This window comes from Nicotiana tabacum, chromosome 1, assembly GCF_000715075.1.
Source record: "Nicotiana tabacum cultivar K326 chromosome 1, ASM71507v2, whole genome shotgun sequence".
Taxonomy (NCBI): domain Eukaryota; kingdom Viridiplantae; phylum Streptophyta; class Magnoliopsida; order Solanales; family Solanaceae; genus Nicotiana; species Nicotiana tabacum.
The window spans coordinates 50,056,732-50,128,820 of record NC_134080.1 but is presented as its reverse complement, the minus strand read 5'-3'; the positions used below and the strand labels follow the sequence as shown (position 1 = coordinate 50,128,820).

General features: G+C 37.8%; 1 protein-coding gene across 4 annotated transcripts; it reads right to left on the bottom strand.

Annotated features, from left to right (window-relative positions):
* Nucleotides 1–17,751: 17,751 nt before the first annotated feature.
* Nucleotides 17,752–37,520, bottom strand: LOC107815864 (peptidyl-prolyl cis-trans isomerase CYP57). 4 transcript variants are annotated; one of them, XM_016641511.2, is made up of 11 exons: nt 37,347–37,520; nt 35,558–35,838; nt 25,717–25,895; nt 25,528–25,629; nt 23,894–24,000; nt 23,648–23,789; nt 21,946–22,168; nt 20,830–20,869; nt 19,525–19,717; nt 18,484–18,615; nt 17,752–18,262 (listed from the first exon to the last, which is right to left on the bottom strand). In XM_016641511.2, the coding sequence occupies exons 2-11, from the start codon at nt 35,775–35,777 to the stop codon at nt 18,122–18,124; spliced, it is 1,479 nt and encodes a 492-aa protein (XP_016496997.1). In that variant the 5' UTR covers nt 35,778–35,838; nt 37,347–37,520; the 3' UTR covers nt 17,752–18,121. The 4 variants fall into 4 exon arrangements, with proteins under 4 accessions (XP_016496997.1, XP_016496994.1, XP_016496995.1 ...); XM_016641508.2 differs by having other exon boundaries at nt 19,525–19,720; nt 20,824–20,869; nt 37,347–37,496; XM_016641509.2 differs by having other exon boundaries at nt 20,824–20,869; nt 37,347–37,496.
* Nucleotides 37,521–72,089: the final 34,569 nt, after the last annotated feature.

Sequence of the window (72,089 nt, the reverse complement as noted above, 5' to 3'; positions counted from 1 at the left end):
CCTTGTTCTCCAGACGGGCTCCTGACTGCTGACTTGAAATGTATTCCCTACTCTCCAGGTGAGCTCCTGATTGCTGACTTAAAATGTATTCCCTGCTCTCCAGGCGGGCTCCTGACTGCTGACTTGAAATGTATTCCCTTGTTCTCTAGGCGGGCTCCTGACTGCTAACTTGAAATGTATTCCCTTGTTCTCCAGGCGGGCTTCTGACTTCAACAGAATAGACAAAAACAAAGAAAATTTTCTGCCCCAGTTTGGTATCTAGGCACATATGTAAGTGTTAAACTGAATCATGTTACCAAACATTATCAAGAATTTGAAAGCTAGATCCCGTTATCCAGGAGGATCCTGACAACTCCTATTTAAATGACAATTTTAAAGCTAAATTATGTCTTCTGAAGGTATGTCTTATGCTAAGTCTTGTTATCCAAGCAAATTTTAAAACTACATCCCATTATCCAGGAGGGTCCTGAAAACTCCTAATTGAATCATACCTTAAACATGCAAACTTTGAAGCCAACTTATATTCCTTTGGGGTACATTTATGCTAGATTATGCTACTCATGATTGTTTTGAATTTTAGACTAGGTCCCATTTTCGAGGAGGGTCCTGAAAACTCCTAATTGAATCCTATCTAAAACATGCAAACTTTGAAACCAACTTATATTCCTTTGGGGTACATTTATGCTAGATTATGCTACTCATGATTGTTTTGAATTTTAAACTAGGTCCCATTTTCCAGGTGGGTCCTGAAAACTCCTAATTGAATCCTGTCTAAAACATGCAAACTTTGAAACCAACTTACCTTACTCTATGCTATTCATGATTGTTTTGAATTTTAACTAAGCCACATTTTCCAGGAAGGTCCTGAGAGTTTACGGTCAAACCTGATTAGTGCTTGCTCTTCCCTTACGGAGAATTCCTCTGAAACAAATGAATTTTTCTGCCCCTGTTTCAATCAAAGGAAAATCTTGTCAGTTTAAAATGGTGGTTAGTTGATGGCATTCTTGCTGAAGGTCTCTCCGCTGCCATGTTTTGTTTTGACCTGTTTTCCCGAACTGGCCCTGAACCGCTTGACTTTCTGTCTGACTTTCAAACCCCATGACCTTTGACGACCCGAGTATTTTATACCCATACTGTTGTTTTACACCTCTGGTCCCTTTATCTGAACCTTTGAATCTCCCATGACATTACCAAATCATTCCACCGATGAAATTTCCGGTGATTCCTTGTATGCCACTTTACATCATGTTGTCTTTGGTATGTTCTGGCCAAACTGTGCTTCGCAATTTTGGAAGTTGGTAATGAGCTTTGAAATCCTTTCTCATTTTCTTTGAACAAGACTGAAATTGAAACATCTTAGAAAAAATAAACCCCAAAAGAAATGAAATGCAATGACTTTGAGAGTTAAGGATAAGAAGAATCCAAAACTGGGTGACTGCTAAAAAGAGAAAAAGAAAAGAGACTTATCTGAGCAGAATAGTTGGTACCAATGATAATGACATGCGTTTCGGATTAATCGGCCCAGTCTGTCTAACCGATCAACTTTCAGTTGCCATACTTTGTTGCCTCGGAACTCCACAACCTGATTTCTTCACCCAAACCTTGACCTTGTTCATCCTGCGGTGCCCTGAAAGGTTTTCACCAACAGACCTCTCTCATTTGTTCATCTCTCAACTCACTTTCGCCTCAAGTTGCCCGTGAAGGTTTTCACCAATAAGACTCTCTCATTTTTTATTTCTCTCAGCTCCCGTCGCCTTACGGTGCCCGTGAGGGTTTTCACCAATAAGACTCTCTCATTTTCATTATTTTTCTGCTTGGACCAGAGTGTTGCCCCTGATATGAATCACCCCTACCTGCTCGACTTGGCATTTCTCGAAGACTGATCAGAAGGTCTTTCTTTGGACCGTAATGTAGGCTTTTGGATAGGGTTAGAAAGAATGGGTATCAAAGGCTCGAAACAATTCAAATAGGTTAAAAATTACAACTTTAGGAATCAGATTTCTCACAACAACCATAACTTCTGCCCCAGTTTCTTACTCGAGGACTTTTGGATTTTGTTTTGATGAGACCGAACCGTGAGGCTGCCTATGTATCCTTAAAAGGAATCAGGTCAAACGTAGTTCATGTCATAGAAATTGCTTCGTTGTTGCGATTTTTCTTTTCTGTTCTTCCTCTTTCTCTTCTTTCCTTTCTTTCTTCTTTTTATCTTTTTGTTGCATTGCTGTTTTGTTATTTTTTTTTTCCTTTTCTTTTCTCTCTTTTTTTCTTTTTTTTCATTCCTTTCTCTTTTTTTCTTTTTTTTTCTTTTTTCATTCTTTTCTTTCTTTTCATTCTTTTCTTTTCTCTTTTCCTTTACTCATCTTTCGCGCTTGCGTTTCTGATCTTTGCTACTGATTCCAAAAGTGGGGTATGAAAGGAAATAAATAAGGCTCAAGGGGATAACAAAGGATAAAGTGTTTAGATAGTAGAACAAAACGCCTTCATCATTCCAATCTTCAAAACATGCCAAGTACAAACAAATACAATTTAAACAAATAAATCATACATAATATCTCTTGACCGCATCGGAATTGATGGCCATTTCTATACATTTGCCTTTTATATCTGTTAAGTACAAAGCACCGTTGGACAACACTCTTGTTATGACGAACGGCCCCTGCCAGTTCGGGGCAAACTTGCCTTTTGCTTCAGCCTGATGAGGAAGAATGTGTTTCAATGCTAACTGACCCACTTCGAACTTCCGTGGACGCACCTTCTTATTATATGCTCTTGCCATTCTCTGTTGATACAACTGGCCATGACACACTACTACTAATTTTTTCTCATAAATCAAACTCAATTGTTCCAGGTGGGTTTTAACCCACTCATCATCGTCAATTTTGGCTTCTGCAACGATCCAAAGGGATGGAAGTTCAACTTCCGCGGGTATCACTGCTTCCGTGCCATATACCAACAAATAAGGAGTTGCCACTACTGAAGTACGAATAGTAGTGCGATAACTCAACAATGCAAAAGGCAGATTCTCATGCCATTGCCTGGACCCTTCCACCATTTTCTGAAGTATTTTCTTTATGTTCTTGTTGGCTGCCTCGACTGCTCCATTTTCCTTGGGGCGGTATGGGGTGGAATTGCGATGTGTAATCTTAAACTGTTGACACACCTCTTTCATCAAATGACTGTTGAGATTAGCCCCGTTATCTATGATGATCACCCTTGGGATTCTAAACCGACAAATGATGTTTGAGTGCACAAAATCGGCCATTGCTTTCTTGGTCACATACTTGAAAGTTTTAGCTTCCACCCACTTGGTGAAATAATCAATGACCACTAGAATAAACCTGTACCCATTGGACGCTGCTGGCTTGATTGGACCAATGACATCCATGCCCCAAGCAACGAAGGGCCATGGTACGGACATTGTATGCAATTCAGATGGTGGGGAACAGATCAAATCTCCGTGCACTTGGCACTGATGACACTTGCGCACGAAACTGATACAATCTCGCTCCATAGTGAGCCAATAATAACCTTCTCAGAGAATCTTCTTAGCCAACACATACCCACTCATGTGCGGTCCACAAACTCCAGAATGCACTTCGGTCATGATAGTTGTGGCCTATCTAGCATCTATGTATCTCAATAGTCCAAGATCTGGAGTCCTTTTGTACAAACCCCTCCGCTGAAGAAAAATCCGCTTGCCAACCGCCGAATTGTTCTCGTTTTATCACCTATGGCTTGTACCGGATACACCCCCATCCTGATATATTCCTTGATATCGTGAAACCAAGTCTCATCATCAAGTTCTTCCTCTACCCCGTTATAGTGAGCATGATGATCGTGGACTTAAATCTACAAAGGGTCTACGTAAGCCTTATCTGGATGATGTAACATTGATGCTAGAGTAGCCAAAGCATCAGCACCCTCATTATGAATCCTTGGGATGTTGACAGAAATCATGCAAACATTGTCGGTACGGTATGAGCTTCAAATCCCGAGTTTCCCATTCTCCTTGAATCTGGTGCACCAGAAGGTTCGAGTCGCCCAAGACCAAGACTTCCTGGACACCCATATCTATAGCTAACCTCAAACCCAGAATCCATGCCTCATATTCAGCCATGTTGTTAGTACAGTAGAAACAAAGTTGAGCAGTAACAGGGTAGTGATGCCCCATTTCAGAAATAAGTACGGCTCCTATCCCAATGCCCTTCATGTTAGCAGCTCCATCAAAGAAAAGTTTCCACCCTAGCTCCCCAACTGGTCCCCACTCATTAATGTGCATGACTTCTTCATCAGGGAAGTAAGTCTTCAAAGGCTCATATTCCTCATCCACTGGGTTCTCAGCCAAATGATCGGCCAATGCCTGGGTTTTCATCGCAGTCCTAGTCACATAGACGATGTCAAATTATGTGAGCAAGATCTACCATTTTGCGAGCCTCCCTGTAGGCATAGGCTTCTGAAAGATATACTTTAACGGATCCAAACGAGAGATGAGGTAAGTAGTGTAAGAGGACAAATAGTGCTTCAACTTCTATGCTACCCAAGTTAGGGCGCAACATGTCCTCTCAGGGTGAGTGTACTTAACCTCGTAAGACGTGAACTTCTTGCTGAGATAATAGATGGCTTGCTCATTCCTAGCGGTGATGTCATGATGACCCAATACACAGCCAAAGGAATTGTCCAGGACCGTAAAATACAGAATCAAAGGTCTCTCATGTTCTGGTGGCACCAACACAGGCGGGTTTGATAAGTACCCTTTTATCTTATCAAATACTTCCTGACACTCATCTGTCCACTTGACCGCGGCATCTTTCTTCAGCAGCTTGAAGATAGGCTCACAAGTTGTCGTAAGCTGAGCAATAAACCTGCTGATGTAATTCAATCTCCCCAATAGACTCATCACCTCAGTCTTGTTCCTTGGGGGTGACAACTCTTGGATAGTTTTGATCTTTGACGGGTCCAATTCGATACCTCGACGGTTGACTATGAATCCCAACAGTTTTCTAGATGGCATACCAAATGCACATTTTGCAGGATTGAGCTTAAGATTGTACCTGCGAAGCCTTTGGAAGAATATTCTCAAATCTCTAACATGATCAGACTACTTTCTGGACTTTATGATTACATCATCCACATAGACCTCGATCTCTCTGTGTATCATGTCATGGAATATGGTTGTCATTGCCCTCATGTAAGTTGCCCCAGCATTTTTCAAACCAAAAGGCATGACCCTATAGCAGTATGTTGCCCACGGTGTGATGAATTCTGTCTTCTCTGCATCTTCCTCATCCATTAGGATTTAATGATAGCCGCATAGCAATGCACAAAAGACCCAATCTCGTGTTTGGCATAATTATCAATCAGAATGTGGATATTTGGCAGTGGAAAGTTGTCCTTGGGACTCGCCTTATTGAGATCACGATAATCAACACATACCCTGGTCTTGCCATCCTTCTTTGGCACAGGTACTACATTGGCTAACCAAGTGGGATATCGAGTGACCCGAATAACTTTTGCATCGAACTGCTTGGTAACCTCTTCTTTGATCTTCACACTCATATCAGTTTTAAATTTCCTCAGCTTCTGCTTGACAGGAGGGAATGTCGGGTCAGTGGGCAATTTGTGAACCACCAAATCAGTGCTTAAACTTGGCATGTCGTCATATGACCATGCAAAAATATCACAAATGCCCAGCAAGAAATGCCCAAATAAAATGCACATATATTTTGTATTTTTCATTAATTAAAATTCCCAGATAAAAATGCAAACAATTAACAGAAAATATCACAAAAATCCACAAAATTGCAAACACTGAAAGAAATTATTTTGTTTTGAATTTCTAGGAGTAATTCATATAGGGCAAAATTCACGTGCTCACACCAATAAGGTTTGTGGGAAGATTGTTGAGATTAAATGGGTAAAGATTGGATTGTGGAGTGAAAGAAGTCTTGTGGAAGAACTTTGTAATCAAATTTGTACACCTAGTATTTGATAAAATGCTCAAATGAGTTGAAACCATGAATATCTTCCTAATTTGTGTTCAATTTTGTTATGTCTCTAAATAGATCGGGATTGCTAGGATTTCCGAAACATTGTAGAATTTAAGGAAAGCTCAAAGCGAGGTATGTTGGCTAAACTACTCTCTTAGAATTGAATTCCATGATGTTCCCATAAGTTTCAAGTATGGTTGGCTCAAGTTCCTTATTCGCATGTTTCGAGTTGTTCCTAATAAATTCGATTACCTCGAGTAAACAAAGTGTTGAAAGTTATGTGTTCAAAACGAGTTTTGAATGCTCCTATCACATTATGTTATCCTTCGGGAATGTGTTCAAGAATGATATGTGTATTGAAATGTTATGGCTTTGAGTCGTGTTTCAAATAAAAGTTATGATGCCAAATTGTGTGAGAAAAACTCAATGTGCTTAAGACTCTTAATTGCTCATATGTGTACCTAAAGTCTTGATTAGAAATGCCTTGTTGTTGATAACCTATAAAGATGATGCAAAGTGAAAGAAGTGGGTTGGAGATGTAAAGTGTGGCCACCGTGCCAATAATGAAAGTTATACTTGTGGCCAATGGTGCCAATGAAATAAAATGATGTGAGAAACATTATGAAATGAGCCTTGATTCAACTGTTCCAAAATGACTTCGTAACTAGATTTTTCTAAAAGCTTATGTACTCAAGTCATGCCCAAATGTGGTTGTTTTAACTAATGCCATGCTTTATAAGTATTTCCAATATGTTTTGAGTACTTGCATATTCATAAGTTGAAATTGTGTATTGCCCTTTTCGGAAAAAGGTATTTCAAGAATAAATGGTGTGTTACTCGTTTATGTTTTTTAACTTGCGCTTCGATTACTAATCATTTTACTCCATTTCTTGGAATGAAATCCATTGTGTTTAAAGTCTTCATTTCTATTGAACTTAAAGTTGTGATTTTCAGAATTTTCTATATGTTGATTTTTATGCTGATGATCCTTGAAAGTAAAGAAATGAAAGTGTGGAATATGAAATACAACCATTGTGCCATGAAAGGAGAATTATATGTATGGCCAAGAGAGCCAATGAAATAATGATGTTGTAAGTGGTCAAAAGTATGAATAAAGTGATATATGGTGTGCAAGGTTATGGGATGAAACACATAGGTGCATTGTGTATGGAATCCTATGGATGGTCTATGAAATGCATAGGTGTATTGTATATGGGAATCCTATGGACGGTCTATGAAACATATAGGTGTATTGTATATGGAATCCTATGGACGGTCTATGAAACACATAGGTGTATTGTATATGTAATCCTATGGACGGTCTATGAAACATATAGGTGTATCGTATATGTGAATCCTATAGACAGGCTATGAAACGCATAGGTGTATAATAAAATATGTGATCCTATGGACGGTCTATGAAACGCATAGGTGTATGTGTATGGAATCCTATGGACGGTCTATGAAACGCATAAGTGTATTGTATACGTAATACTAGGGACGGTCTATGAAACACATAGGTGTATTGTATAGGTAATCCTATGGACGGTCTATGAACCGCATATGTGTATTATATAGGTAATCCTATGGACGGTCTATGACATGCATAGGTGTATTGTATATAGAATCCTATGGATGGTCTATGAAATGCATAAGTGTATTATATATGTGATCCTATGGACGGTCTATGAAACACATAGGTGTACAGTATGAATAAACGCTATAGACGGTCTATGAAATGCATAGGTGTATAATATGAATAAACACTATGGACGGTCTATGAAATGCATAGGTATATAATGTGCATAGTAAGGGAGGGCTATGGACAGTCTAGTAAGACGCATAGCAAACATGAAACATAGGGGCCACTTTCATTGCCCTTGTTTGCAGATGTTGATACATTTACATTATATTTTGTATCACATATATAATTCATATGGCTCAATTGATCCCAAAAGAAGTTCAGAATGATGTAAGTATAATAAGATTTGAAATGTGATTCTATGGGACGTTTCGTAGTTTATTGATGTACTTTATTTGCCTCTTATTTGAGTTACCGTATTTTCATATGTTGTTTTATCTGCCTTACATACGAGTACTATTCCACATATATTCACGTCCCTTTTGTCGGGGGCTACATCTTTTAATGGATGCAGGTATACTTCTACAGGATGATAGGGATCTTCTTCACTACTCAGCTTATGGTGAGGTCGCTACAGTTCTAATGGGTGTTTGGGTCTAGTTCGTTTTATGTATTTAGGTATCTATTGTCATAGACGCTCAATGTACAATGTGGGTCATGTAATTAAAGTTTTGAGTTTTGTCATGTATTGATGTTCACAATATTAACAGTTATTTATAAAGCTATGTATCCATCATGAGAAGAATTTTGGGCCATTGAGCCAAATGTATTCAAGATCTAATTATGTTGTGGTAAGTCATGCATGAGTAATAATGAGAGGTTGATGTAATGCAAGCTTGCTCGACCGGGTTTATAGGTTGATTGTCGGTCGCGCTCCCTGAGGTCGGGGCGTGACAGTTTGGTTGGAAATTGGGGTTTCAGTGTGTGAAGGTTGGGGCTCCGATCCTAATGGCATGCTTCATGAGACGAATACATAGAAAGGACTTCAGTAGTAGCTTTTGGAGACTTAGATTGTGGTGAAGACATGGTCGATCTTGAGAGAATGAAGACACACGAAGAGGGGTTTTATGAAAAGAATGGTGTTTGATGTAGACAGTTGAGAGAGAGACTGGATTTTAGGGGTATTTAGAGGGAAATGAGGGACCGGTTACAAGTAGACGTGATTTAATAAAATGGGTAGACGGGTCGGTTTGTAACGGGCGTGTTGTTTGGGTTTAATAGGTATGGGAAAAGGCGAAGATAATTAATAACATGACATGCTAGTATTTCAAAAATGTATATGAGTATAGGTGGAAATACTGAGTCATGGGAACCAGGTTCCCTGGCTGATTTTGAAAATATGAACAACATCCTTCTAAAAAATTGCAATGTCATTAGCTACTTGTTTGTCCTGTAGTTGCCATGTGTGTTTACCTGTAACAGTATGCGTGTTTGTCTTAGTTCAGCTTGATCAAACCCAACTCCATTCGATTTCTTTTGAAGTTCTCTCTGCTTAGTGCTTTGGTGAAGATATATGTCACTTGGTCCTCTGTCTTGCAGAACTTCATACAAATGAGTCATTTTTCAACATTGTCCCTTAGGAAATGATATCGCACACCAATGTTCTTTGTCCTCTTATGTTGAACTGGGTTCTTTGCCATATTAATGGCACTTGTGTTGTCACACATCAGTGGCACACAATTAGAGAATACACCAAAGTCTTCAAATTGTTGCTTGATCCACAACAGTTGGGCACAACAGTAGGCAACTACTATATATTCAGCTTTTGCAGTAAAGAGGGCCACAAAATTTTGTTTCTTCTTACCCCATGAGATCAAGCATGATCCCAGAAAATGTGCCATGCCAAATGTGCTCTTTCTATCGAACAGATATACAGCATAGTCAGCATCAACATACCTAATTAAATCAAAATTATCTCCTAAGGGATAATAGATGACCAAGTCCTGCGTTCTTTTGAGATGCCTTAGAATTTTTTTGGCAGCTTTCAAATGAGATTCTTTAGGACTTGATTGGAATCTAGCACACAACCCAACACTAAACATAATGTCAAGCCTACTGGCTGTTAGGTTTGAGAGATCCAATGATACTCTGATACATAGTTTCATTTATAGGGAAACCAAGTTCCTCCATGTCTAGACGAGTGGCAGTAGCAGTGGGAGTATCAATGGTCTTTGAGCTTTCCATCTTAAACCTTTTCAGAATAACCTTAATGTATTTCTGCTGAATTATCATCGTTCCTTTAGATGTTTACTTAACTTGTAGCCCTAGGAAGAAATTTAGTTCCCCCCATCATATTCATCTCAAACTCGAATCCCATAAGCTTTGCAAAATCCTCACACAAGAAATCATTTGTTGCACCAAAAATGATGTCATCAACATAGACTTGCCCAATCAGCACGTACCTCACTCTTTTCTTTAGAAAAAGAGTGTTGTCAATTTTCTCTCTAGTGAAGCCATTTTCCAGAAGGAACCTGGACACTCTTTCATACCATGCATGAGGGGCCTGCTTCAATCCATATAGAGCCTTGTCAAGTTTGAAGATATGTTCAGGATGTTCATGGCATTCAAAACCAGGTGGTTGTTTGACAAAAACTTCCTCCTTTAAATATCCATTCAGAAATGCATGCTTAATATCCATTTGGAACAGCTTGAATTCCATATGAGATGCAAAAACAATGAGAATTCTGATGGCTTCCATTCTTGAAACTGGAGCGAAAGTTTCATTATAATCAATTTCTTCTTCTTGGTTATAGCCTTGGACCACCAGCATGGCTTTATTTCTTGTTGTATTGCCAAACTCATCAAGCTTGTTTCTGAACACTCACCTATTTCCAATAGCTGGTCTATCTGACGGTCGAGGAACCAGGTGCCACACGTTATTCCTCTTAAATGGATGGAGTTGCTCTTGCATAGTAGCAATCTAGTTAGTATCGTTCAATGCTTCCTTGATATATTTTGGCTCAATTTGCAACAAGAACGCTAAAAAAGAAAACATGTTTCTTGCCTTAGATCTAGTCTGAATCCCAAGGAGTGATTCTGTTTTGGAGAGAGGATGTGAGCTTTTATGCTTCTAGTTATACACCTCGATTTCAGGATGTGAGGGACCAAGTCCCACCATATGAGAGACATCATAAGAATCGATGGAAAAGTGAATAACACTTCTTTGCTTTGCATCATGAGTGCCTGAACAACATCAACAACTCTATTGTCAGCTTCAGTTGCTCTGATGGAGGGACTAGGTTCCTCCAAATCAGCTGGAAGTTCTACTGCATCTTCTTCACTAAATTCCTTGATTTGACTCATTAGATCCGTCTTCCCATTTTCCATATCAATAAACTCTCCAGGGACCTTTGAATAATCTCCATCTTGATCATCCTTAGCATGTGAATCTTTCCCGCTTGAGTGATGTGATTCATCAAAGATTACATGTATGCTTTCCTTTACACATTGAGTCTATTTGTTGTAGACCTTAAATGATTTTCTTTGTGAAGAGTATCCAAGAAATATTCCTTCATCACTTTTAGCATCAAATTTTTCCAACGCTTCCTTACCTTTATTGAGAACAAAACATTTGCATCCAAATGCTCTCAAGTAAGTCAACTTTGGTTTTCTCACATTAAGTAACTCATACGGGGTCTTGTTTAGGAGGGACCTATTAATCACATAACAGGCATTGCTCACTACTTCAGCTCAAAAACTCTTTGGTACACCACTGTCAATCAACAGCGTCCTTGCCATATCTTCAAGAATATTATTTTCCCTCTCCACAATACCATTTTGTTGGGTGTTCTGGGAGTGGAAAAAATTATGACGTATGCCACTTTTAGCACAGAGTTCATCAAATTTTGCATTGTCAAATCGGTGTCGTGATCAGATCTAATGCTCACAACATTATGGCTCAAAGACTTGGGTTTCATTCTTGGTTCTGAGAAATAAAGTCCATGTAAATCTAGAATAGTCATGAACAATAACGGAGATGTACTTCTTTCCTCCTCTACTGGGCATCCTCATAGGTTCACACAGATCTAGTGGCCTTGAGGTGCTCACTTCCTTCTTTGGCTTGAATGAGGACCTGACTTCTTGGAATAAAGTCCATGTAAATCTTAAATAGTCATCAACAATAACAAAGATGTACTTCTTCCTCCTCTATTGGGCATCCTTATAGGTCCACACAGCTCCATATGAAGAAGATCCAGTGGCTTGAGGCGCTCACTACCTTCTTTGGCTTGAATGAGGACCTGACTTGCTTCCCTTTCACACATGTATCATACACCTTATGATCTTTGAACTTTGACTTCGGCAACCCACAAACCATGTCCTTTTTGATCAGCTTGTTCAACGAGGCAAAGCTTGCATATCTCAATCTTCTGTGTCATAGTTCATCATCATCAACAACAACACTTAGACATGTAAGATCACCACCATTAAGAGAATCAAAGTCTGCAACATAGATATTTTAAAATCTTTTTGCAATCAGAACCATTTTACTAGTTATAAGTTTGGTGACAGTGCAAGACTTTGACAAGAATCCACTTTGTTTCCTTTGTCGCAGATTTGAAAGACACTCAGCAAGCTATATTTCAAGCCATTCACATAATACATATTTTTAATTGAGTGAGTGAGTGTTTTTTCAATCTTTATAACTCTCAAAATGCATCCCTTTTTGCCATTTTCAAAGAACACACTCCCACTTTGTAGGGCCTTGAGAGAAATAAAATCATTCATTCTTCCAGTCATGTATTTAGAGCAGCCACTATCCATGTACCATTTTTGACTATTTCATTTCACTACTATCTGCACAAGAGAATCAGAGATTGGACTTTGGAACCCAAACATGTTTGGGTCCCTTATAATGAGGGAAGGGACGAATCAAACTTCTTTTTGTCCATGCAGGCATCACGCTAGCAGTAGATACTATCTCAACAAAAATTTTATTTTTCTGTTGGGACTGAAGCTTTGCTTTACATGAATCTTTATAATGACCAGTATTACCACAGTGAGTGAAAAGCTAGTTATCAAGCACAATAACATACTTGCTATGTGGGTTATAGGGAACCTTTTTATTTTGGAACCCGATTCGTTGCATGTTCCCCCCATTATTTTTATACGTGGAAGTAATTGTATCAGAGGACTAGGTCCACTTCACAGATTTATCTAGGTCATTTTTAACCCTGATTAAATCTTCCTAAAGTTATCTATTTCTTTCAAGTTCTCAATTTTACCTTTTTGATTTTAATTTCAAGCTTAAGGTGTGTCTCACTTGCTACTTCCTTTCCTTTTGAGGAGTTCATGTAATTTTCCATTGAATTTTTTAAGAGGACATTTTCTTTCTTTAATTCCTCTATTGTTACAACCAACGAATTATCTCTCTCATGTTCTATCTCTCCAATTTTCTCAATTAAAATATTTTTATCATTTATGAGATTATGGTAAGCATTAATTAAGATATTAGCTAAAGATACATGCTTCTTTTGGGAGTAAGACTTCAAATTTTCTTTGAATGTCTAGAAAGTTTACCTCATCGTCATCCTCATCAACTTTTGCCATCAAGGAAAAAATGGAATTATATTCTACAGCTTCGCTTTCAACGGCCATCATGGAGGTGTCTCCTTATTCATCATCACCCTCAGACTCACTAGAGGAATCTCCCCAGGCAGCAAGAGCTTGCTTCACAACATTATCAGCGGCATCTCTTCTCTTGAATTTCATGTCATGGACTGGGTTTCTCTTTGCCGTCTTGTACACATTGTGTTTGTAATGGTCCTGCTTGTGGATAGGGCAATCTTTGATGAAATATTCTGGCTTCCCGCATTTGTGACAACAATCATAGCCTTTTGTGTTTCTGCTAGAGCTGCCTTTCTTAGGTATTCCTCCATTTCTACGAACCATTTTCTGAAACCTTTGTGTAAGATATGCCATGACAGCATCATCACCACTTGAGTCACTCTATTTTCTGCCTTGAGAACTAGGTTCTTCTCTTTTTTGGGTTCTCTTCTTTCATGATCTTTCTTCTTTTTCATTTCATAGGTGTTCAGATTTCCAATGAGTTCCTCGATCGTCAGCTTCTGTAGATCTTTAGATTCTATGATAGCATTGACTTTGCTCTCCTCGGAATCAGGTAACACACTAAGTATTTTTCTGACCTGTTTGTTCCTTGGAATAATTTCTCCAAGGGAGTGAATCTCATTGATGAAGGAAGTAAACAAGTATGCATGTACTGAATGGACTACTTGGCCTGAGTATTAAGCATGTCAATTTTTGACTACTTGACCTGAGTAGTTCCCTCATGTATAGTTTAGAGAGACTCTCAGACATCCTTGCCAGATTGACAGGCTGAGATGCGGTTGTACTCGTTTGGTCCAATAGCACAGATGAGGATCTTCTTTACTCTGAAGTTTTTCTCGATGGCTTTATGATCCGCATCATTATATTCCTTCCTTATCTTTGGAACTGTGATTGTTGTCTCGCCAATGGTTTTCATAGGGACAAATGGTCCATCACAGACAACACCTCAAAGCTCTAAATCTTCTTCTATGATAAAATCATGCATTCATGTCTTCCACCAGCCATAGTATTGTCCATTAAATCTTAGTGGTCTTTAGGTTTATTGACCTTCTTCAAAATTTGGTGGAGCAGCCATGTAGATCATTTGTAGGTGTTATCTTTATAGAAAGAACCTACTCTGATACCAATTGATATAAACTAAGAGTCCACCAAACTGTATAAAGAACCTGGTTCTCTATCAGCTCCTACATAACACAACAGTAAGTAAATAACACAATGATATTTACGTAAAAACTCCCAACTCATGGGATTAAAAACCACGACCTACACTTGTAGGATTTAACCTTCACTAACTGAACAACCTTATATTACAACCTATTGTAACCTAGGAATTAAACTCTTAACCCTCACATACTTACAATAACTATATTGCAAGCCTCTTTGTAATAACTCTATTACAAAGTTAACCACTTGACTAACTCTAGTCAACACAACCACACAGTTTATGGTTTACAAAGTATCCTATGAGATGCTTCTAATTAAGCTGAGTAGGAGTTACAAATGAATAACATAAACAAAGACACAACAATACTAAGGACACATGATATAATCAATGCTGAGATCTGGTCCTTCGTTATGTTGTTGTTTTGTTCTTTAATACTTTTAGGAGAATGAAGGTGGTTGCACACGTGAGAGTAAATGATATTTAGGTTTTGCAAGTATATGTGTTCCCCTGCCTCATATTGGTAATATATAAGTGAGGTCATCTAGGATGATGCACGGGAGTGTTTGGTATACAACATGTTTCAACAGTGATGTTGTACTGTTGCATGTGCAGTGCAATAGCTTTAACGGCTGTTAGAGTTGACTTGTACTATGATCGGATGAACTAATCTCTATATGTTCCCTTATCTAATTTCATTGAGACTTGTGCCAAACCTTGACTTGTTGCTTTGAACATGAAGGAACCAAATGTATTAGGTTATCTATCTGGTTCTCATATGAAGTTTGTTAGATTATCAAAACAAAGAACACATTACTTATTATAGTTGGTTTTAGAGCTCTACAGGATGTGTGCAAGGCTTTCTCGACCAAACTATGGTGGAACTTTAGGACTCATAATACTCTTTTGAAGGAATTTTTTTAGTCTAATTATTGCAAAAGATCCCACCCCGTGGGGAAAAAAATAAAATTATGGCTACTCACATACATGGAGGAAGATGATGGACATCAAGAAGGATGTTGAACCTAATATCCTATGAAAGATTGGTATTGGGGATGTGGCATTCTGGTGGGATAATTGGATAGGTTTGGGTGCTCTAGCATCTTTTATCCATCTGGAGATGGCTTCTAAGCATATTCAAGTAAAAGAATTCATTCAGAATGGGATATGAAACTATGACAAACTTCATTTTACTCCCTATGAATGTGGTCAACACCATTGAAAAGCTTGAGAATAATGGAAGCAGTAAAGACTACTCTTACTGGCTCCCTGAACCAATTTAGAATTTTTTCCACCAAATCTGCTTGGCAAATACTTAAGGAAATAAAAAGGGGGCATTCTTTCTAGTAGGAAAATTTGGCATAAAGGTATCCATTTAAAATTTCTTTCTTTGTGAAAAAGGTTTTTACAAAAAAAAAATTGCTACTGATGATACCCTCAGAAAGTTTGGTGTGGTAATTCCATCCTGATGTTTTTGTTGTTTCATCTATAAGGAAGAAGATGTCGACCACCTTCTTAGTGGGAGCCAGATTGTTGAAATGGTTTGGTCCTACTTTTGCAATGCTAGCCATGTTCAATACAACAACTATTACATTAGACCAAGACTTATGATGTGGTGGCTGACCAAATCTAAGAATGATGTCCATGCTACTATAATTCAGTGTCTTCCTTTGGTAATTTGCTGGGAGATATTGAAAAATAGGTGTGCGGACAGATTTGATAACAAGAATATGTCTAGCTGGTATATTATCCATCAAGTTACCAACCTTATCAACCTCATTCTTAAATGTCACTTTCCTACCATACAGCTTCCTACTTCATTGCATGATAAATGTAAAGCTGTTGATAATTTGAAACCTGTAATCCAATCCCGGGTTATTATTTGGGAGAAGCCTTCACAAGGCTAGGTCAAGCTTATTGTGGATGGTTGTAGACTTGTAGCAAGGGTAATCCTGGATAGCATGTGGAGGAGGTATAATCAGAAATCACAATGGCAATTTGCTCAAGGCTTCTTTGGTTTTTATGGGGCAGTGTACCAATAATATTGCTGAAGCAAAGGCCATACTACAAGGTCTTCATATGTGAAGACTATGGGCCTCACAAATGTTGTGATTGAATCTGATTCCCTTATGATTGTTAACATGATTAATAAGAGGAGACAGACTCAGTGGCAAATCAAACCCATTGTGGATCAGATTTAGGAGATCATAACAACTAGCAACTTTTTGTTTGTACATATTTTTAGAGAAGGTAGCTCTATTGCAGATTTCTTGGTAAACTTGGGGGTAATTACAAGAACCCATGATGTCTTCAATGAAGATGTTTCTATGCCTAGTCAAGTTAGAGCTCTTTTGAAGTTTGATCAAGATGGGATGCCCAAGTTTAGGTTCAAAATAAGAAAGAAGTGTTATATGATTACTAATGGAGTCCAACAATAATATTTGGTCCGTTGTTACATATCTATATATAATTCCTACTTACAAACTCTTCAAGTTTCCTAGGCTTAGGGAAGAGGCCCTCAATCTTTTGTCTATTAAAGTCTCTCAGTTTCTACAAAGGTTGGTTTCAATCAACCTTCATCATGTAATAGAAGCCAAGGTGTATGTCCTTCTCCGTGTAATTATGATTTTTTGGAATGAATAAGTTGGAGTCTGGCCTAACTCCTCCGTCATAAGGATGGAATTTATTAAAAAAAATATTTGTCTTTTTGCAAGTTGTTGTGCTAGTTGAGTAGAAACTATAATCTAGATAAAATGTTACTCTCTCCGAAATTTTTTTTTTACACATTTGCTTGAGTTAATTTTAGGTATAGAGTAACTGGTCCAAGGAGGGAATGGCCAATTGGCCATAGGGAAAGAGAATATAATGGTTTGAGATGTAGTCCAAGAAGATGACAAAATTGATCCCGTATGTTTGAGGGTAGGGTCAAAGTAGCCCTTTAAGTATACATTAAGCAATTTTCGTCCTTCAAGTTTGCCAAAAGTTCACACTTTTGGTCTCCGTTAAATATTTCTCTATCAGTTCGATTTCATGGGAATTGTTAAAAAAATAGAGGAATTGACAACTAGAGGTACAATTTTTGTAATTTTTGCTACTTTTTTATCCATTTCTTGAATCTGGTTCTGCTTTTTGAGGTGTATTTTCTACTGTTTTTATCTTTTTAGTGTCTATTGCAATTTTTTGTGTTACATTTTTTACGATTTGATGAGACCGTCCTAGTGTTTAGGGTTAATTGTTTTTTTTCACAACTTTCGTCAAATCTAACAAAACATAATTTGTTAAATTTCGTACAAAGACCAAAAGTGTTAACTTTTGACAAACTTAAAGGACCAAAACTACTCAGTACATACTTAAGGGACTACTTTGAACAAAACCTCAAACATAAGAGACCATTGTTTAGTCCATTATGAGCAGATTTGGAGCCATATTAATGGGAATGTTAAATATTTAGATTCTTAAGATCATTTCCACATTCCTTTGAAATCAAAAGTATATTGGTACAACATTTCCTATCCATTTTGAATAAAAGGAAATGATCACAGGACAGGAAAAATACATATCACCAGATGTATTTTTGGTCCGGCACTTTATGTAACTTCTTTCCGGAAGAGGACATTGGGACTCAAAATGCCATAGTCCAACGAGCTATACAGCTCTTTCCTTCAAAAAAGAGAGGAACCAACATCATTGCCACTTCAATATGAATACTGAGTAACCTCACAAATAGCACTTCAATCTTCAACTTTCTTCAGCTGGAAGATCAGCTCAAGTAAGAGATTTGCCAGCCCATTCCCTTTCTCGTCGCTTTTGCTTGGCCATCATTTTATTGAACTTCTCTTTTCCTTTCTCCAGAAGAGGATCGTGTACCACATAATCGTTGGGGTCCTCAGTACGAGACATTTTATCCTGCCGATGAAACCAATAATTTAAAAAGTAGAAATGAACATAATAAACATGAAGGTCTTGGGGATTCACATTCAAATTCAGTGAAGTTTGATTCCTATTTAATCTTCACTGCCCCCAAAGCAAGAAACTCCAGAAAGCAAGCACGTATAGAGCCTAACAATGAAGAATTATGCTTTTCATAAGTTTCCAACCATCCCGAGAACAAGTTATTGAACAAGTACCTTTCCAGGTTCAGGAGCGAATTTTAGTGTAACTGCTGCCCAATCGGATAACTCTTCCTCCTTGCCAGCATTAGTAGATCCATTGGATTTAGCAAAAACTCCAGACTTAAACTTCTCCAGTTTTGCCAACACCTAACAGACATACAAAAATAATGAGCAAACTGCAGAAACGCATAGAATAGAGATGCCAGCAAGAACACATATCCATTCCATATAAGTCCAAACTTAAATCAGCCTGAATCCATAGTTAACGTCTTTTAACTATTACTGAGAAAACTCAACATGAAAATTTTCCTACATATTGGAATTAACATAGAGACAAGATTTCAGATATTTTTCATTTAAGATGTTTAAACAACATTCAGAAAATGGAAGAACTCCTGTAACAGAGACCATGGATGAACATCCATTAAAAAGGGATCCAACACAAACCCTGTAAACTATGCAAAAGCAAAAGATATAATGCATCAAACATAGAAAACGAAAATCAAAGAAAATTTAGTTCATTTTGTCTGTACTGCCACAGCAAAAAAAAAAAAAAAAAAAAAAGAACCCTAATTACCACGTGTCAAGAGGGACATAAAATGGAAGAAATCGCTCTTGGTTCAACGCAACAGCGAGTTTTCCAATAGTCACCAAAAAAAAATTCTTTTTCTTTTTTTGGTGGGGAAGGAGGATGGGCACTTATATATGCAAACGGATCCATAAAGACACATCTCGTTCAGTGAAGCTTTGTTTCATCCCCAAAATTCCTTCTTCTATTCAGAGGGAGAAAACTTTAAGTGTCCGTGTCTGTGTGCGCTCCTGGGCTGGATGGGGTATTTCCAATCCCTGGATATCATCTACCTTAACTAACATTAGCGTCTTAAGCTCAATAAAGGATGTGCATCTGTATGTGTCAGCCTGTATGTGCATTCCCGTAGTCTACGTCCTACAGATAAAGTCCCCTTTTTGTTTTCTTTTTTGTTTTTTGTTCCCCAGAAAAAATAATTACAAAACATAAACCAGAAAAGGAAAATCTAACAGTATTCAGAGGCATACGTCTTCCTCATGTCCTTTTCGTCCTCGTCTTTTTTGCTTTAGCAGCTGTCTTTCTCGTTCAGGGCCAGACAACAACTGTAGGTCTGTATCTGCATTGGCCATACGTTCAGCCCTCGCTTCCGATCCTATTCCTTTTCTCTTAAGAGCCAACTTATCCACTTTTGGCCGGTCATCGTCATGTTCAGCATCAGACCTACTAAAATCAAATTATGATCATTGAGCTGCAACCTGCAACTAATGAGCTTTCAAATGTGTTGAGGGAAAGAGAAGCACAAATTTTATGTTAGAAAAAAAATTATATAAAGGATTTTCTCAAGATAGTCATCTTTTGCACCAGAAGAGAATATAGTTCTGAATGTAATCTGTAAATCAAACAGTTCATTATGTGGCAGGAGAGTGCATACAACCTAAACCACTTGAAATCAAACTGCAGTTTAATGAGTGTAGCATTAATGGCTATCAGTATCCCAATCTCAACCATGCATCCTTGGACGCATGGCAAGCAACAAATTACTCGAGAAAAATAGTGTGTCAGCAAAAAGGAGATGAAAAAAATACTGAAGTCACCCAGATCAGATAACCTCATCTTTGACCACATCTTTAGTTCCTTGTTATTTCAACCTTTTCATCTAATTGTGCCCATACCAAGATGCCTGATGGTATCAATAGGAGTGAGCAGGCAGTGAATTACCATAAAGTAACAATTGTACAAATTTCGTGAGAACAACCCCAATATATAAGTGGTACACCAATCGAAATGAACCTATGCCAAAATATAGTTCTCCACAATCATCTCTACTAATTAGCACCTCATGGGTGCTTCAAGAATTTAACAGAAAACAAAAGGCATACCCTCATTTGTAGAAAAGCATTTTCCACCCTTTCAAAAGGAGATGCGCCAGCAAACAAGGCTTTCCTTAGCATACAACATGTAATATAGAAAAGAAGTAAATCCATCATCTCAATCAAAGTTTGAAGCCTTTTCTTAACCATGCTATCCAATTTACTAAATTTCTCATATTTAAGCTTCAATAACTTCCTATTTCACAACTTAATATTGTCAGTAACCTGCTATCCAACAAACAGTAATAAGTGTTAATTTACAGGTCGTCCACCCAACCATCTCATATAAAAAGCATATTCATGTAGTTCAACAAAAGTAGACCGTAATAAATGCTGGACACAAGCAGATGGTTAAAGAGCATATGCTCAAGAAACTAGATATTCAGCTACTGTTGTATTTTGAGATGGCAATGTGCTATAAGAACGAGAACAGCATGGAGGGAAATAAGATTAAACCTGCACCTTGGAGAAGATGGCGAACGATTTCTTGCATTACCATTCTCTGAAAAGATTAATGCAAAATGATTAAATTCCTCTTTGATGAACGCAAAATGATCAAAAAATTTAACAAAGCTTAACCAAAATGAAGCCACGTAAGAAAAAATTGTATACAAGTATACATGTAAAACTGGGGTGTGCTAGCACTAAACAGTTACAGGCCTATAAACACATAAATTTGTGCAATTTACATGGTAAAAACATTCTGATCTGTGGTAAGTTCAATGTGAAATCATCTCAGTGGGTGAAGTGGAGAACATTGAGAATCTAGTACAGGTGTTGAACTACAAGGTTAGAGCTCTTCCCACCACCTATCTCCGTTGCACCTAGGAGCATCTAACAAGGACCGAGCAAGATAGAACGCGGTAATAGAAATAGTAAGAAGAGACACACAAAATGGAAAAAAGGATATTTGTCGAGAGAAGGCAGTAGATTAAGAGCACTATCAAGCATTCTCACATATTTCATGTCCCTATTATAGACACCGGTCGGTGTAGCACGCAAATTGAAAAAAATGTTAGAGTAACTACTTCTGAGATTTGACAGACGGGACAGAGCTCGGGTGAAGACGTGGATAATCTCCTATTACATTGTCAGATAACTGCTCGATTGTGGTGTGATAATTTTGAGATGGTTCAAGTTAACATGTCCATGCCAGATATTGTGAAAGAGGTATTGTTCAGATAGGCTTTCAAAGGAATGTAAAGAAGACGCATACATGGAAAGTTGCTCCACTATAACTCATATATGTATATGGGTCATATAGAAAGAGAAACAAGAGAAGCTATGAAGGGATAGAGCAAGATTTAGTACATGTAAGAAAGAGTCTATAATTCCTAGTTTCAGTGTGCTGCACCCACAAATGAACTTTATAAAAGAAGTTCCAGGTAACTAAGCTTATTCAAACAAATGAACTAACAGCAATGAAAGCATATGTGGGAGCACCACAAAATGCCTTAGAATTTGCAAGATATTTAAAGAAGATACTTGGCGACGAGTTGTCATAAAACAAACATAACGAGACCACATTGTGTGCTGCAAAAGTGGTTTTAGTCTTCGTATTTGAATAGATGTTTTTACCTCTGAGCAATTTTTGTTTGGGTGGTGGATCGCCAAGCTCCTTCCTCCTTTTTAGTATCTGCTGACGCATACGTGCATCAAAGCCAGCCTCGTCTTCATCACTGTTATCAAGGGATTCATGAAAACCAGCTTCTGATTCTTTACGAGACGCTTCTTTCTTTGATCCCAAAGCTTCTCTGATTGTCAACTGAACATCCCTTGTCGATTTTCCTTCATTTGAGTCCTGCATGAGCAGTTTTCCACTGTGTTATTTGCCCTACAACATAATATGTACTGAAGAAACGGCAGCCAAGTGCAGCATGCTCCTACTATGCACAGGGTTCGGGGAAGGGCAGAACCACATTGAGTCGATTGCATGTAGTCTTACCTTGGCTTACCTTGCACATAATTACACATAATTACCTTGCACATACCTTGGCTTACCATGTACATAATTACACAACATAATTGCACGTAGTCTTACCTTGCATATTTGCAAGAGACTATTTCCAAGGCGTGAAACCAAAACCATATATAAATCCTATGAACACATCAATCTGGTGCTTATGACAGCTTACTTAACAAAAAATGCAAAAGTAACAATGATTGAGGAGACAACAGTGACAAGACTACAAAATCCAAAAGTTGACCATAATGCTGAGAGTGACACGCATGATCTTACAACTCCTGCAAGGTTTTGAGATGCTGAAGAGGAAGTCATTGGGAATAAAATAGGAGACGAAGCTGGAATTAGCGTAACAATAATGATAATTGTACCTCCATGCAAATGATTCAAATATGATATGACATAGTGGTTGAATGTGGAATGAAAGCCGCACTGATTACCAATATTTTTTGTGAACAAAGAGTATTGATAAAATATTACAAGGACAAGAAAGGAACCCAACAGTAGCTAGTTGTGGTAAATATGGAGGTAATGTTTAGCACATAATATTAGCAGTATGCATAGATTTGGGACTATAACAAGGAAGTTAGGCGATAATGTGAGAGCAACATTGTAGTAATTTTGGAGAGTTAGGTTGTAATGAGCCAAAGTCTAATACATAAGACACCAAACCTGACAACCATGACAGGTAGGCTAACACGCAACCATCCTTGTAACGCTAAGGCAAATACGCAACTATCCAATGAACGGTTACTCCTCTCCTATTGGGAAAAGAAAACTATAGGTTATTGAGTAGAACCTTACAATGGGGTGGATCAAATTGTGATTATGGGCTATATCATGCTTCCTGGATGGATTTATATCAGGTATCTTCTTTAGAGCAGAAATTTGAGCACTAGGATGCAATCTCAGTGCTTCTCAACACATTCTATTTAAGGAAAGCGCATTCTTTGAACTTAACAAAAAGAATACTTGTGATGAGCTAGTAAAGGGCTGTTTTACTTGGAGGGAAAGGGACACAGAAGCAAGGAAGCTAGTAATATATCAGAAGCCTCCTTAACCCCCATGCAGGAAAACTCAATTCTGCTTGGCTAATGCTTTGAAGAAACTAAAATTGAGCTTCCCTTGCTTACAATGTATAAGCGGAATGAGATACAAAGAAAGACTGCACTACTTTATGTACATATACTCCTTACCAGAGATTGTCATAATTTTACTAGTTTTTCTGACATTGCAACTATAAGGTAGAGGGCTTGATACTTTTCTAGATAGAGATGATGCAGGATTGGCATATCATAGCAAAAACATAGTCATTACCAAAGCTTGATCATGTTTTTCTTCCTTCAGCAGACGTGGATCATCCAAGACGTCATGACTGCTTCTTATCCTTGTACTCACAGCTGCAAGCTCTTTCTCCTCCTCTTCTGCTTCTTCTCCAAATGAAAGCAAGTTCAACTTTCTGAGGGAAACAGAAAAGGGTTTGTTAAAACGTAAGATATTGATGAAAACTATATCACTTTCTAAATAACTGCTTCAGTTAGAAGTCAGGAAAAATAATCTTACTTAGTAGCTTTATGCTTTGCATCTTTCTTCTCAGTTGTTACTTCAGAAGGTAAAGCTTTTGCAAGCTTCGCTCTTGGGACAATATCCTCAAAAGGGTTCCATAATACCTATCAATGATTCACAGAATAAATTAAGCAATAAGCATCAGACTGTTAGCTAATCCAGTGGCTGTAGAAGACGATCTATAAGTCTAAGACAGCCCACAAAACATAAGAACCTTAAAGGAAACAAAATTTACAGAAAATTACATCTCTTAAGCTAGATATAATTTGGAAAAACAGAGAGAAACCCAGCACTTAAAGTACAGTTTTTTCAAAAAAATGAGGAGCAATAGAAGAAGAGAAAGCAAAATGAGATGATTTTATTTAACCATTAAACTACGACAGTCAAGAAAGAACCATATGACATCTTACAATATAACAAATAAAGAACTAAAGAAATGGACAAAATTCTCACAGAAGATTAATTAAGAGGAAAAAGCTGCTGCAAACGAGAGAAATCCAAAGAAAGTCATTGACGCTGTTATGGGACAAAGAATATGATCATGAACAGGGAGAGCATACAGAGGACAACCAAAAGAACAAAAGAAAATAGTTCAAGAAAATACGATTCTTCTGGTTCCACTCTGACCATAATCCTGATAGAGCTAACAAAACATCGACATGGTGACTTTGGCTTGATCGAATATGGCACGTATCCCATGTCGTAGCCATGTCTTGTCTCGATGCCGGTGAGGGACATCAACCAGAGGCTCCATGTAACATATGAAAAAGGCTGACACCTAAGATCTGTGAATTAAATATCAGCTTATCTGCTACCCCTTTAAGCCTCAGTAATACAATAATCTTGTGAACACTACCCACCAGACTTGTAAGGCCCTAACTACTAATGTTCGTTTATACTCCTTTCTTTGAATCAAAACTATGAAGGATGAACTAGAACTCCTCCGTATTTAAGGCTCCATATCATGTTTTACTGCATCCCAACAGTGTGAAGGAAAAGTTAAAAGTAAATCCATCTGGGCACGTCCCCTGCACAAATCATCACTGCTTGTCCCACCAATTCATCCCAGTGTTCCTGAAGCGAGGCGGAAAACATGTTGAGCGCTTCGCCTCGCTTAGCGGGTGCTTCAGAGTTGTCATCAAGGCTCTAAGGCAATGAGCGTAATCCTGAAGAGGCAATACTGAACAATTGATATTTCATTTTATCGTAATTGTTTTTCAATTTCTTTGTCCATATATTTGTTATTTATGCTTATAATAATTAGTCTTGGACTACATATACATATTTGTATTTTTTCTCCATTAGTGCCTTTCTTCATTAAAGCCCACCTTTTATTTGCATTTTGCGCCGAAAGCCCAATGGACCTCGGAGCTTTTTTGCATTTTTCACCTTTGATAGCACTAAAAGTGCATAATATAATCAGGTAAACAGCTGAAAAGTAAGTTAAAAAGCTGATTCTAAATAGTAAATACTGTTGAGTAACATAGAGTCTATCAAACTACTACTTTGGTAATACCACAGACGAGCGACAATCCAGTGGGCCTCAAGGCAAGCATGAGATATATAATTCAACAGTAGCCACAACCTCATAGACAGGCAGTGAAAGAAAGCACAAACAGAAATCTAGGTACCTCTACAGATAGTATCTTAGGTGGAGGATCCACAGGCCGATCATCCTTGCCGGTTTCAACTTCACCCAATGTTATAAGATTATATATTGAATCCCCACTTACCTGCAAATAAGGGAATGAAGCTCTAAAACTACAGAAACAAGTTAAAAGGTTTGACAAGATGTAGTATGAAAGAGACAAGTAGATTACTTTTCCAAAAATTGTATGCTTCTTGTCGAGAAAATCGCAACGATCCAAAGTCATAAAGAATTGACTCGCATTTGAATTTGGTGAGTCTGCACCAGCACAGGCCACCAAACCCCTGTGTTTGAATCTTAAACGGGAGTGAAATTCATCAGGAAACACACCACCATATATGCTTTCACCGCCTGCATGAGTCCACGGAAATCATCTTCAGCAATGCATGCTAAAAGAGGATACAAACAACTAATGATAAGCTTGATTAGCGAGAGCTTCCGGTGAAGCTAACATTCTTCATTTTAGTCCACCCTGAATGAAGATTTATCGGAGATCAAAACAGTTACCCTAAAAGAAAAAGAAAAAAGAAATAATGTCAGCGAACAAAAAAGTTCCGGAAGATAGTCATTCAACTTCTTCAGATGGGTCACGTGTCCATTTTTGGAGCTTAATCTTTTATCTTCTTAATGACAAAGAAAGAGGATTTCACTGAAAGATAAGAAAAGATAATTGGTGGTGTCAAATACTTTTCAAACTTACCTTTTTCATCTTAACTTTTTTACTATTGTATTTTTCGAACTTGTTTTGAAAACGCTTTTCCTGAGTCGAGGGTCTATCGGAAATAATTTTTCTACCTCACACAGGTATGGGTAAGGTATGCGTACAACCCACCCTCTCAGATCTCACTTGTGGGATCGCACGGGATATGTTGTTGTTGTTGTTGTTGCTGTTTTTTATGACGGTGGTATCCAGGCCAAGAAAATGACGCATTTCTATTTCTGAAAATAAATTAACTTAAAACTTCTCATTTACCCTTAATAAAGTTGTTTTAGTCATACAAATGTTATTGCATGTTTAGAACCACAAGTTTCAATAGTTTTATAGCCACAAATACTATGGCATGTATAAGACCACAAGATTCAAAAGTCTTCATATCTTTCTTAAGCATCGTATCATGTCAAACTATGGCATACAAGCTAGAGTAGAGGGAGTATAGCTATAGGAACCTTGGCTACTAATCTCCAACTTTATCTTTCATAGTCAACTTTTCATTTTTCAAATGAATATAATAATTTTTCTCCAAAAGCTATCCCGAACTCCAAATATTACTTTTCATCTCTAGTATATATAAGACACCAGAGATAAATTGATAACTTCCACATTTCTAATGGAATAGAATTATACTGTTGCCTTTGATTTGAACTTGCAAGGAGTCTCCCAAAGTAATGTTGCCACCATTCAACTCTGCAAACTTAACAAATAAATGTTTCTCTCCACAAATAAGAGAATTTGCACCAAAATCAAGGTTCCAATAGTTTTTTTCCTATACTTTATCGCCCTTGCATCCAATAAGTAAAGTCCTACCTTCATCTATTTTGCTCTGCAAAATAAATTTTTTATTCCACATTATTTTAACATTCCCAAAAGTAATGACCAAATTCATGACAAGTATTACTTCAACATTGATTTGTAGTGCCTTCTTGTCGGCCATCTTCCTCTACCTCTTCCATGATCTCTTCCTTGGTTGGAGTCTCAACTTTTTTTATTTATTTATTTGGAGGTATCCACCTCCTCCTTCTTGATAACAATGACTTCTCCGACATCCAAAACCTCTTTCTTGCAATCCATGCTTTTCATCTTTCTCCTCCAAAGAAAGATGTGCTTGCAGAGCTTGTTTAACCGGTTATTATTTCGGCTTCTTCACTCCTACTTCATGTGCTTTTAAGGATCCGATATGTTATTCAATAGCCATGGTATCCAAGTCTACACTTTTCAATGGCAACAATCACATAGTTAAATCATGAATCTAAGGGTCGTGTTACTTCTGCAACAACTTGTTCATCCTTTAAATCTTCATTATACCTCTTCATTTGAATGACAATAGCCAAAACTATTGAAATATAATCAGAGATGGACTCAAATGCCTTATTTGAAACGATTTGAGCTCTCCTCATAAGGTTTGGAGTCAAACACTTTTCGCCTAGTCCGTGAAGGATAGTTTGTTATACTGTTGGAAAGCATGTGGAAGTTGTCCCACATCGGTGGTGAAAGGCCACTTTTGGTGCCTTTTACGTCCTGGTCCTTTTATGTGTTTAATTTAGAACACATACACTTATATGCGTGCAAATATATACATATATATATATATATATATATATATATATATATATATATATATATATATTAATATCAAAGACTTGGACTTGGGGCTTGGGCACGGGCCGGGTCGGACCTAAAATAAATAATTTATATTTTTATTTATTTCTGTAATTAAAATCTATTTTATTTGAAATTTAAATTTTAAATATATTGGAATAAACAGATGCGTCTGTTTGTGAAAGAACATACCTTTTTGAAAAGGTCCGATGGTTGCTCTATAAATAGAAGTTCTTCCAACAAAGTAGATATAGAAAATTTGCAAATATATTCTTGGCTTGTTGTATCCTGAAGAAGATTGCTGGTATTTCCCCAATTTGTATACGGGCAATATCTTCTTTAAGGAAAGTCGTTCTCATGCCTCAAGCCTTCTTCAATTTCGTTTTGCAATTATTATTATTTTCTAACAATCTTAAAGAAGATATTCTGATATGGAGAACATTCTGTCCGCTGTTGAAAATCCAAAAGAGATCATCAAACTCGACCGTTTTGATGGATCAACCTTTACTCGCTGGAAGAACAAGATGATTTTCCTATGACCTTTGAAAATCTTTTATGTACTTGATCCGCAATTGCCTGCACTGCCACATCTCACTCCAGAGGATTCAGAAGATGTGAAAGCAAAGAGGAAGAAATGTGAAGATGATAAACTACTATGCCGGGGACATATTCTTAATACATTAACAGATTGTCTCTATGATCTGTATCAAAATTTGAAGTCTCCAAGGGAAATCTAGACGGCATTGCAGACTGCTTATGAAAACAAAAAACGAGGTATTGATAATTTGCAATACTTCAAATTTAAAATGGTTGATACAAAGCCCATTATGGATCAGATTCATGAACTGCAAATCTTAGTTTCAAAACTAATTGATCTTGAAGTTAAAATTCAAGATGCACTTCAAATCGGTGCTATACTTTCTAAACTGCCTTTTTCTTGGCATGACTAGAAAGAAGATCCTGCATTCTTCTAAGAAATTGACTGTGGAACAGTTTTGAACTCACATTCAAATTGCAAGCGAGACTCAAATTCATGATACTTTTATCCAACCTTCGAGTTCCACAGTTAATAATGTTAGTCAGAATAATAACGGAGATGGAAACAAAAATCTGAAAGTTTTCCATAAGCCTCAATTTAAAAAAAGGAATACTTTGAAATGTCATCATTGTGGAAAGAAAGGCCACAAGATCCGTGATTGCAGGTTTAAGAAAGTAGGAATTAACTTTAACCATGGAAATTCAGGAAACTCGGGAAGGTCTAAGAAAGCAAAAGCAAACACAGTTGAAAGTTCTTCACAAGGTTTGGTTGCAATGGTTTCTATAGTACCATGTACTATGGTTACAGAGTTAAACATGGTTGTTGTTGTTGCTGTTAAGAGTCAAGACTGGTGGTTGGATTCGGGTGCCACCGTTCTGTTATGAGAAGAATATGTTCAAGACTTATGCAGAAGTGAAGGAATTCGAGAAGGTTCTCATGGGAAATCATATGACTGCAGATGTTGCAGGAAAAGGAAGTGTTGAGATCAATTTCACTTCTGGGCAGAAGCTAACATTGCTAAATGTGTACCATGTTCCCGACATGAAAAAGAACTTGATGTCTGCTAGTTTGCTGTCTAAGAGAGGCTTCAAGATAGTCATAGAATCTGATCATGTAATAGTGTCTAAGAATAGTTTATTTGTTGGAAAGGGTTATACATGTGATGGCATGTTCAAACTTAGTATTAATGCAATAAACTATGTTTTTGCTTATATTGTTGAGTCTAATTCTTCTTTATGGCATGCTAGATTAGGACACTTGAATTTTGGTTCGTTAAATTATATGTCCAAAAACAACTATATTTCTTGCAAGCATGATCATGTGAAAAAATGTGAAATATGTACACAAGCAAAAATGACTAAGAAATTTCGTAAAACTAAAAGATTTAGTGAATTGTTACACTTAGTACATTCATATATGTGAACTAAATGGAAAATTAACCAAAGGAGGCAAAAGATATTTTATTCCTTTTATAGATGATTATTCTAGATTCACATATGTTTATTTGCTTAGAACAAAAGATGAAGCATTTCAGAAGTTTAAAGAATACAAATCTGTTGTGGAAAATCAAAAGAATACTAAAATTAAAATTCTTTGTAGTGATAGAGGTGGAGAATATTTTTCCTCTGAATTTAATAAGTTTTGCGAAGAGAATGGTTTGATACATCAAACAAGCGCTCCTTATACATCACAACAAAATGGTTTGGCTGAAAGGAAAAATAGAACTTTAGTTGATATGATTAATGCTATGTTAATGAATGCACATTTACCACATAATTTATGGGGTGAAGCACTTTTAACAACTTCTCACATATTAAATAAGGTGCCTTCAAAGAGCTTACATGTTCACCATATGAACTTTGGAATAATAAAAAAACTAATTTAGATTATTTTAAAGTGTGGGGGTGTATATCATTCTATAGAGTTTATGATCACCAAAGAACAAAACAAGGTCCTAGAGAAATTAAAAGTATTTTTGTTGGATATGCACAAATTCAAAGGTATACAGATTGTTGGATCTAGAATCTAATGTTATAATAGAATCTATTCATGTTGAATTTATTGAAAATAAATTTTTAGATAATACTGTTGATGAGGAAATGACTGAACCAAATAAAAGTGATAATAATGCATATAGATTGTCACATTCCGAAATTAATACAAGTAAAAAAGAAAAGTGACAATATACAAATAGAACCAAGAAAGAGTCAAAGAATAAGAAAAGAAAAATGTCTTGGTTCTGATTTTATCTCTTCACAGTCCTTAGTCTTTCTTGTTGAAGGAGATTGAAAAAATGTATGTAATCAAATTCCTATCTTATTAAAAGTTGAAGAAGACCCGAAGACATTTCAAGAAGATATGGCTTCTAGAGATGCTGCCTTTTGGAAAGGGGCTATTAATGATGAAATGGACTCAATAATGTCCAACAATACATGGGTTTTAGTTGATCTTCCAATTGGATCAAAACACATAGGTTGCAAATGGGTCTTTCGGAGGAAGTACAATACAAACGGTTCTATCCAAACCTTCAAAGCAAGATTAGTTGCAAAAGATTTCACTCAAAAAGAAATAGATTGTTTTGATACATATGCTCTTGTAGCAACAATAACATCCATTAGAGTGCTTTTATCGTTGTCTTATATATATAACTTGTATGTGCATCAAATGAATGTTAAAATGGCCTTTTTAAACGGAAACCTTAGTGAAGAGATTTATATGCAACACCCTGAAGGATTTGTTCTTCCCGGAAATGAGAAGAAAGTATGCAAGTTGATAAAGTCTCTCTATGGTTTGAAACAAGCACCTAAACAATGGCATGAAATGTTTGATAGTGTTGCACTATCAAATGGATTCAACATAATAATGCTGACAAATGTATTTACTCCAAGTTCACAAAAGAATACGGAGTTATCATTTGTCTATATGTTGATGACATGCTAATATTTGGTACAAATATGCTTGGTATTTACTGAAACCAACCAAGAAGTATCTAACTTCAATTTTTAAGATAAAAGACTTAAATGAAGTAGATACTATTCTAGGCATAAAGGTGAAAAGAGAGAAAAAAAGAATGACTTTATCACAATCGCATTATATTGATAAAGTCCTTGCTAAGTTCAGTCATTTAGGCATGAAGGAGTTTAGTACTCCTTATGACTCCAGTATTAAGCTAACTGAAAACACTGGAAGAGCAATAGCCCAATTAGAGTATGCAAGTGCAATAGGTAGTATAATGTATGCAATGCATTGTACAAGACCTGATATAGCATTTGTTGTTTGTAAACTTTCAAGGTTTACTAGTAATCCAAGTAATGATCATTGGAAAGCAATAACTAGAGTACTTGGATATTTAAAATATACAAAATATTTGGGCATTTGCTATAACGGTTTTTCCACTGTTTTAGAAGGATATTCTGATACAAGTTGGATTACTAGTGTTAATGATAATAAATCCACTTCAGGATAGATATTTACTTTAAGAGGCGGTGCCATTAGTTGGGCATCCAAGAAACAAACTTGTATTTCTCATTCTACTATGGAATCTGAATTCATAGCATGCAGTTGCAGGGAAAGAAGCAGAATGGTTGAGAAACATATTATTAGATATAAAGGTGTGGCCACTACCTATGCCAGTCATTTCTGTATTTTGTGATAGTGAGACTACCATGTGTGTGGCTCACAATAAAATATATAATGGGAAATCAAGACATATAATCCTAAGGAACGCTTATATAAGAGAATTAGTCACAAATGGGACTAACTATTGTGTATGTGAAATCAAATAAGAATTTGGCAGATTCACTTACCAAACCATTGACGAGAAATGCAGAACAACAAACTTGTGAAGGAATGGGGCTAAAACCTCTAAATTAAGTACGAGCGATGGGAACCCAACTTTGAGTTAGTATACACTCTAACAAAATAAGTTCAATGAGGTAATAACAAGTTGATTTGTGTTGCTTAAGCACTAATCTCCTTTCGGAGCCTTAATTTCAATGTATTACATATTGTTATGGTAGGAGTAAAGAAGTTGTTAAATGTCTGAAATAACTAGGGCAGAATAACAAACTTTGTGGTGCAAACTGTTACATAAAGAGGTTGAATAAAATCTTAATGAAATTAGTAAATGTCTGTAATAACAGGGACATAGTAGCTAATTTCACCTATATGAATATTGAAATGGTGCCACTTCAAGCAAGGTTTAGGGGGTTGATCTTGTAAATATTCATGAAGTCAGGAAGAGCACATGGGCCATACACGTGCTAAAGCAAATACTAGATTTTCTTAGCCACTGTATAATATTGTGCGTGTGATATTTTCGGTTTTGACACAAGGAGTTGTGGTTCAAACCTTTAAGTTACCAATAACTTCGTCACGGCTAATGGAAATAAGATATTTACACTAATGGAAAGTTCAAATCAAAATAAGATACTCTCCAATATGCATGATATTATGAGAGATATAACAAACTAGTGGGAGATTGAAGGATAGTTTGTTATATTGTTGGAAAGCATGTGGAACTTGTCCTACATCGGTGGTGAAAGGCCACTTTTGGTGCCTTTTAAGTCCTTGTCCTTTTATGTGTTTAATTTAGAACACATACTCTTATATGTGTACAAATACATACATATAAAGCATGTGGAACTTGTCCTACATCGGTGGTGAAAGGCCACTTTTGGTGCCTTTTAAGTCCTTGTCCTTTTATGTGTTTAATTTAGAACACATACTCTTATATGTGTACAAATACATACATACATATATATATATATATATATATATATATATATATATATATATATATATATATATATATACATATATACATATATATATTCAAAGACTTGGACTTGGACTTGGGGCTTGGGCGCGGGCAGGGTCAGACATAAAATAAATAATTTATATTTTTATTTATTTATGTAATCAAAATCTATTTTATTTGAAATCTAAATTTTAAATATATTTGAATAAACGGATGCATCTGTTTATGAAAGAACAGATCTTTTTGAAAAGGTCCGATGGTTGCTCTATAAATACAAGTTCTTCCAACAAAGTGGATATAGAAAAATCTGCAAGTATATTCTTGGTTTGTTGTATCTTAAAGAAGATTGTTTGTATTTCCCCAATTCGTATGCGGGCAATATCTTCTTTAGGGGAAGTCGTTCTCACGCCTCAAGCCTTCTTCAATTTCGTTTTCCAATTATTATTATTTTCTAACACTCCAATCTCTAAAGAAAGCTGGGAGAATTTTCCATGCTTTCTTGGAGGTGGTTGCACTGGCAACCTTCTCGAGCATCTCCAGCATCTTGTCATTCAAGATTTGATGGATGAGAGTGAACGCCTTAATCTTTCTTTTTTGAGAAAATGCGTAAAGTATCCATTGAACTTGTCCGGGAAAATCATTTACACACCTAAACTTTACGGGCGACCTAACACCCCACTATCCTCATCTAAACAAAATTTAATATCTCCTTCAAAATACTGAATCAATCTTGTGGTGGGCTGTGTTAACACGCGCCATGTATCAAATGTTGCACTATTTCATTTTTTTTACTTCTTTCCTTTTCCACTCTTTTTTTCATTTCATCTTCTCCACCTTCATCATTATTTTTGCCGCCCGCCACCATGGAAGCTATTCACCGCCATAACCTCCCTTAAACCCATCAACTCTATCTCTATTCTTCTTTTTTCGTTGTAGATAAATTTATTTGTGGCTTTAACATTACACGAAATTAAGGAGAAAAAGGGCTGGAAAGCTTGGGATAGAGAGAAATGTTTGGTTGGCCGGAAAGTTTGGTGTTGTCGGTACCGTATTTTTTGACAAGGTGGGTTTGTACTCCTAATTCCCTTCGTCTAGGTTTCTTTAGGAGAATTTTTGTCACTTTATTCCTCCTAGTTTTGTATTGGAAGAGTGAACGAAACCTGAGATATAGAGCCACTAGTTAAGGACCTATAAATTTTTTCCGATCGGAGAATTTTCCAGTGACGCCTCTTCTTCTTTTCAACACTATTTCTGGTTCTAAAGAAGTATTTTTCAACAAATAGATGAAAAATCAGATGGAGAAAATCTCAATTGGAAAGGGATGGAGCTAAGAATAAGGTCACCGAAAATGGATATTTTAGCCAAGCTAGAGCCATTGGTTCACCGCTTCTGTTAAAATGAAGAAAGAGAAAAAAAAATGAAAAAGAAAAGAGAAAAATTTAGTATTAAGTTTTAATTAGTTATAATATCCTATTGGGACTTTATTGGGTCGTTGTTATTGTATCCTATTGAAAAGTGACATCTGGACAATTACATTAGTTTTAAGCTATTTTTTTGCCTTCACGCGCATCTACAAAATGAACTACACTTTTCACGCCAGGTCATCACTCAAGAAGGTATTAAATTCACTTAAGTTTAGAATAAGGGTAAAAGGTCGCCCGTAAAATTTAGGTGTGTAAATGATTTTACCAGACAAGTTTAATGGGTACATTATGCATTTTCTCTTCTTTTTTATTATAATGATTCTTCTTTGGACTACTTGGGTTGAACAAAATGACTAGGATACATGTGCATTTATATGAGATCCATATCATGTACCAAGCCTAGTGTATAAGTATCTTCATTTTTGTCTTCTCCTTTTCCCAAGTACATGAACAAAACCATAAATCAATGCATGCATCCCCTAACCCAATACACTTAACATTTTAGTTCATGAACTACATAAATAAAATGCATGAATAACGTTTAAGTTCCCACCACTTAGCCCCAATAGTAATTATGATCAAATTCTCACTGTTTGAGAAGTCCAACTAGTGACAAAGGCAGATCTAGGATTTGAACTCTACAGGTTCGAGTTCGGAATTCTACCACAATTGATTTGATTTACTAGGTACATAATCAATTATTCGTACGTATTTAGTGAATATTTTAACATTTACTATATAGCATCCGAGCCAAAGCTACTAGGTTCGGTGACCCATACCGATAACTCTACATCCGCTCCTGCCAATTACACAAATAAGCTCCATTTAGCCCTAAATCGCAATTACAATCAAACATGCACGCTTTTCAAAGTTAAATTACACACAAAGCAGGAAATTCAAAGTAAATCAAATTAAACAAAAATATCAAACTGGTAACTAAAATAGTAGATTAAGAAAATGAATGATTTTTGTTACCAGTGCCAGTGCCGGTAGGGTCACCACCTTGAACAAGGAAAGATTTGATGACACGATGAAAAATGGTATTGTCATAATAACCTTCAAGACACAATTGAACGAAATTCCTCACAGCTTTTGGTGCTTCTTTTGGCCATAGTTCTATATCTATTGGCCCATACGTCGTGTTGAGTACAACTTTTCCCTTCGTCGGCGGTTCCAATACATACACTGTCGACATTTATTCAGCAGCTGCTTTGGAGCATCAATTGGTTATGGAGGTTTTTCTTCTTTCTCAACTCCTAATTTACAAAACCGAAATAGAATGTTCAATTGGTTAGTGCTAAAATACGTCCTCCGAACGTCGTCGTTTGTTCCTCCCCAAAATTTTCTTTAATTTCTTTGTTGGGTACATCACCCTCGGCTTTTTTTAATCACATAAAGTAATTTATTTTTACTAGCAAGGTTTACAATTTTAATTCGTCAGAATGACCTAAATGGCACTTAGGCCTCGTTTGTTTTTTTTAAAGTTAAGACGTCTGAATCTGAATGCACGTCTGAATATTAAGATGTGGTATGTAAGATCCAATTGTTAAACTATTTGAACAATAAATGAAAATTATATATAATAACAACAATTGTAGTAACGAAATGTAACCAAAAAATTATTTTGAACGTAAAGTATTCATACAAGATATATGACTTTTAGCTTCATTTAGTAATATTATTATTTATATTATCAAGTGTTAATTCAAATTAGTAAGATGTTTGCAATGCATTACCTTGGATCTTGATGTAAAAAACTTTATTTGCTAATACAAAGATTTGAGTAGTTTAATTCGAAGTTCTAGAATATTTCTTATGTTAAAAAGTAAATATTCTTTGTTTTTTTAAAACCTTTTTTACACGGATTTTATACTTTTTTCTACAAAGTTCAGAATTGTCTAAGTCAAAATATTATTACATATTTTACAACACTTTTTGGGGCCTCAAAATTTTTGGGGCCTAAAGCGAAGGCTTTACTAGCCTCACCCTTGAGCCACCCATGAAGATAAGTTGTATATTTCTAAGCAAATAATCTATTTGAAGATTGCAAAGATGTAGTAAATGGTATGATCTTAAACACAAAATAGGAAAAAAATTGAGGAAGTAAAGAAGCTATTCTTGAATAAACAAAAGAAAGCATGGTTCAATTATAAAACATGTAACATATGACGAATAATTCAAGAGCAATAGCACATAAATATTCAGAATGCACTGAAATATAAATCTTACTTATGTATACATTATCCGAATTCTAGCCAAATATGAAACTATAACGGCTCTAATTTCAACAACACAGAACTTCATTATCCGAATTCTAGCCATAGCAAAGTTTCTTAATTTTGGACGAGCTTCATAAACACCAATTACGGTTTATATTTCAACTAGAGAAATAGAATTTCAGTCACTAATATGCAATTCTTGAAGAAAACAAAAGAACGTTCAAAAGGGACTATGTGAATCTGCAAAAGAGAAAAAAACATTGCTAACAATTTAGAACACGTCCCAATTAAGATTTACGATTTAGAGAATCGGGATGTCAACAAAATCAAGAAAAATTACAGAAAATTCAGAGATTCAATCAAAATAGAATATCCAAAAGTGAGAACAAGACACAAATAAGAGGCAAGCAAAACCTTCTAGTTTAGCCCCTTCTCAATCGTATTTTAAAAGGGGTTTTTTTAAACCCTAAACTCGAAACTGAAATTTACCATTAGAAAAGTGGAAACAAGATGGAGAATTCCAAGTATAATTTTCAAAATCTTACCCAGAAAAAGATTCGGCGGCTGCTTGATCAGAGACGTGTGAAGAATGAAATTTGTTTTGGGTTTAGAAGAAATAGCCTGATGTCAAGAGAGAGAAAAGGAGCACGAGGCGTGTATTTTCGGTATTTTTAACCTCTCAACGGAATTAACTCAATTAAAGGTCTGACCGAATCAGACCCAATCAGACCTATGCAAACTTTTTAAAAATAATAAAAAAAAACAAATATACTTAATGGGCTAAGATGTGATTTATTTAGATTTAGACCCTTTTTAAGTGCAAATAAATGAGGTCTTATACTTGTCTTACTTTGTCATGCCGGTCCCCAAACTTAATAATTTGTCAATTGAACACTTACACTCCTTCAAATCGTGTATAATAAACGCTTATGACACGAGGCCACCAGTGCGTGTAATACAATCTCTTACACGTAGGACGTCACATCAAGAAAATTAAATCACGTAGGCTCCAGGTTATTTATTATGCCATATAGGAAAATAAAAGGGGAAATGATTATTATCTCTCCCAAACCCAAATTTTCCCCTTATTTTACACTTACTTGCTTAGTTAGGGCATAGAAAGTATGAACCACTTCTGTCTCTCCCCTCTTCTCTGTCATCGTTACTAGGATTTTTATGTCCAAAGCCCACTTAAATCCTGTCTGCATCTGCTTTTGTCATAAACAAGGGTTGTTGGTTTTTTTTTTTGAAAAGGGAGGAAAACCAATGGCAGAATAGAGATTGAAAATGGTAAACAAACGAATTGATTTGATCCCAAAATGATAAGTAAATTAAATAAAATGCAAGACTTAGCATTGAAATCGGGATAAGATAGTAGACAGCTTGGTTTAGGGAGCAAGGCTTCCGAAGGCAGTAATAAGAATATTGATAGACATAAAATAAAGTATTATTTAGTTTGGAATAATGTGTAGCATAAGATGGTTAGAAACTTAGTGTCTTACAATGGTTGTTGAAGTAACTGCTTATAGCCAAACATAGGGAACAAGGTCATAGGATCAAGCCCCTCTTAAATGGCAATAATGGGAGTCATTGATGAATATGTAATGGCAGGTTATGAATATCAAAGTTTTTTGTAACAAGTTGTATAATTAATACTGAGGAATATTCTTCATTGAATATCGTATGGTGATGAATATTCATTTTCCCTCGTTAAAAATGTTCCCTTCGGGTCCTGCCCGATGCCAACTGAATTTGTTGTCCTCGGTCTTGGTTTTCACTCGTTTCGTCTTCCATCTGTCTTCGGTTTCACGTGTTATTCTATCATTCGAGTATTTAATGTGAATCGATTTTACCCTATACAGATAGTCCCCTACTTTCCGGTGGCACATCTTTGTGTCATCGGGAAGTTGGTGAGGATTCTTTTTTTGGCGGGAAATTTTTTGAACCCTTCTGAAAAGTTTCTGATGCTTGATTAGGTGCATAGCTCTCCGTATTTAATACCCCGAACGTGTGTTACTCCACGATTTAGCAATATTTTCACCGGTTCTCGAGGTAATCACGGCCACGATTTTAGCCGCATATTCCTTTACTTATACGTCTTATTCTTCTTCTTTTACACTTCATAGTTCTGCAAACTCTCTCAACTTCTTTGCATTCAACCCTTTCCTGCTTTCACTCTTCTTTAGTCTTCTTCTTCGAAGAACTTATCTCCTTTTGTTGGTCATGGCTTCTTTCACTAACTCTCCCAAGAACTCTAGTTTTCTCCCTGGTGGGGGTCCAAAGGAGAACAGAGACAAAGAAATCAACGCTGATGTTGACCCCCCTACGGTGAGCACCATCATCCCAAAACGACTCAACACAGCCAAGGACTTCGAAGAGAAGTTTCCTTCTTCGAGTTCTCACACTTGGGTTGTTGGTATATATCCTTCTTACATCCTCCCTTTACATATTCCTGCCGTGAAGGAGGATTGTGATTGCCACGACCTGAACATCATTGCTCTCGAACTGGTAGAGCGAGCAGCTTTCACTAAGAAGGGCTTCACATATATTTATACGTACCGGTTCACTTTGGGTGCATTTGTTTAAGGAGGGGACTCGACCCCATGATTTTGGAGTTGTGCCACAAATACCAGATTTGTTTGGCACAGGTGGGTCCTTCGATGTGGCGAACGGTGACCTGTTTACGGCGGTTGTGCCAGGAGACAAAGGAAGAGCCCACCTTGTTTCGCATGATAAATCTCTACTCCCCCAAGATTTTTCGTGGGGGAGTAATAAATTTTAGCAAACGTGGGCGCCACGCTTTACTCACCAATATGGATGACGAAAATGGTCGTGGATGGATAAAGCGGTTTGTCGTTGTTGCCACTAGGGATATCATCCCGGCGACAGCTCCATGTTTCCTTAAGTCCTAGACTCGTACACGTAAGTTCAAAGTCTATCTTCTTTTCTGAAAAAGGTTGTTTCATGTTGTTGTTGATATGTCTTCTCTTATTATTTCAGAACCTCGGTGGACACCACCAAGGGCTAAAGGCTTGGACCAGTAGGTTCAGAAGATTCTGGACAACACCACACCTAAGACCCGTCGGTGGAAAGAACTGTGGAAGGACAAAAATCATGGTAAGTTGACTCGTGAAACTGTTCTGTCTTTTCTTCATTTTTGTGCATAAGAAAATTGGTTAACCTTTTTTTTTTGTTGAATTCAGGTCTCTTGCAGGGCTCTGTTACTATCCCTGAGGAGAGGAGGATATTTTGGCTGATCCCACGAAGGCTACGAGGTTGCTGAAGGAGGATCTCACCCGAACAGGCGTCACCGGATCTGCTTCTAGTGCAAGTGCTTTCTCTCGGAGTCCTCGGCTGGAGAGCAAGCAACTAAAAAGACGGTGTTCTTCTTCGGCTGAGGGCAAGAATAAAAAGGTAAAGAGAGTCGCGCCCGAGCAAGACGCAGTCATTGTGGTGATTAACGATGATGGGGAAACTAGTGGTGAAGGGGTTTCCCTACAAAGAGACAACTTCCTACATCATCTCAATAGAATGCTCAATCTGAAAAGCTTACAAATCCAATCGAGGACGATGCCCAAGTGCTCTGGGGAGAGTTTGATTTGGTGGAGAATGCGAACTATCCCTTCCCGATCCCAGTTGTTGCTCCCAGTATTGTGAACCGAGTATCGGGCCTCTTTCGTCTTTGGTTGGTAAGCAACCAACAAACAGCATTGCCTCTACTGCAAATGCTTCTCATCCCACAACATCATCAGCTTCATCTTCTTCCAAGCGGGCCATACCTTCTTCACCAGCAACTGCTATATCACCCCTACCGGCCACAGACACCCAAGAGGAGGATGTCCCTCCTCCCAGTCCCTAGACCATGGGAATTTGGTGTACAACTATTTTCCCCCTTCTGCAGATCCCCATAGGAGGAGGAGTGTCTCCCTCTCAGTATCTACCGAGTGTCATCTGTTGTCCCGGCCGGTGGAACTCATCAATTACCTGAAGTCGCTGTCTTCAAAGAAAGATAAGAAAAAAATACACTTTCTTTCGAAAGAGTGTATGATAAATAATGTCATGCACAATGTAGCAATGGTATTGTAGTTCTTTTTACTACTTGTTTCTTCTTGACTTGCTATGACAGGATTTCTAGCTCAATTTTCTGCTTCGCATGCCAACTTCCTTGCTTCCGAGGGCCTTCAAAAGTTAATCCTCGATAAAGAAAAGCTTAAGTCCGAGCAGGATCAACTGTTGGACAAGAAGGACCAAGTTGCTACTTCTCCCGGTGCTGGAAGCACATGCTACTAAAGTTGGTGAGTTGGAGGCTCGGTTGCGGCAGAGTGAGCAGGAATTGATGGCCCTCGGCCAAGAGTCCTCCAAGTTAAATGTATAGTGTTGCTCCCAAACGCACACGCAAGTATACGTGGTCGACAAGTAATATAGGATTGTAAGTCCAGATATCGTACCCACATGGACTTGTGATTAACTATCAACTAAATTAAATCCAAGCAATTAATCTATTCAAGCGAATTCTAAAGTATGAATATTTAACTAAAATTAATCTAAAGTAACAAATTAAGAGATTAAAGAAAATAAGTTGGCGAAATTAGAAACGAATTCAATGAGAGACGATATTCTAGAGTTATGGGATGGCTAACAATCCCGTTGAGTTTTTCACTTAAATCGTCTCATTCATTTATCTAGTTTATTGATTGACGGGGTTAATATTGCTCGTAGCCTTCTCCCGAAGTACAAGTCGCCTGTTTAAGCTAACCTAACGTCTATATTCCTATGGAATTAGGATTTAAAAGAACACATTAATAATTCCTGTATAGTAACCAAGCAAGGCGATTAGGTATATTCCTATCCTCACCGCAAATTCGCTCCCCCTCAGAGTTAAGATCTTGCTCTACTCAATCTTATATGCAATCTAGAATTCCCTCTCCCGAGTTCAATCCTAGATTCGTAGATAGTATTCAATTGGTGATCAAGCAATCAAATAATTAAGCACAAGATTGAATAAATAAACCAATATGATAAAATAATAAGAACAATTCAAGCTTCAAACTACAACGTTCATGTAGCACCCCAAAACTCTAGAACTAATAAACTATTAGATTAAAAGAAGAGAAGAGAAGAAAAACTAGTTAGAAGCCTCCTCCAAGCGTGGTGTGTGTTCTTCCACGTGAATTCTCCTTCAAAGTGTGTTAGATATTCTCAAAAGTGGCGTCCCTCCCCCTCCAAAAATATGTTTAGTCTTGCTTTTATACGTGCTGGGTAGGTCTATGGTCGAATAAACCGTGTCCCAGGCGAAATAGGACACAATTCGCGTCACTGGCGCCCAGCCCGGCGCCAGGCGCCCTCCATAGCACCCCCATATTTGTGTATACTATTTTCAGCGCCACAGGTGGCGCCAGGCGCTACCTGTGGCGCCCAAATGGCCTCCTTTTCTGATTTTGTTCGTTTTAGCTCAAATCTTGCATGTTTCGCCCCAACTTGCTCCCGAATCACTCCTACAAGTTAAAGCACTTCAAATTAATATAAATCATAGCAATTAACATCCCAAATTCACGAAACAAAAGTAAAATATGAGGCGATATACATAGAAATATATATACTTTAAGCTAAACATCAACACCCCACACTTAAACTCTTGCTCGTCCTCGAGCAATGGGACTATCTAATAAACCCCCAACTACGTACGAAATTCAATCATAGAGGAGCACCCTAATTTTAACCACACACTATACCCTTGACTATTATCAATACCGACACACAAGCATGAACACACAAAATTTCACATTCTTCCCGTTTAAGCATGCCCAAGTATAACATTTCAATTCAATCAATTCCAACAACCTATTTGTCACCACCCAACCTCAAAAGCCGACTTGTAACTACTAAGCACCCTCAATTCATGTACTCACCCAACAAGAAAGTTTACAACATTACCAATTATTCATGAGATCATGTGCCCTCACCAACAAACAAAGAGTGAAGATAGATTAGTCCACACATTCAAATATACTTTTGAATATAGATTAAGGACATCACACAATTGAACAAAATTCGCTCACTCTCACAAAGCATTCATATGCATCCCGTGGTTGTACCATAAGCTTGCCCGTAGTGTATATCTCTACTAATTTAATCTAGCCAAATCTAGGATCAATTAGGACTTTAAGGTTGTAATGTAGGCTAAGGGACGAATATGGTACATTTAGAAATAGTGACTAACCCTCCTAAGCACTTTAATACACTACATTCACAATTCAAGCACATATTTTTCTCAACCAATTCACTTGCCATATACATCATAGCCCTTTTTTCAAATTAAGCACTTCTATAATTCCACTAGCACAAATCAATAAGAATTGGAGGTGTATGTGTTTTCTCCATTATTTGTACTATCATTTTTTTCTTTTATTGCAATTTTTTTTCTTTTCTTCACACACTCCATACATTAAAGTTCATCGGCTAGTGACTTTGATTTCAACTTTAGTGCACCAATGGGCCCTTCCATGGTTCCACTCAAAAGCTACTCCCCAATCTCTAATTCTTACTTCTTTTAGCGACTAAGTGCCTTAGGAGGTAAAGGTTCAATCAATATCAAATTCAGAACAAAATAGGGGTATGACTTGTAATGTGGTTGCCAAAGAAAAGGTCTATAGGCACAAAGGGTTAGCAACGGAAAATTTTATTTTTATGTGACAAGCACATCCATGATCAAGCAAGAAAATGCCTACATCATCTCCTAGATTAGCACAACTTACAATTTCGCTTCAATTAACACACGGGGCAAGTTCTAGACTACACAGGATATCACAGAAAATCACAAATCCTCACACACACGTTGCACATGACTCAATCAAGACGGTTCTGTTCAACTCTCAAGTTAAGCAAGCACAATTAAATGAGAAATTTAAGCAACATTGCACTATGTGCTATACAAGTCAAGCAACTGAGAAAAGGCTTCACAAAATAGACTATTTACTTTACTTAGGATTTACAATTCAAACCAAATACACGGGAAAATAGAATGTATGTTGATCACGCCCAACTATGCCTTATAAAAAGGACAATGTGGTCGTTGCAAATATAATCCGGTTTACAAGTCCGGAGTCGAATCCCACAGAGAACTAAGGTTTGGCTACAGCTGTTCACTATCACCAAGAAGACAAGCTTGAACAATTCCTAACTTATAGATATTTAGATTCTTGTGTTTAACTAATTAACTAACAAATTAAAATAATAAATTAACAACTAAAGATACTAAGAGTTAGAGACAAGATTAAGGAGGTCTAGAGTTATGATTTCCCCAATTGTCGGAATCCTTCCCGCTATGTCTTCTATAATTTCGCCTAAGTATTCTCTACCGATCATGAGCACTCTTATTACCGTAAATCTCTCCCGAGTAATCACGACAATTTACTAGACGCACTCTCCCGAGCTACGCTAGCTGGCTTTTGATACAGCTCACTTCAGATCGCACCCAAGGCTTCGTTATCCCTAATCCCGCCTTTAAACCCTCGGTTATTGATCCCTCATATACTCTGGGAGTGGTGTTGTTCAACAATTACCTAAATATGCACTCTCTCCCGAGTTATGCACACTAAATAGGCACAGCTAATTGAGAGCTCTTCAATTAACTACAATAAGAACGTAGTTGAACAAATAGAGATTATACTACGGCTCAATTATATAAAAACATAACAAGAATTTATCCTACAAAAGGTTCTATCAAAACTCTAGATAACAAATTAGCTATTCATAATAGTATGTAAAACTACAATACTAAAAGTCATAACCAACAATGAAAAATAGGAAGAATAAAGAAAAAACTTGTAGAAGAATTCCCAAGCCTTGCTCCTATTGTGTCTCTGCCTACTTAGGTCAAATCTATGTCAAAAATATGTCCCCTCCTTTTCTTGGCCGGCTTCCTTGGTTTAATATAATGTTTAGGGCTTAAAATCCCGTGTTTTGCACTATGGTCCCTGAAATTTACGCATCCTGCCGCGGTTCCACCGCGGTCGCAGTCAAACCGCAGTCAAACACCCTCTTAGATTCTTCAGTTGTCTGCGACTGCCCTCTGCCATGGTTGCGCCAAAACCGCAATTTTTCACCCTGTTCTGTTTGGAATTTGAAAAACGTACAACATGAAAGTTGTAGCCCTTTGAGTTATCTTTCCAACCATATATTATGGAGCCCAAATGGAGTTCTGAACAAAGAGTTATGTCTATTTTACTAGACAGTGCACAATATACCTCTTCGAGTTTTTGTTTTGTTGTTTTATCATCCGTTGATCCCCGAACACGATCCTGGCTTAATTCTTTGAGCTATTACTCAGACTTCAAAGCTCCAAACCACTTAAATTCATTACATAATATCTATATAGCTCGGAATCACACCTACAAGGCATAAAACACACAATTAGTGCAAAACACTATCGATTAAAGCGCAAACTCAACTAAAGTACAGTAAATTAGAGTGTAATAATCGACTAAAATACGTAATTATAGCCTATCATCATATGTCATAGCCTAATGTGTCAGCATCAACCATGTCAATGAGTATCTTAGAGCGACTCAGTTTCTTCCTAAACTACTCCTAAAAAAAATAAAGTACCTGGTTCGAGCTATACCCTTGGAAAAGAACCGGCGCCCAAAGAAAAACCAAGAGATACTACCTAACTATCTTTAAAAAAAAATCTTTTTTGGTGTTTTTAATCGGACTTTATCCCTTAAGAAACTTGTCCAAAAGATCCATCGTCGGGAAAAGTCTGAACTTTTTCTAATTTTTTTTTCAATTTTCGTTTTTTTTATACCTAGATTATGTCTACTACGATTTCTAAAAGAAAAACTAAATAAAAAAATAGTTTTATACAATTACACTTCAGAAAGTAGTTTCTCCACCCCACACTTATTTTATGCATAGTCCTCAATGCATGATCATAGAGAAAATATTAAAACAAAGGTGAGAAATACTCCCTGAGGCCTTCTCGGGCCTAGCTCAGACATGATCCTCAATATTAAAGGTCGGGACGACCCCACACTTAAGCTCAAACATGCTCCTCAGCTTCAACTTTGGGTACTTAGACTTCCCCTACTCTGCAAAACAAAAACAACACGAACCTTGACACTATATAAAGAATAAAAAATAAAAAAAATAAAAATACAGGTCGGGTTGCCTCTCAATAAGCACTTGATTTAACGTCGCGGCACGACACCATCACTTTCACCACTTTTCCTTCCACTTTGAAGATATGAATTGCGCCCCCAATTTTGCATCAATTTTTCTATCACGTTCCTGGGGCGGTTGTATAAAAATAAATGAACCAAGCAATAGGTATCGCATCTTGCACTTCTTAGCCTTTAAGTGGGGGATGTCATTTTATCTCCTTGACATCACAAATTTCAGAATATAAGCAATTTGTTCCTCATCCATTGACTCCTTCATATGCTCGACTGGATCAATTCTCATGTCACCAACCAAACACAATGTTCAAAAATGATTAGAATGAGGTCCAATACGCTCCAACTCCAAAATTGCATTATTTTTGACATCCTTAATTTTGCACTCTTCGTCAACCTTGGCATCATTAATAATATTTTGGTCGCATAATTGGAGTTACTCTTTCCGCTTCTCAAGCTGGCCAGTATCCACAAAAATTGGTTGTAGGTCATCAGACGCCTCAACCTTTTTATTCAATTGATCATGAATGTCATGGATATCTAAGCCAAATTGGTCTATTTCTTGCCTGAGCTCAGTTTCCTTCTATCAGTTGTTCTGTCATATTTGAAAGACCATCACGGAGAAACTCATGAGATTTTATCAGTTGAGCTTGTTCCTCAAACCAGAATTGGCTCACTATATTTGCTTATTCAAAATAATCTTCTTGTGGGAACTCGCTCTCTTCATCGAATTGAGGTTCTTCTTGGAAATTGGCCATTAATTCATCCATTCTAACCTGGAATCTTTTGATCGTTAAGGCATCAATACTTTGTTGCTCGACTATTTGCCTCATCATCATGTCCTGTTGCTCGGCTACTTGCCTTATCATCATGTCCTGTTGCTCGGCTAATTGCCTCATCATGTTCATAATACGAGCCATACTTTTCATATCCTCTATTTCATTGCTCCTATCAAACTCATAAACATTATTAGAAATATTATAATAAGAACTTTGAGATGGATAATAAAAATTAGGACAACCATCCCAATGGCCACCTTGACAACCACACACATTACAAAAATTCCACACATCAGATTAAGATGCACAATTTTGCCCTAAGTGTGGTCCTCCACAATATGAACACAGATCACCATAATAAGAATAACCAATATTCGACCAATTATCGTTCCAAGATGCCATGTCAACAAAGATAATAAAATATCAAACTAAGATAAAAATAAAATAAAAAAACTTGAGTAAACAAAAATTAAAAATCTAATTTAGTAGACTAGTTAATTTCTAAGTCCCCGGCAACGGCGCCAAAAACTTGTTGCTCCCAAACGTACACACAAGTATACGTGGTCGACAAGTAATATAGGATTGTAAGTCCAAATATCGTACCCACAGGGACTTGTGATTAACTATCAACTAAATTAAACCCAAACAATTTATCTATTCAAGCGAATTCTAAAGTATGAATATTTAACTAAAATTAATCTAAAGTAACAAATTAAGAGATTAAAGAAAATAAGTTGGCGAAATCAGACACGAATTCAATGAGAGACGATATTCTAGAGTTATGGGTTGGCTAACAATCCCGTTGAGTTTTCCACTTAAATCATCTCATTAATTTATCTAGTTTATTAATTGACGGGGTTAATATTGCTCGTAGCCTTCTCCTGAAGTACAACTCGCCTGTTCAAGCTAACCTAATGCCTATATTCCTATGGAATTAGGATTAACAAGAATGCATTAATAATTCCTGTATAGTAACCAAGCAAGGTGATTAGGTATATTCCTATCCTCACCGCAAATCCACTCCCCCTCAGAGTTAAGATCTTGCTCTACTCAATCTTATATGCAATCTAGAATTCCCTCTCCCGAGTTCAATCCTAGATTCGTAGATAGTATTCAATTGGTGATCAAGCAATCAAATAATTAAGCACAATATTGAATAAATAAACCAATACGATAAAATAATAATAACAATTCAAGCTTCAAACTACAACGTTCATGTAGCTCCCCAAAACTCTAGAACTAATAAACTATGAGATTAAAAGAAGAGAAGAGAAGAAAAACTAGTTAGAAGCCTCCTCCAAGCGTGGTATGTGTTCCTCCACGTGAATTCTCCTTCAAAGTGTGTTAGATATCCTCAAAAGTGGCGTCCCCCCTCCAAAAATATGTTTAGTCTTGCTTTTATACGTGTTGGGTAGGTCTAGGGTCGAATAAACCGTGTCCCGGGCGAAATAGGACACAATTCGCGTCACCGGCGCCCAGCCTGGCGCCAGGCGCCCTCCATAGCGCCCCCATATTTGTGCATACTGTTTTCAGCGCCACAGGTGGCGCCAGGCGCTGCTTATGGCGCCCAAATGGCCTCTTTTCCGATTTTGTTCGTTTTAGCTCAAATCTTGCACGTTTCGCCCCTACTTGCTCTCAAATCATTCTTACAAGTAAAAACACTTCAAATTAATATAAATCATAGCAATTAACATCCCAAATTCACGAAACAAAAGTAAAATATGAGGCGATATACATATAAATATATATATTTTAAGCTAAACATCATATAGTTTCAAGAAGCCAAGGCTAAATGGTCTGAGGTTTAAAATGTTGTGCTTGTTGCTGCCGAGCGCGAGGCTACCTCCACTTAGCAAGTAAATAGCTTAGAGGTAGCCTTGAATTCCAAGACTACAGAGGTCGTTGCTGTCGAGGAGAAGTGTGCCCAGATGGAGGATAGGCATAAGAGGATCATGGAACATATTAAGGTTCATATAACTACCATCTGTGATCTTGATCTTAGACTTAGCACCACGAGATCCGAGCAGGATGCCCTTTCAATCGAGGTCGAGCGAATTAAATAAGAACTCCAACACCGAGTGAATTCCTTCATTATTGGAAAAACACATTCTATGTATAGCATGAGGAGAAAAACCTTGGAAGAGGCCAAAGGGGGCGTCATTGATATTGATGCCAAAATCTCCAAGGCCCGAGAGTTGAAGTCAACCGCTCGAAGATGCCTCCTAGCTCAGCCCGATGCAACTGACTCTTTTGGTTCTGTTTTCGAGTTCTCGATAATCGGGGAGGAATTTTAAGAGGATAATGATGAAGTCCAAGATCCCGAGCTAACCGCAGATCCATCTACTTCTCCTTGGGGCAAATGCTTCTCTTCCCCGAGTTTTGGGGGGGTGATATAGTTTAGTTTTTTTGTTTCTTTTTCCTTTGTTGTTTTCTTTTCGTATTTTTGTACTTGTGCTAGTTGGCACGTTTGATATATAAAAGTTCTTTTCATTTAATCATTGCGCAAAGTTCATTTTTTGCATCGAATTATATAAGGCTTCGGGTGCATTTTTCCTGATAGCATTTGGGTTCCTGGCATAAACTCTTCTGGAACCAAACTTTTACTGTAAGGGTTTCACAAGAGAGGGCCCTCTTATGTTTGCGGTGCTCTTGAAGAGGACGTCACATGTTCATTCTGTCACTAGCATTTGAAGTACTTGATTAACTTTCAAATGATAAAATCAATTCATCGTTTGTGTAAGAAACAAGATAAAAATAAAAAGGATACTATTTTGTTCCTTCTATCTTCAAAAGTACATAAGCATTCATCTTGCTGAAAAACGAAATTGCGCGGACTGCCAAAGAGTTGCCTTGCGGTCGTAGTCCAGAAGTGTGCAGCTGCAGAAGATTGCCTCATGGCTGCAGTTCAAAATTGTGCGGCCGTAGAACTCCATTTCTTGCTAGATGAAGAAATCTGCGGACCGCATATGGAATTGTGCGGCCGCAGAACCTCCCGAGGGGCATTTTTGTTCGAGATTTTCAGACTTGTATAAATAGACGAGTTTCACAAATCAGGTCAAGTTTTGAACCTCTGAAGTTGTTGTAGCTGCTTTCCTTTGCCATTTTAGGAAGTTTTGTGTTTTTTTTTTGGTATTTTAACATTAGTCTTATTTATTTAATCTTCCAATATGAGTTTAATTAGTTTTTCTTCTCTAATTTATGTAATTTCTATCATGAGTAGCTAGACTTCTACTAGGGTTGTAACCCAACCCTAGTGTATAAACCTTATGGGTGATTAATTTAGTGCTTGTTTATGATTGGATGTTTATTATTTAACTTAGTTAATGCTTCAACTGTAGAATTGATGGTTGCAAATATTGATTCATGCCTATTTGACTTAGTCTCTACTTGAGAAAGATGGACCTAGTCTAGGATAACTTAGCTAACAAGGAATTAGGTCAATTGAGAGATTGATTAACCCAGTTAAAGGGTTCAACCTAGAGATAGTAATAATCCGACTTGAGCTCTTATCTAGGGGTGTGCATTTGAATCGGTTTATCGATAAATCGAATCGATTATTTGTTATCGGTTTATCGATTTCGAAATTTTCCTTATCGATTTATCGATTTCGATTTCGATTTCGATTTTGTCCTCTTCGGTTATCGGTTTATCGATAAACCGATAAGGTATACTAAAAAGATAAATATACCCTTATTCTATAATACCCTTTCCTTTACCTAACTCCCTAACCCTATTATTTTTTCTACCCTTATTCTTCACTCTTCAGCGCCGCTTTTGGTTCTTCTTTCACAGGTACATGAAAATCTCACTTACCTGATCTCTTTTAGTGATTTGATTATCTTTTTGTTTGGTTTCTCTCATGCTATTTTGTGCTATATAATTTCTACCTCCACGTTTATTTTTCAGAAAACATGTTCTGTTGGATCTTGAACTAGCTTCAGATTCCAACTAATAATGGACATCCAAAAAAGATAACTCAAGTTAGATGCCTGCAATTTTCATCTACTATGGTTCAAAAAGTTATAGTAGCTCTACAATTCAAGCTCTGTTTTCATCAGCTGGTTTATAATAGTAACTAAAATTGGTAAGGATTAAACAGCTCCCAATAGTATTATATTATAAGAAATGAACAAGGATAATTATGAAAAGGCCTAATCATGTTCCAAGAAGGCAAGAACTACAGATGTATAGAAATAATTAGTATGTCAAAAAGAAGTCTGCCCCACTTTATGTTCTTTCTTAGCGTGCTATTGCTCTTTCTATCCCAAGTATGTCACAAAGAACTTTTTTGCTTTTACTTTCTCACCATGTTCATAGGCCTGACTTCTTTCACTTTATATAAATATAAGTGTAGAAAGAGTCACCACTGGGTTTGGCCACAGAATCCGCTCACCCAGGTAATCCACAGTCCATCTCTTATTGTATCTATGCTGGCACTTCAGTACAAACTACAAGTGTTTGTGAGTTGTGACTTTTCTTTTTAACGGGTATTACATTTTAACATACAGACAATTGACAAGTTCTTTTTTGCTGTTATTGATATTTCCTGGATTTGTAGCCATAATTTTTAGGTCAAGAGTGAGGAGTGCTGACTTCGTCTTGCTTTGCTTCATTCAACTCGTTTAAACTGTAAGTTACATTCTTCATTTACTTCACATGGCTGAAAATGATAAAATTGATCAAGTGGTTGATGAAAGTAGAGGTTCTTAGTTAGGCGTGTTTATAGCGATATACTTTCCGTGGAATCCCGTAAATTTTCTTATTGGTGTAATCGATAACCGAATCGATAAGCCCCAAAAATTGATAAATCGAAATCGAAAAAATCGAAACCTTATTGAAACAATAACGATAAGCATATGTACAAATCGATAATCGATAAATAATTATCGATAAGGGTCAAAATCGAATGCACACCCCTACTCTTATCAACTGTTTTGGTAGATACCTGTTTGGTCTTGAAAAATCCAAATTGAGCAAAACCACTCTCTGACCGAGAGGTATTGAGTGGGTAACGTAGAGTTGTGAGCTATAATACATCCCCAATCAACTACAAAAGCATTATCATCGTCTTTATCCCATTAGGCAAACACCTAGGTTATGGTCACAACCCTAGGCCTTTAATCCAATTAGAAAAGCCTAAAAAATAATTATCTCTAATCTTCTGTCTTTAATTTGCAATCATTAGAGTAACATTAAAAATAGAAACAAAAACCTTATTGTGGAAGTGCAATCTAGATAGCCAATCTGCTTACGTCAAATATATACCCCTAGCTCCCATCATAACTCCCAGTGGATTCGACCCCGACTCTTAGTTGGGTATTTATTATTGCATACGCCTGTTACATATCTATATTGAGGTGTGCATTTGGACATGATCACACATGTCTCCATCCACTACTTCAAACATAATAGTTTTCATGACCCCTTCGGCATTCGTGTACAATAGGATCTCCCCTCAGACTGTCATACTTGCCAAGTTGAACCCGACGAGGATCTTTGTGGTTGGAATGATGCTTCCGATTAGTTTGGCTTGCTCCAGCACTCTCCATTGAATGATATTGGCTGAACTTCCTGGGTCCACCAAAACATGTTTAATTTTAAAATCCAAAACATTAAGAGAAATTACTAGGGCCTCATTGTGCGGTAGTAGAAGTCCATCGACGTCCTCCTCTATGAAGGTGAAATCGTCCTCAGCGACTTCTCGGAGTCTCCTGCTGTGAGTCACTGATACCTTTGTCTTTTTTACTACCGAAAAGGTTACACTGTTAATCTTGCTCCCGCCAAAAATCATTTTCATCGTTAGTCGAGGAGGATCTTCTCCTATCTTTGAGGGCTCTACGTTGTCACGGTTGCAACTGTAGTTGTTTTTAGCTCGGTCCTTTAAGAACTCTCTAAGATGGTCATTTTTCAGCAATGTCGCCAACTTCTCTCGCAGACGTTGGCGGTCCCCAGTCCGATGGCCGTTAATTCCATGATACTCGCACCATAGATTGGGGTCCCTCTGGATGGGATCAGATCTTATCGGCCTTGGGAACCGTGCTTCCTTGATGCTTCTCATTGTCGATACCAGCTTCGCTATGCTGACATTGAAATTGTACTCAGAGAGTTTAAGATAGGTGGAATCCCAAGAGCCTGATACCTCTTTGTCCTGCAATGACCCGTTATTCTGGACGCGATCAGTTCTTCTATCGAAAGCGAACCTGTCCGCCAATCGGAAACCTTTGCCGCGTTCTTCAGCCCTTTCGTAAAGCAAAAACTGGCCCTTAAAAGATTGTTGATCTACGTCAAAATCATCTTTCGATTTTTCCTTGTTCTTTTCTCGATCCTGACCCTTGGTTGTTGCTGGGAAACCGAGCAATTCGTCTTCTATTCTTATCTTTGATTCATAACGATTGTGGACATCTACCCATGTAGTTTCTTGGAGCTCGAGAAGGCTTTCTTTCAATTTTTGGGAGGCGTCAGAGTTCCTCGCGTTCAACCCTTTAGTGAACGCCTCAGTCGCCCATTCATCCGGCATAGCCGGTAACAACATCCTTTCTTTCTAAAACCTGGTCACGAATTCTCGCAACAATTTAGACTCTCATTGCATAATTCTGAATATGTCAGCCTTACGGGCATGTACCTTCTTGGCCTCGGCATGGTCCTTGATGAACGAATCTGTGAGCATCTCAAAGGAATCAATTGAGTGCTCGGGTAAAAGTGACCATGTCAGGGCCCCTTCGTGGGGTTTCTCCGAACTTCTTTAGCAGAACCGACTAAATCTCGTGTGGAGCTAACTCTGTTTCTTATATTTTTCTATCCAAAACAAAAAATGTATAAACTTGGGTAAGAAAGATAATGAAAAATATGAAGGTTGTTTTCGGATCTGAGCCCACTAATATTGAGCTACATATTTGTAAACTTAAATCTGGGCCATCCTGTTGCAAGGTTAACTTGTGGAGTGCATTATAACTTGTGGAGCTACATAGTTAAAAATATTTTTTATTGTTTGAAAAATAATTTAACTTTCAATGTTACTGATAATTGGCAAAAATTACATGTTCTTGAGTATGTCTGTGTCCCATATATTATGTGATTCAATGAAGATTACATGGTTATATTAGAGTGATTTATGCTCATTATGTATTGCTTATGTGATGGAACATATTTGGAAGAAAATACTGAAAAAAGCATTATTTGGCGCAAAAAGGAAAGTGAAAACAAAAGAAAGAGTTGAAGGATGCTCGTCCACCAAGCCTTGCATCGCGAAGGACGTAGAAAAGCTAGGGGAATCAAGCCTTACGCAAAACAGTGACTTCAGCAGATCATGCGAGGCATTGCGAGAAAAGAAGAGAAAAAGGAGTTGGCTGATCGTTCACCCCTCGCATCGCAAACGCCACACCCAGTTTTTCCTTAGTTGACTTGGAATTATACTAAAATAACTCCTACACTTTTATATATACTCCTTACACGTCATTTGTATATAACTTTTGATTTAGGGAGAGTAAGGAACAACTGTGAAGCTCGAAGTTCATCTTTTCTTCTGCCAAACTTAGTGATTTTTATGTTTTTTAGATGATTTGTTGTTTGACCACCATGTCTATTGAAGATAAACTTCATGTTCTATGGTTTTGGTTCTTTCATGATTATTGTTGTTCGAATACTAATTTTGATTTCTTGATTTATCATACTAGTTTATTTATTCAATCACGCTCATAATTATTTGATTGTTTGGTCACAAATTTAATACTATCTACGAATCTAGAATTGAACTCGGGAGAAAAATTTAGATTGCAGAGAGGATTGAATAGAGCTTATTTATGAACCTGTACCATTACAACAAAAAAATTTATGTACATAATATTTTTTAAATTGTAATGTCAGTTTGGTTTAGTTTCAGTTTAACTTTTTTTAGTTAAAACCAAATCAAACCAATTGTGGTGAGTCTTTTTTTCCAATACCAAACCAAACCTCTAGTCAGGTTTTTTAACGGTTTGACTTGAATAATCGATTTGGTGCGATTTATCAATTTTATTTTGTACACCCCTATCTGAAATGTGTGATAAGTGGGGATTTTGACTCTTTATTAGCGCCTTTTAGCTTTTGTTTTAGTTTAAAAGCGTTCAATTGCATTCCCGAAAACTAATGAAATGTGCTTAATTGTAGGAATATTGGAAAGTGAACTCCCGAGATGAGATCCAACTCAAGAAAGAGTAATCTGAACTCAAGGACACAAAAGGCATAGAAGCTCAGAAGTGCGGACCATAGAATATCATCTGCGGCCACAGAGTACGAAGGAAAGGCCAGCAGAAAAAGTTGAAAAATGCGGTCCGCACATGAATTGTGCGGCCGTAGAAGCTTGTCACGAGCAAAGTTCAAAGAGTCTGCATTTCAAGACCACCAAAAGTTTGGACCACAAAATTATTGTGTGACCGCAGAAGAAGAGCTATGAAGGCCACAATTACAAGTGTGCAGACCGTAGAAGAGCAAGGTGCGGCCGCAGTTACAAATCTACAGACCGCAGAAAGAGTGCAGTGCGACCGCAGTCTAGAATTATGCGGCCGCAAGATTCCAATCCTGTCAAGCTGAAGAAAAGTGCGGACCACACATGGAATTGTGTGGCCGCAGAACCTCCGAAAGGGCATTTTTATCCGAAATTTCCAGCCATGTATAAATAGACGAGTTTCACATTTTTAGGTTAACTTTTGACATCAGCAGCTACACTAGCCGTTTCTCTTTACTTATTTTAGTGGTTTTTCATCTTTTGGCTTATTTTAACATAGATTTTATCATTTTAATTTTGCAATATGAGTTTAATTAGTATCTCTTATTCTATTTCTTCAATTTCAAGCATGAATAGCTAGATTTTTACTAGGATTGTGATCCAACCTTAGTGTGTAAACCTTATAGATGTTTGATTTAGTCCTTGTTTATGGTTGGGTGTTTATTATTTAGCCTTGTTTATGCTTTAATTTGTGAAATTAATAGTTGCAATCATTAGTTCATACCTATTTGATTTAGTCTCTACTAAAGAAAAAGAGACTTAATCTAGGAAAACTTGGCTAACAAGAAATTAGGTAAATCAAGAGATTGATAATCCCAATTAAAGGATTCAACCTAGAGATAGTAATAACCTGACTTGAGCTTTTATCAACCGTTTTGTGCAAAACCCATTTGGACATAAAAAAGACACACTGGGCAAAGTCACTCTCTGATCGAGAGGTATTGAGTTGATAATTGAGTGTTGATAGCTCTAATGCACCCCAACCAACAAAACAAGCATTAAGGCTTATATCCGATTAGGCAAACACATAGGTAATGGTCATAACCCTAGGCTTTTTACAAAACTTTAAAAACAACCAAAAATAATTTTCTAGTTTCATTTCTTAATCTTGCAATCTTAGTTTAATCTAGACATAGAAACAATCCAAATTTGTGGAAGTGTAAATAGAGACAGTTCAAGCTCATACACTACAATATATACTCCTAAGTCCCATTCATAGCTCCATGTGGAAAATCAACCCCGACTCCTTATTGGGTATTACTATTACATCGAACGTTTCATAACCTTGAACAGAGGTGTGACTTGGATGAGACCAATTTTTGGCGCCGTTGTCGGGGAGCTAAAAAATGAATTTAGCTATATATTTGGCTTTGTGTGTGGATTGTCTTCTTTTCTTTCCATTTTACTGATTTTTGTGAATTAATTGCAGGTACAATTACGGCGGCAAATGAACTCGGAAACATGGCTTTGGGGGATGTAGACATTGATGATGACCAAGTCGAAGAGGTTCCTCTTGAACCTCCAACAAATAGACGAGGCCGGGTGCCTCAAGACAACGTCCTAGTTCCACCCCCACCTCCACCAAGAGTAGCTCCACACCGAGTGTTACCGAATGAAGGGTATGCAAGTGCCATAGTCTCGCCCCGCATTAGGGCGGGCAACTTTCAAATTACTAATGTAATGTTCACATTGCTAGAGCAACGGGGATTCTTCACCGGAGCTCTAAGTCAAAATGCATACAAACACTTGATGGAGTTTGTGGACACTTGTTAGGGAAGTAAATAGACAAACATCTCCGTGGATGCTTTAAGGTTAAGGCTATTTCCCTTCTCTATACGGGGGAAAGCCTTGGATTGGCTAGAAAAATTGCCAAATCATTCCATCCATACGTGGGATGAGTTGGCGGAGAAATTTATTTCCAAGTTCTTTTCTCTCGGGCATATGGCTGCTCTTAGAAACGAGATTCTAGCATTCAAATAAGAGCCCAGTGAGCCGTTACATGAGATATGGGACAGGTACCGAACAATGGTCAAAGAGTGCCCCAACAATGACATGACAGAGGCTATGATTCAACAAACTTTCTATCGAGGGATCAATACAACCAATTAGTGCATGGTAAATCAACTTGCCGGTGGAAATTTCATGACAACGCTGTATGCGGAAGCTTGCGAGATTTTAGCTGAAATGGCAGGCACATCATCGGCATGGCAAAATTGGGAAAATGTTCCTCAAAGTGATCCGAATGAGATGGATGGCTTTATGGAATGTGTGAACTCTTTGCAAGGAATGGGGTCGTACACTTATGAACCCCGCAAATTGTCCTTGGATCTTGAAAATAGGACAACTCCTCCTACAAAGCCTTCAATTGAAGAGCCTCCTATTTTGGAGTTGAAGCCATTGCCTCCACATCTTCGATATGAATTTCTTGGCCCTTCTTCTACTTTACCGGTTATTCTTTCCTCTTGTTTGACTCACTTGCAGGTAGACTCTATATTGGAGGTTCTACAAAAGAGGTAGAAGGCTATTGGATGGACATTGGCAAATATTCGGGGAATAAACCCCGCATTTTGCATGCACAAGATTAATTTGGAAGAAGGTGTCAAACCATCTATTGAACATCAAAAGAGACCCAATGAAGCCATGCAAGAGGTTGTCAAAAAGGAGATCATCAAGTGGTTGGATGTCGGGGTTGTCTACTCCATTTTCGATAATTCGTGGAATTCTCCGGTTCATTATGTATCAAAAAAGGGGGTATTCCTGTGGTCACCAATGACAAGAGTGAGTTGATTCCTACAAGAACGATGATCGGGTGGAGAGTGTGTATGGACTATCGTAAGCTCAACAAAGTCACAAGGAAGGATCATTTTCCACTTCCCTTCCTAGATCAAATGCTTGATAGATTGGCCGGCTGTGCTTTATATTATTTCCTTGATGGGTATTCTGTCTACAACCAAATTCTTATTTCTCCGGAGGATCAAGAGAAAACTACTTTTACATGTCTTTATGGTACTTTTGCCTTCAAGCGGATGCCATTTGGGTTGTGTAATGCACTAGCAACTTTTCAAAGATGTATGATGGAGATATTCACAAACATGGTTGAGGATTACCTTGAAGTCTTCATGGATGACTTCTCGGTGGTCAGGAACTCTTTTGATGACTGTCTCTCAAACTTGGATAAAGTGTTGGCAAGATGTGAAGAAACAAATTTGGTGCTCAATTGGGAGAAATGTCATTTCATAGTCGAGGAAGGCATTGTCCTTGGCCACAGGATCTCAAAGAATGGCAGTGAAGTCTACAAGGAAAAGATTGAGGTGATTTCTAAACTTCCACCTCCAATTTTGGTAAAAGGCGTGCGGAGTTTCTTAGGCCACGCGGGGTTTTACCAGCATTTCATCAAGGATTTCTCTAAAGTACTGAACCCGTTGTGCAAGCTTTTGGAGAAAGATGCTAAGTTCCACTTTAATGATGATTGCATGAGAGCCTTTGAATTGTTAAAGTTCAAGTTGACTACTACTCCCATTATCACCGCTCCAAATTGGAGTGTTCATTTGAGCTCATGTGCGATGCAAGTGATGTAGCGATTGGGGATGTTTTGGGGAAACGCATCAACAAGATTTTTCATCCGGTCTACTATTCTAGTAAGACCATGAATAATGCCCAAGTGAACTATACCATTACGAAAAAAGAGCTCATTGCCATTGTGTTTGCTATTGAGAAGTTTCGCCCGTACTTGATGGGTGCAAAAGTAATTGTCCACATGGATCATGCAACACTTCGTTATCTTATTAGAAAGAAAGATTCCAGAGCCCGATTGATGATATGGGTGCTTTTGTTGCAAGAGTTTGATATTGACATCCAAGATCGAAAGGGAAGTGAAAACTAAGTGGCGGACCACTTGTCTCGTTTGGAAGAGGAGAGGAGGCCGCATGATGGCCTTGAAATCAATGACTCCTTCCCTGATAAGCGACTTTTGGTTATTTCAATGAAAGAGGTGTCGTGGTTCGCGAATCTAGCAAATTTTCTCATGAGTGGTATCATCCCGGTTGAGTTCTCTTCAAACCAAAGGAAGAAACTCAAACGGGATTGTCAAAACTATTATTGGGATGAACCATACCTTTTCTGGATTTGTATGGATGGAGTGATTAGAAGATGTGTCTCGGAGGAGGAGCAATGTGAAATTCTTGGGGCTTGTCACTCTTTGCCATATCGTGGTTACCATGGTGGAGCAAGATGGACAGCCAAAGTGTTAAGTTGCGGTTCCTATTGGCCAACTCTTTACAAATATGCAAGTGATCTAGTCAAGTGATGTGATGATTGTCAAAGGGCCGGTGGAAACTCGAAGAAAATGAAATGCCCCTCACCACCATTTTGGAGATTGATATTTTCGATGTATGTGGTATTGACTTCATGGGTCCTTTTGGGAGCTCTTGTGGAAACACCTACATCTTGGTCGCGGTTGATTATGTGTCCAAATGGGTTGAGGCCGTTGCTCTACCCAACAATGAAGCGAGAAGTGTGGTGGCATTCTTGAAAAAGAACATTTTTACAAGGTTTGGCACTCTAAGAGCTATCATAAGTAATGGGGATCGCATTTTTCCAACAAGGCCTTCGACACCTTACTCACCAAGTATGGTGTCACTCATAAAGTCACCACCCCTTATCATCCACAAGCAAACAATCAAGTGGAAGTCTCCAACCGGGAGATAAAAAGTATTTTGTCCAAAACTGTGAATGCAAACTGGACAGATTGGTCCAAGAAACTTGATGACATTTTATGGGCTTACTGGACGACATATAAAACACCTACCGGAATGTCTCCATACCGGTTGGTGTACGGAAAATCTTGTCATCTTCTGGTGGAACTTGAGCGTAAAACCATGTGGGCTTTGAAGAAGTTGAATCTTGAGTGGGATGTCGCCGCTAACTTGAGGGTGGCACATTTGAACGAGTTGGATGAGTTGAGGTATCATGCATACACAAGTTCGTCCTTATACAAAGAAAAAATGAAATATTTACATGACAAGTACATCTGGAACAAAGAGTTCAGAGGGGGATCTTGTGTTGTTATTCAACTCACGATTGCGAATGTTTCCCGGAAAATTGAAGGCTAAATGGAGTGGCTCGTCTAAAGTTGTGGGTATGATACCCTTTGGTGCGTTGGACTTAAAGAATAAAAATGATGAAGTGTTTAGAGTCAATGGGCACCGGGTGAAGCATTATTTGGAAAAGTTGTTGATGGCCAAGTTGTGGCAATGCTTCATTTCAAGTGATGGTAATCTGCGTCCTAGTGCGATGTTAAATCAAGCGCTTCTTGGGAGGCAACCCATGTATTTTTCTTCTTTTTCTTTTCTTCTTTAGTATATAGGTGTTATTTTTGTGCTAATAGGATTTGAAGTGTATTGCAGGAATGAATGTGTTTTGCAGGAACTATGCTCAGAAAATTGGTTAGTATGGAAAGAAGTGCATACCGCATGTTTATTATGCGGACCGCATAATTGTGAGTGCTACAGCAAATAGGGATGCTGACTTTCTAAAGTTTGTTTGTTAGAGAAACAACCAATGCGTGGACGCATAGCATAATCTACGGTACGCACCAAAATCAGCGATCGCACAGCTAAATCTGCGGACCACATATCAGCATAGGTCTTTAAGCCCCAGGTAATAAAGTGCGGACCGTAGGAGGAATTCTGCGACCGCACTTGATCTCTTGCCCCTTAAGTTTGGCCCTGCAGTATAAATAGTGCACCTAGGGCTACTGTACATTCTTTTCACTCTCTGAGCACTCAAAAATCTAGAACATTGAAAGCATTTGCTGAATCATCTGCCACATATAATCAACATTTGTGATCACTCATCTGCATTACTTTATATCTGGTATGCTCACATTACTTCTAGAATTCTTCAATTTTTAGTTTAATTTATAATTTGTTAGTTATTTTAGGCCATTTGTCATTAGAAGTCAATTTTACAACCATGTGACGTTTAAATTGTGTGGGTCAATTGATAATTGCTCTATGGGGGATTGGTAACTTGATTTTCATGCTTAATTGTTAATACCATGTCAAATTTGTACTAAAAATTGAAAACCCTAAGAACTCTGTTTGTTAAGAGTTTGAAATCTGCGGCCGTACAATAAATTATACTGTCCGGAGAAGTTGAGATTACGACATTGGTCAAGGATGAATCAGCTGACCGCACTTGAAATTATGCAGACCGCAAAAAACCCATCGTGGCCGCAGAAAAGTGAGTGCGGCCGCAAAATGGCCCAATCCCTGTCTTTAGAGAGTTGTGATTTTGGTACATCTAATGTGCGACCGCACTCTAGTTCTGCGGTTGCACTTGAAATTATGCAGACCGCAGATCCAATTCTACGGCCACAAGATCAAATTGTACGGTACACATTGTCATGCCTGAGGTCGCACTTGTAATTCAATCTGCAAGCATGTTTTATACTGGTGTTCACTGTTTGTTTGAACTTGAATTACATGTCTGTCTGCACTTGAATTACAACTGAATCCTGCTGCCTGTTACAAAAAATGGTCAGATATCGAGGCCGTGGAGATACTTCAAAGGGGAGGGGTGAACCTTCCAGAGGCCGAGGCAAACGTGCCTGACCCCTCGCCCTTCAAAAGATTATAACCAAGAAAGCTACAGCCAGCCAAAGTAGAAATGCATAGCCCGCCGAATCAAGTCTAGGGAGGTATCAAAGAGCAACTCGGTTGAAGAGCAGGATGTCCAATCAAAGTCTCTGGCACAGTTTCAACTCTAAGACGAGCCTTCCACCTCTAAGTGCACTTCTGAGGGCTCGGAAGGTGCCAGTCAGGCTTCAGAGCCCTCATCTACACCTGCGCTCGATGCACCGACTACTATAATGGATATTGATGATATTCCGGATGATGGCCGAGGGGGTGACACCATAGTTGCCGGCCTTGAGATGTTGAAGAGAAAGAGGTGTGGTAAGATAGGTTTGTTAGTCTGGCCACCTTCATGAGTTTCCGAGAGTGGTGGCCGGTGAGATAGCTCACTCTTGAGCGTCAGTTCAATTTGAAAGACCTTGATAAATACAACCCGGTAGTGTTGAGATAGTTCCAGGAGCGGAAGGGGTGGATGTGGTTCACCCAGAGTGTGGTAGATGCCAAAGAATACTTGGTCCAGGAATTTTATGCTAATATGGCGCATATAAAGAAAGGGACGTGGGTAACAAAAGTGAGAAATATGAAGGTGAGATTCAACCAGAACACCCTAAACACTTATTTAGGGTTTGAGGATTTGGAGCCTATGCAATACTTGTAAAAGCTAGCACTGGGAGATGCAGCTCGCCTGTGGCTAGCTGAAATTCTACTCGCTCCGGGTATCCTCCACCTTGGATCACAACAGGAGTTCCTATTCAGCAGATCACCCTAAAATTTGAGGCAAAGGATGGCAAACATTCGTGTGTAGCAGAATAGACTCATGCCAAAATAAAACAAATCTTTCAATTCTGCGGGTAGTGCTAATCGCATCTATTATGGCTAGGTACACGATCAATATGTGTGTCGTGATACTGACCAACATGTCTGTGGTCGCCAGGGAAGCTGACACCTCCTACCCGTATCCCAACACTATCACTGAATACCTCACAGACGCACGGGGCGTATTAAAGGATTTCGATACAAAGGTGCGGGCAAATAAGCTCTTCTCATGGTATTCTCTAATGGATGTACATAACCCTAAGAGGAAGTGTTAGCCTACTACCATCATTGGCTAGTTTGATGAGCCATCGGTGGTACCTGCACAGACATCTGGTATGCCATCCACTTCAGCAGAGCCTTCAACTAGTGCAGTTGCCGGTCCACCACCTTCATCCTCAGTGCCTTCCATCTCGGCTTTAAAGCTAGTGTCTATGCCTTCTTCTCCATTATCTGCATTGCGAGTCTCCCAGAATTTGGCAAGCCTCAACAACTGGATGCAAACAGCTACTACAAAGCTGTCTGACATATCCAGTTCTGTTGTAGCATAATCATCCATGCCAGCACCCCAGATCCCTCCGATTGTGGAGGAAACTTTGAAGAAGATCATGGAGAACCAAACCACTATAATGAACACCTTAGTAGAGCATGGATAGGTGATTAAGAAGCTAGGAAAGCAATTAAAGAAAATGAGAAAATACCAGGCATCCAAGAAATCAGTTGACAGGTTGAGGAGAGAGGTGACCAAGATAGCAGCAGTTGGTGATCTTCCATTTGACATGCTGATGGAGTCAAATCCAGCAGCACCATCAGCTCCAGTGGCACCAACTAGCCAGTCTGAGGAGCCATACCTAGCTGCCGACATTACCGAGGCGGTGCGCCAGATGTTCACCAACCCAGCTACTCCCAGAGTCGAGGATGATGAGATTCGGCTAGAGGAGATTGAGGGCGGTGATGCTGCTATGGACACAGAGATGTCCAAGGCCACATAGGGAGTCTTCTTCACTCTTACCCTTCTTACTCTTATTTTGTTAAGCATTGGGGACAATGATTATTTTTATTCGGGGGGGGGGGGGGGAGGGGGTAGAGTTTATTTGAGCTATTTGGATGATTCTTAGACATTTGATTTGTAATAACTGACGATATTTTCTTTTTTCTCCTTATTCTGTATATTCTCTCCTTTCTATTATGATGTATATATTCTCTCTTTTCCTCTCATTATGTATATTCGTTACGCTTTTAGTAGTTTGCATTGTAATTTCTTTATTTTGTTTTCTTATTAGTTAATGTTTAATTTAGTAGCTTCTTTTTGATTTAATAACTTCTTTTTGATGATTTAGTGGACAATAAGCCTTTGGTTTTCTTAATGTCACGGTTCTTTCCAAAGGTAATTTTTGTGTGAACTGGGTGACTCTTCCCAACGATGTATGCATGAAAACCTTCTTAAGGGATTGAGTCCATTTTTGGAGTCTAGGTAGTAATAGTAGTAATAATGAATAAAAAGACCTCATTGAGTCAAACTCGAAGAATTAAACATGCTTCATTTGGCACCAACACATTTAACTACATGTTTATGGTTAGAGACAAGGATTTTGTTTTTAAAAAAAAGAAGAAAATAGCTCTGGTTAGTGACTCTGTGACTCTTGTGTTGACTTTGACACTATCGAGTGGTCTAATTGGACCATAGTGATCTACAATCTTGAATGTGGTCGTTGTGGGCCCTCGTATCCTCTTTAACAATCTAGTTGCGTGAGAGGTGAGATTCTTTGTTGCTAGTCCGGGTACTTGTGCGGAAGGTCTAGAACTTGCCTTGAATGTGTTTCTAGGCGAAATTTTAAGTTCTGCTTGGCTTGAGAAGTGATTGTAGACTCTCTTTGACCCTCTTGAAATTTTTCATTGCCCACCAATGTTGTTATTCCTAGTTAACCCATTTGAGCCTAAAACCTTTCTCATTTGATAACCATGTCCTTTACCCGTTTTGTTGTAACCCTCTCATGGCACCCGAACTTTCTTTAACACTCTTGTGAAATAATTGGCTAAAAACGTAAGTTTGGGGGAGAGACGAGGAGTTTGAAAAAGGTATCAAGGCACAAAAAGAGAAAAGAAATGAAAGAACAAAAAGAAAATTGCAAAAAGAAAGTGAATAAGTTGAAGAGTTAAAGGGATTCAAAGAGAAGTAATGATGCAAAACATGGAGAAACCAAAGAAGGAGAAAATGAATATCATGACCAAAAAAGAGTGATGTTAAGTCTCTCTAGTTCCCCTAAGAAAAAGAAAATGCCTCAAAGAGTTGGCAAAGCATGAGCCGAGAAAAGAAAATGGAGTGCTTAAGGAAAGATGAACCCGTTCTATCATAGCATATCCAACCTTATTCCAAAAGCTTTTATTACATTCTAAAAAATCTCTACGTGATTTCAAGCCGAGTGAACTTACATTAGTGGTGATCTACATGAGAGGCAAGCTTATGGTACCGGAATCCGTACTTGTGACACTCTCTTGAGAGAGATGAGCGAACCTTTCGTAAAATTGAATTGAGTGCTAAATTCTTAAATGAGCTTGGCTAAATGGAGAGTAGAGGAGGAGGGGCTTGGGATCCACCATGACCTACAAGATAGAGCGGAAGTCCTTGATGAGCTAAGATAACCCTTGATGCTCGAATGTCACATTAGAGCTATATGTGCATAAATGATTAACTTGTTGCCTTGTCAATAATGCATGAGTGGTGTGGGTAATTGTTGGTCCCAACTGAGGTGTGAATGATTCACCCATGGCTGGCTATAATGTCCTTTAACTTTTGGAGGTGAGAACTATTTTATTTACTTGAGGACAAGCAAAGACTTAAGTTTGGGGGAGTTGAAAAGTGGGGATTTTAACTACTTATTAGCGCCTTTTAGCTTTTGTTTTAGTCTAAAAGCGTTCAATTGTGTTTCCAAAAACTGCTGAAATGTGCTTAATTGCAGGAATATTGAAAAGTGTACTCCCGAGATGAAATCCAACTCAAGAAGGAGTAATTTGAACTCAAGGACACAAAAGGCACAGAATCTCAGAAATGCAGACCGCAGAATATCATCTGCGGTCGTAGAGTACGAAAGAAAGGCTAACATAAAAAGTTGAAAAGTTCGGTCTACACATGAAGTGTGCGGCCGCAGAAGCTGGGTCATGAGGAAAGTTCAGAGAGTCTGCATTTCAAGACCATCAAAAGTGCGGACCGCGTAATTATTGTACGACTGCAAAAGAAGATCTATGCGGCTGCAATTATAAGTGTGCGGACCGTAGAAGAGCAAGGTGCAACCACATTTACAAATTTGCGGACCGCAGAAATAGTGCAGTGCGGCTGCAGTCCAAAATTATGTAGCTGCAGGTTTCCAATCCTGTAAAGCTAAAGAAAAGTGCGGACCACACATGGAATTGTGCCACAGCAGAACCTCCGAAAGGGCATTTTTGTTCGAAATTTTTAGTCCTGTATAAATAGACGAGTTTAACATATTTAGGTTAACTTTTGACATCATCGGCTACAATAGCCATTTCTCTTTAATTGTTTTAGTAGTTTTTCACTTTTGGCTTATTTTAACATATATTTTATCATTTTAATTTTACAATATGAATTTAATTAGTATCTCTTCTTCTATTTCTTCAATTTCAAGCATGAGTAGCTAGATGTTTACTAGAGTTGTGATCCAACCCTAGTGTGTAAACCTTATAGGTATTTGATTTAGTGCTTGTTTATGGTTGGGTGTTTATTATTTAGCCTTGTTTATGCTTTAATTTGTGGAATTAATGGTTGCAAACATTAGTTCATGCCTATTTGACTTAGTCTCTACTTGAGAAAGAGAGACTTAGTCTTGGAAAACTTGCCTAACAAGAAATTGAGTCAATCAAGAGATTGATAATCCCAATTAAAGGGTTCAACCTAGAGGTAGTAATTACCCGACTTGAGCTTTTATCAACTGTTTTGTGCAACACCCATATGGACTTGACAAAGTCAAATTAGGCAAAGTCACTCTCTGATCGAGAGGTATTGAGTGGGTAAATGAGTGATGATAGCTATAATATACCCCGACCAACAAAACAAGCATTAATGATTATATCCCATTAGGCAAATACATAGGTAATGGTTATAACCCTAGGCTTTTTACAAAACTTGAAAAACAACCAAAAATTATTTCCTAGTTTCATTTCTTAATCTTGCAATCTTAGTTTAATCTAGACATAGAAACAATCCAAATTTGTGGAAGTGTAAATTGAGATAGTTCAAGCTCATACACTATAATATATACCTCTAAGTCCCATTCATAGCTCCCTGTGGAAAATCGACCCCGACTCCTTGTTGGGTATTACAATTGCATCGACCATTTTATAACCTTGAATAGAGGTGTGACTTGGACGAGATCAATGTGTGAGCATGGAATGTCTATGACCGCCTCACAATTAATTTCTAAATTTCAGTCGACTATTATGGTGGCACAACATATGTGTCCTTTTCATAGTGTCCTTTTAAAATGCTTCGTACGAGAACCTATTCCTAAAGAAAGTACATTTGTTTCTTGTTCTTTAAAGTGAAACAACCTTATAATTAGCTATCACCTCTCCTCTCTCTCTCTAAGGCATATATGACCATTGGTCCCTTGTTACCGTTAAGTTCTAAATCCATTGTTCCGACACCTCTATGGCCCTACCGGTAGGAACTTCGGTCCCCTAGATCCGCCACCGCCACCAAATCGCAGTAACATCACTACATACCCATTAACCGTGGGAGTTAAAGCTTGGCAATCTCAACAGTTATCCCCTCCCCAATCATCACCCAATTCCCCAAATCCTCTTATAAATAACTAGTCTTTAATTCCCAATAGCCCCTTTTTGGACTCTCCCCCCTCCCCGAACAACTCTTTGTCTAAGGGAACAAACAACCCAGCTACCCCCTGAAGGTAATACCCAAAATTCTTACAAAGGTGCTATGGGAAATCGTCCCTCTATCTCGGAAAGAAATCCTATCAAACTCCTCCACATGCCATATCAAGTCCTTAATGGAAAACAATGATTACATTTACCTAGGAGGAAAATGAAATCCTTGCTCAACACATGCAAATGGACAATTGTTGATAAGTTTTTGAGAATTTGTCCTTCTATTGACATAATCTGTAGTGAATTTTCCAAGAACTTCCCAGGTAAAGAAACTATCAAAATGGGAGCTTACAATATGGGGCATGTCTTCATAGACTTCGATAATCTAGACGACCACCTGTATGTCAGCTCTAGAAAATTCATTATGATTGGTACTGATATGGTGATGACTTTGAAAAATGGTCTACTAGATTCAAGCTGGAGGGGGAATCCTCCCATGCCCCTGTTTGGATTATGCTACCTACCCCCCATAGCATTATTATGAATGAGATGCCATATACAGTATTGTGGATCCTACTAGTATCCCGCGTGCCATGGAAAACGCCACTATATCTAAATCTAGGCCAACCACTGCCAAAATTCGCATCAAGATAGACCTCAAAAAACCCTTATCAATAAGGTTAATTCGGAAATCAGGAATGCTTAAGGACATGTAAAAGCGTTTTCACAAAAGGTGGAATATGAAATCATCCCTCTTACCACTCTCATTGCAAGATATAATGTCATAGCATGGCAGCATGTAGAGTGCTTCATCCCGAGCTGGAAAATGTGGAAAGGATTACCGACCCCCTCCTAAGCAACAAGGTCGAAAATAGTGGTGCCCTCGTTTACAACATAAACAAAATGCAGAGGAAATCACAAGGAGACCTCCAGCAAAAGAAAGTTAATCCAATCACCCTCAACAAGAGTGAATACATAGCTGGGGAAAACAGTACAAAGCAGGAGATGATTAATGATATAGAGATGGAAGTAGCTTTCAAGGATAATGGTTGGAAAACTCTAGAAAAAAAAGGCAGGGGCAACAACAACACTACTAATCTTGGAAAGGGATCCACATATCAATAAAAAACAAAAGAAGTCTATGTCAATGAAGCGGGGAAGGGAGGCTCTCAAAATACCAGATATGTAACACCTCGGCCTATGGTGGTGGTCTCCCATAATAGCTATGGTAAATTAGAAAATATGGAGCTAATAGGACATGCTAGTGACTACAATGCTAGACAAAAGAACAAAGTGGAAATAAAATATACTAGATTTGACAAAGAAATGAATTCTATACAAAAGTATAAGAAGAAGAAAAACCTTAAGATTATCAAGACCAAGGTCAACAAATAACAGGATAAAAACACCAATATCCCTTTGGTTGATGTGGAAATTTTGATTTAGACCTTTCATTGCTCCAACTTCAAGAAGGAAATAAGCAGGAAGTATTTAGGAAGACCAAGAGATTTTCCTCCAGATCATACATTCCCACTGATGTCTCAGGGAATGAAGAACTCCTTCAATAACAAGGTTATATCTAAAGCATACCTCTGTTTAGATTGGAACCAAGGTTATCTGGTAAGAGTCCAAGTAGAATGGACAAGGAGAGTGAATTTCACACCCCAACCTCGGAGAGCGCGACTGGCACTCAACCGAGATACTCCGGTCAAGCAAACTTATTTGATACTTTCTATCCGACCTTACCCATGAATAAAGTGAAGATGCATTCCATTACTAACACTGAGTGAATTTCATGAATAACACTAGTTCCATTACCATTAGTTACTTCATTTATAATTCCCAAAAATACATTACACATTCATAGTTTGAAGTGGAATATGTGATACAAGTATAACATTTCTAGTTTGACTTTCCAAAATAAAGACACAACACACACCATGTTTATGGAGCCTCTAATGGATACAAAAAGTAATGTGATCGTGCTGGCAACAAGGCCCCGACAATACATCAAAACACTATACATAAGGCACAAAAGATATAAGACCCCGATATGAAGGGGGCTCGCCAAGTCAGCTGAGAAGAGGGTGATCATTGACGCCTGCTGTAGAACCAACTGCATCCATTAAAGATGCAGCACCCCCGGTAAAAGGGACGTAAGTACATATGGAATAGTACTAGTATGTAAGACTAAACAACCTCTTGATGAATCGAGTAACAGTACAAGGAGAAACAACATAGGATCAATGAAAGCCTCAAACAATATAAAAGCATCAAGTTAGGAGCAAGATACATTTTCAAGTAAATTTCAATATTTTAGGTTGGGAGATCTTTTAATACCGATATACCATTGTATTTTTAGCATGAATTCTGATCACGGACCGATTGGCTAAACCGTCTCACCCAAAGACATCCAATCACAACACTACCATATACGCGACATGGCATCCGATCTCAGCCCGATCGGATAAGCTGTCTCACCACAATGTCGTGTGGGTTGACATCACTTTTCGCTAGCAATCATCCCATCCCAATGAAGGAGAATAATTTCAACATATCAATATCATCTTATTTAAGGGGATAATCTCATCACATCAATATAGGGATTTTACTCCTCAATCACTCATACACCGGTACATGTAGTTTTGGGGTTAGGTTAATTCAACCTACCCTTCCTCGATGACTAAACGATACTCTCCAAATATTTATTATATAAAGTAATTAAACCTCATTTAATAATCTTTCACACATCTTTTCATTTCATTGGCACTAGTGGCCACATGTGTAACTTCGTTCTTGGCACGTCAACCGTATTTTATATTTCATACTCACTCCTTTAACTTTCAAGCATCATTATGGGTTATCAACAATAAGGGCATTTATAATAAAGATTTTAACTTCATATATGAGCAATAAGAGTCTTACACATATTGAATTTTTCTTCCAAAATTAGCCCCAATAACTTGCAATTGAAACATGATTTTAAATCATAAAACCGTTGATACATTAGTCATACTCGGTTACATTCTCGGAGGAGATCATGATAAGATAGGAACAATTTGGAACACATTTTGAGTATATACATCATTCAACACAACACTTATTTAGAGTAATCAAATTTATTAGGAAGGACTCGGAACATGAGAAATAAGAACTTGAGCCAATCATAATTGCAACTTACAAGGACGTCATGGAATTCGATTCTACAAGAGTAGTTTAGCCACGTACCTCGATTGAGCTCTCCTTAATTTACTAAAATATTTTGGAAATCCTAGCGACTTCAATCTTTTAGAGACATGATAAAGTTGAACCATAATTAGGAAGATGTTTTATGAGTTCATCCCATTTAGGCATTTTATCAAGCACTAGGTGTGCAATATGATTTTAAGATTCTTTTATGGTGGATTTCTTTCATCCCACAACCCATTGTTCACCCGTTTGAGTTTAACAACCTCCCCACAACCCTTGTTAGTCCATGCATGCACAAGGTACAACTCCCATACTTAAGAATCACACTTCTCATTACCTACTTTCAGTCCAAATCCCGAAATTGAGAGCTAGGGAGCAGAATATTACCTCTTAGATAAAGATCTTGTGAGCTTTTCTTGTTAAATTTCAAAGCTTGATCAAGGATTTGTTGAACAAAGTACTTGGAGATTCCTCCCCTCTCTCTAGAGCACTCCCCTCTCCCTAAAACATCAGTTGGAACCTAAATAACCCCCAAGGTCGTTTTATAAAAATGGGATTGTGTAAAATTTTCCCAATCTTAAACATACGAAACTGGGTCTGCGATCGCAGACTGGACCGTAAAATGAATATGCGGTCCGCAAAAATGGTCCCAAAACTGGGCTGTCCTGGTCAAGTCTGCAACCGTTATGCGGCCCGCAGAATAGTTATGCGGTCGCATAACGCACAACACAATATCCCTTTGAAATTTTTTATGATGTATATGCGACGGATGTGCGGTCCGTGAAATGATTATATGGTCGCATAGTTGACCGTGAAATTATTATGCGGACGCATAATTGATCGCAAAATGTCCTTCAAAATTCAACTATTTTTTGCTCAGTTCCGCGATGGTTATGCGGCCCGCGAAATGGATTTGCGGTCACGAAACTAACTACAAAATTGCCTCCCTCTGCAAAAATTATGCTTCCAACTTCCCAACCCATTGCACAACCCAAATATTCTGTACCGTAGCCTACCTCACCATCACAGAACCTTGGGTTCTAGGTAAAATTTTGTGGGGCCTTACATTGAACAAGTTTACTTTGGTGAAATTGAACTAGGTCAAGACTTGCACACAAGTAGCCTATTGGTTACACCAAAAAAACGGGAAGAGGAAGTTTTACTGGATGACACTGCCTATAAAGATTGTGAAGCCGATATTGTGATAGAAAATTTATCAGAAGACTATGATTCCTCTAAGTCTGACGATGAAGCAGTTAGAGGACTAGGGACCTCTTCCCTTTTAGAAGTTGTTGCCAAAACTCCTACACCAGATTAACAAAAGGTCACCTTTACCAATAATTTGTCACCCAGAAGGGTGTGTAACCCCTATGGTACCAGATTTATTCCTCCAAGCATGGAAGATCAAGCTTCAAAAAGTGTTAAACAAAATATAACCCCCAATGTTTCTAATGATTAATACACTATCATAGAATATTAGGGGGATAGGTTTTCAAGGTGCTACTAAATTCTTCTTAAAAATGAATACAAATTACCTTATATTTTTCTCGAGGAACCTATGGTGGGTGCTAGGAAAAATTACAGATTCAAAAGA

Coding starts and splice junctions, on each gene's coding strand:
- LOC107815864 (XM_016641508.2), bottom strand. CDS start 35,777: ATGTCGACAGTGTATGTATTGGAACCGCCGACGAAGGGAAAAGTTGTA. Junction 25,896..35,557: donor CCCTACCGGCACTGGCACTG/GTAACAAAAATC, acceptor GGACTCATGCAG/GCGGTGAAAGCATATATGGT. Junction 25,630..25,716: donor AGCATACAATTTTTGGAAAA/GTAATCTACTTG, acceptor CCTTATTTGCAG/GTAAGTGGGGATTCAATATA.